The sequence below is a fragment of the Pristis pectinata genome, chromosome 5, assembly GCF_009764475.1.
Source record: "Pristis pectinata isolate sPriPec2 chromosome 5, sPriPec2.1.pri, whole genome shotgun sequence".
Lineage (NCBI taxonomy): Eukaryota > Metazoa > Chordata > Chondrichthyes > Rhinopristiformes > Pristidae > Pristis > Pristis pectinata.
This window is the reverse complement of record NC_067409.1, coordinates 13,809,198-13,881,286: the sequence shown is the minus strand read 5'-3', so window position 1 is coordinate 13,881,286 and position 72,089 is coordinate 13,809,198.

Here is a 72,089-nt window from a genome sequence, read left to right as displayed (position 1 = left end):
GACTAGAAATACACATTATATTCCAGATGGAAGTATTCATTATATTCTGGATATAACATATTCTGAGGTTAACACAATGCATGTATATCAAATTCTAGACGCAATCAATAATCCGATGATTGCCTCTGGCTACAGTAGAGTTTCATAAAGTTGTACTGGATCCTTATCTCCCAAACCCATCATATAGTGGGATAAAGATGGCAATTTTCCTGAAAGTGGCATCACAGGTAGACATGGTGGTGAAGAAGGTGTTTGGCATGTTGGCTTTCATCACTCAGGGGTATTACGTGGCAGTTGTACGAGACGTTGGTGAGGCCACACCTGGAGTATTGTGTATAATTTTGGTTACCCTGTTATATGAAAGATGTCATTAAGCTGGAGAAAGTGCACAGAAGATTTATGAGGACATTGCCAGGAATCAAGGGCCTGAGTTATAAGGAGGGGTTGGACAGGTTAGGTCTTTATTCCTTGGAGCATAGGGTGACCTTATAGAGGTGTATAAAATCATGAGGGCCATAGAGAGAGTAAATTCACACAGTCTTTTTCCCAGGGAAAGGGAATCAAAAGCTTGAGGACATAGGTTTAAGGTGAGAGGGGAAAGATTTAAAAGGGACCTGAGGGGGCAACTTCTTCACACAGAGGGTGGTGCGTATATGGAATGAGCTGCCAGAGGAAATGGTTGAAGCAATTACAATAACAACACTTTAAAGATATTGGGACAGGTACATGGATAGGAAAGGTTTAGAGGGATATTGGCCAAACACGGGAAAATGGTTCAAACAGATGGGCATCTTGGTCAGGATGGACGAGTTGGGCTGAAGGGCCTGTTTCCATGCTGTATTACTCCATAACCCTAAGGAAAGTGATGGAGAGCAACACAGCCTGCAAATTCCATTCTAAGTGTCACATCATCTGCCTGGGAATTATAGTGCCATCCTCTCATTGACTGAAACTCATGACTCAACCAGACTGTGGGAGTCCCTTCACCCAATCCACTGCAGCTCACCACCAGCTTCTCAAGGGCAAGTAGAGATGAGCAATACACGGTGGTCTTGCTGGTGACACCCACATCTCTTAATCTGCATCAAGCTCAAACATGCAGCACTTCAGGTAAACGAAGACAGCAAGTTCACAGCAGAGGAACTGAAAGACGGGCATGTGACATGTGACCATATAAGCTTCTGATATTAAAGAAATATTAAAACTCACACAATCTAAACAAGGGCTTGAATTAAATGGATCAAAACTCAATCTAAATGCAAATTCTCATTTTAATTCAGGTAGCATCATTTGAAGTCACCCACAAGTATAATCATTCCATCTTTAGAAGCTATGACTAAACTGTGAGACTGTTTGGTCTGTAGACCCTTCCTTTAAACTTTCTGCCTCTAGGCCTCTTTCTACTCCTTTAAGGTACTCTTTAAAACTCTTTCTCCAACCTTTTGGTCCTCTGCTTTAAATATCTCCATATGCTGCTTCATAATACTATAGTAAGGCATCTTGGGATGAAGAGCTGTGGTAAAAGTGCTTTATAAAAGCAAATTGCTGGTGTTCACAGTCCAAAAACAAAGTACTGCAGATACTGTAGCACCTGTAGAGAGAGAAGTGGAGTTAATGTTTCAGTACCGATGAAAGGGCATTGACCTGAAACATTAATTCTCTCCACAGATGCTGGCTGGCCTGCTGAGTACTTCCAGAAATTTCTGTCTTTATTTAATTATGGTGCTTGTGGACACACTTAAGAATGTCAGCTATATGAACAAAAATTCTAAGTCAGTGATAATAAATCTGATTCTGATTCTGACTATCTCACTCTCCAATCAGTAAGGTGTAAATTTGGTGAATGCATGAAAATGCATTTATTCCTTGGGGCACAGGAGACTGAGGGCTGACTTTGTAGAGGTGTATACAATCATGAGGGGTATAGATAGGGTGAATGCACACAGCCTTTTTCCCAAGGAAAGGAAATCAAAAACTAGAGGGCATAGGTTTACGGTAAGAGGGAAAAGATATAAAAGGCACCTGAGGGGCAATTGAGGGGCACACACTAATATTCGAAAACTTTACTATTTAAATCAAACGAAGACTTTACACAAGAATTAGTAGATCAGCATTATATAAATATAGCTGAGATATAGTTGAAATGGCAGGTGAAAATTACTGAAAGATGAAGCTAGTTCAAACAGCATTCCATTAATCACACAAGGGCATTATCTTCTTGAGTGGATTTTATCTGAAAACATTTGTAAACTGCCCAAAGTCCTTATTGACAAAACCATCCAAAAGGAAGTTTCAACATACCGCAAGCCACTGTTGATGTACATCTTCCTGCTGGGAATACTAATTATTTTTCAAAACCTAGTTGAAAGTGATGCAGCTCATTAAAAACGCTGCGAGGGATAACACCTTCAGATGCAATAATTAGAACTGAACTACGACTGCTGTGATTTCATGACATTTAACTTTAATTCCACCTCCCCTACCGCCATTCCTTCCTGGAGACAGATCAATTATGCATGGACCCCTATCACTAATGCTTATTTCACTGGATCAGTGGCAAACAGATTGATTGCTATCGAGACAAACAAATTCAAATGGCTGATGTGTGTGTGAAGGCATGACTTCTGCTGCAGCACAAGTAAACAGAAGCTCAAAATAGGGCATTCAAGAGGCTCAGTGTGGTATCAGTAGCAGCAGGACTGCCACAATCTGTAATCTTATGGCCAGACATAACCTTCATTCTGTCCCTAGACAAAAGAACCAACCATGGTTCAATGAGGACTGTGGAAGAGTGTGCCTGCAGCAGTACCAAATGTATCTATAAATGAGGCACCAGCCTGAAGATGTGCATTATAAACAGTGGAAGCAGCATGATATAGGCAGAGTTAAACAATACCACAATCAACAGATCAGATCAAAGTCCATCTACTCTGTCACACTCAGTCACGAATGGCAGGAGAAAATTAAGTAACTAATGGAGGAGGGGCACTTCTGTTCTCAAGGATGAAGGAGCCCAGGGCTCAGGACGTGTAAAACATTTTAAAGCGTTCTCAGCCAAAATGATCAAGTGAATCTTACGCCTCAGACTCCTCTTGAAAATTTCACCATTACAGAATCCGACTTTCAGCCAATTTGATTCATTCCCTCAGATGGAATGGTGTTGCAGCCCGTCGAGCTGCTGTCTCACAGTTCCAGCAACCCGGGTTCGATCCTGACCTCCAGTGCTGTCGATCAGAATTTGTCGTTTAGGAGGTTAAATGGCCACAGTAACTTGCCTCTAGTGTGCAGATGAGATGGATTCTGACCTCACAATCTACCTTGTTGTGACCTTGCGCCTTATTGCACTGCACTTTCTCTGTAGCTGTGACACTTTACTCTGTACTGTTATTGTTTTTACCTGTACTACCTCAATGCACTCTGTACTAACTCAATGTTACCGCACTGTGTAATGAAGTGACCTGTACGATCAGTAGGCAAGACAAGTTTTTCACTGTACCTTGGTACAAGTGACAATAATAAACCAATACCAATACCAAGCTGATGGGAGTGTAGGGAGAATGGATTGCAGAGAAAATTAGCAGGGGAATGGGATTGTTCTATCAGACAGCAAAGACTAAATAGGTCAAAGTGGCCTCCTTCAATATCAGAAGGAAATACGGTAAATGCATGATAGCATGAGAAGTCAGTCAAGGAAATGGGCCTAGGAATATCACACGTGTAGCCGAACACTGTGCTCCAGAACTAGATGTACCTCCAGCAACAATATTGGTATCCATGCAATAATATGGAATGTTGTTCAATTGTGTCATGTACCCATGAAGCAGGACAATCAACTACCATCAGATAATTCTTCTCTCAATCATCAGCAATAAGGATTCATAGCCAAGACCAACAAGTTTTTATTATTTACCAGTAAACTTGCCACTAATGGCCACGTTGGGTCTCATTGGGATCATATGACTGGTTGGAGCCATCCCTCACACCCTCCACCGAAAGGACACTGATGAATCCGTATCATTCAGTTATATTTGCAACTCCTCAGATCATGAAGCAGATGTGCTCACACACAGCAGGATCTGAACAACTCTCAGGCAGGGATTGGTAAGCAACAGCCGCACTATCCAGTGACCAGCTTGAACAAGAGAGAATTTAATCACTATCCTTTGACATTCAATGGTGTTACCATGCCATCTATGTATAGAACACAAACAGTACAGCACAGGAATAGGCCCTTCTGCCCATCCCGTCTGTGCCGACCGTGATGCCAATCTAACTAATCCCATTTACCTCCACATGGTCTGTATTCCTCAATTCCCTGTCCAGTCATGTGCCTATCTAAATGCTTCTTAAACATTACTACTATATCTGCTTCTACCATCTCCCCTGGCAGGTGCATTCCATGCACCTACCACTCTCAGTGTGACAAAATTGCCTCATAAATCTCCTTGAAACTTTTTGTCTCTCACCATAAACCTATGCCCTCTAGTAATTGACACTTCCACCCTGGGAAAAAGACTCTATCTATGCCTCTCATAATTTTACACAGTTTTGTCGGGTCACCCCTCAGCTTCCGACGCTCTGGAGAATACAGTCCAAGTTTGGTGGTGTTGTGGGTAGTGTAGAAGGTTGTCGAGGGTTACAAAAAGATATTGATAGGATGCAGAGCTGGGCTGAGAAGTGGCAGATGGAGTTCAACTCGGAAAAGTGTGAAGTGATTCACTTTGGAAGGTTGAATTTGAAGGCAGAATGCAGGGTTAATGGTAGGATTCTTAGCAGTGCAGAGGAAAAGAGGGATCTTGGGGTCCAAGTCCCATAGATCCCTCAAAGTTGCTGTGAAAGTTGATAGGGTTGTTAAGAAGGCGTATGGCGTGTTGGCCTTCATTAATCAGGGGCTTGAGTTCAAGAGCCACGAGGTAATGTTGCAGCTCTACAAAACCCTGGTTAGACCACACTTAGAAAATTGTGTTCAGTTCTGGTCACCTCACTATAGGAAGGATGTGGAAGCTTTAGAAAGGGTGCAGAGGAGATTGAGGAAATTTACCAGGAGAGAATGTCTTATGAGAATAGGTTGGGTGAGCTCGGGCTTTTCTCTTTGGAGCGAAGGAGGATGAGAGGTGACCTGATAGAGGTGTACAAGCTGATAAGAGCCATAGATCGAGTGGACAGCCAGAGATTTTTTCCCAGGGCGCAAATGGGTAACACGAGGGAGCACAATTTTAAAGTGATTGGAGGAAAGTACAAGGGGGATATCAGAGGTAAGTTTTTTCCACACAGAGTGGTGGGTGCGTTGAACGCACTTCCAGGGGTGCTGGTAGAGGCAGATACATTAGGGACATTTAAGAGACTCTTAGATAGGCACATAGATGATAGAAAAATGGAGGGGTATGTGGGAGGGAATGGTTAGGTTGATTTTAGAGTAGGTTAAAAGGTCTGTGCAACATCGTTTGTTTGTCCAACCTCTCCTTATAGCTAATACTCTCTAGTCCAGACAACATCCTGGTGAATCTCTTCAGCACCCTCTCCAAAGCCTCCACATCCTTCCTGTAGTGTGGCGAGCACTACACACAATACTCCAAGTGTGGCCTAATCGAAGTTTTATACAGCTGCAACATGACTTGCCAACTTTTATACTCAATGCCCCACTTGATGAAGACAAGTATGCTGTACGCCTTCTTTACCACCCTGTCTACTTGTGTTCCCACTTTCAGGGAGCTATGGACTTGGACCCCAAGATCCCTCTGTACATTGACACTACAAAGGATCCCGCCATATACTGAATACTTTCCACTTTCATTTGACCTCTTCTCTCTCTTTAATATGCTGTTCCACAACGCTAGGCCTGCCAGTAGGAAAAAATCACTTTGTTTACCTTGTACTGCTTTTTTATCTTGTGAATTACCACTGATCAGATACTTAACTGGATCAGCCTTTTAATACTGCAGCTTAAAAAGCAGTTCAGAGGTTGGGTAACCTGTGACAAGTGACTGAACTCCTGTCCACAGAGCCTACAAGACACTAGTTGAGAGCATGCTGGAATGTTATTCATTTGCCAGATACATGTAGCTCTAATGATGTCTCAGATGCAACCCTGTCCTCATCAACGGAGCTGCTATAGAGATGATTGACATCTTCAGCAACCTCTCCTGGTCCCTCCATACTGATCAAGAAAGCCAATCAGTGCTTTATTAGGTGTCTGAGAAGATTCGGCTTGTCCACGAGGATTCTCTTGAACTTCCACAGATGTGCTGTAGAAACTATCCTGAGGGGTTACCTTTTAGCCTGATCTGGACCAAATGAACCTGCAGTAAGCAATAAACACAGCCCAGTCCATCACAGGATCATCACTTCCCTCCATCCAGTTCATCTTCATGGTGCGTTGCCTCAGGAAGGCTGATAGTATCATCAAGGATACCTGCCACCCTGGCCACTCTTTTTACTCTCTTCTACTTTCTGGGAGAAGATACAGGAGCTTGAAAGCCCAGATGACCTGACTTAAGAACAGTTTTTCCCACTGCTCTCAGACTTCTGAACCAATCACCTCTTTTACATCCCCTTCCCAGTGGTGCTGCCATGTTCTCGAACCCTTAATTCTACCACTTCCGTTATTTTCACTTTAAAATTTATTTTTGCACTATCTCAGATTGCACTCATACACTTTGCACCATTCTGTTATTTTTGCACTTGCTGTTGTATTCATTGCTGTATTTATTATTATTGTGTACACCATTTACTCTGTGAGCTTCATACGAGCAAGGAATTTCATTGCACCCTGGTGTTTATGACAATAAACTGATCTGATCTGATCTGTTTGGAGATTAGAACTGAGATTAGAAAAGATTTTCTTCACCAGGGGTGGTCACCATGTGAATACTCTACTACAGAAGGCCATCATTAAATATAGTCAAAAAGGAGGTAGATATATTTCAGAAAGCCAAGGGGATCAAAGGAAATGGGGAGAAAGTGGGAAGAGGGCACTGAGGTGGATGATCAGTCATGATCCTGTTGAATGCTGGAGCAGGCTAGAGGAATGGCCTACTTCTGCTCCTATTTTCGATGTTTCTATGTTTCTCTGAAGATTTGTGGTGATTTTGGAACGTGCCTTACCATGAACTTTTCTCGGACAATTCGGAATGGGCCTTGTCAGTGTTGTATTTATTTTTACCATGTACACTGTTTTCTCTGTGAGAACATAGAATGGTACAGCACAGTACAGGCCCTTCAGCACACAATGTTGTGCCAACCTATATAAACACCTACTCCATGATCAATCTAACCCTTCCCTCCTACACAGCCCATAACCCTCCACTTTTCTAACATCCATGTGTCTACCTAAGAGTCTTTTAAATTATCTACTGTATCAACCTTCTACCACCACCCCCACCAGTGCATTCCACGCACCCACCACTCTCTGTGTAAAAAAACTCCCTCTGACATCTCCTCTAAGCTTTCCTCCTCTGACCTTAAACTGATGTCCTCTGGTATTGGCCATTGCCACCTTGGGAAAAGAGTGTTGGCTGTCCACTCGATCTATGACCCTCATAACCTTATACGCCTCTATTAAGTCTCCTCTCATCCTGCGTCGCTCCAAAGAGAAAAGCCCTAGCTCGCTCAACCTCTCCTCATAAGACATGTTCTCTAATCCAGGCAGCATCCTGGTAAATCTCTTCTGCACCCTCTCTAAAGCTCACCCTCTCTAAAACTTCCATATCCTTCCTAATAATGAGGTGACCATAACTGAACACAATATTCTAAGTGTGGTCAAACCATAGTTTTATAGAGCTGCAACATTACCTCATGGCTCTTGAACTCAATCTCCCAACGAATGAAGGCCAACGCACCATACACCTTCTTAACCACCCTATCAACCTGTGCGGCAACTTTGAGGGATCTATGGACTTGGACCCCAAGATCCCTCTGTTCCTCCACACTGCTAAGGATTCTGCCATTAACCTTGTACTCCGCCTTCAAGTTTGTTCTTACAAAGTGTATCACTTCATAGTTTTCTGCCATCTGCCACTTCTCCGTCCAACTCTGCACCCTGTCTATATCCCACTGTAACCTGCGACAACCTTCTACACTATCCACAACACCTTCAACCTTTGTGTCATCCACAAACTTACTAACCCATCCCTCCACTTCCTCATCCAAGTCATTTATAAAAAACACAAAGAGTAGGGGTCGCAGAACAGATCCCTGCGGAACATCACTGGTCACCGACCTCCAGGCAGAATATTCTCCATCTACTTCCATCTTCTGCCTTCCGTGGGCAAGCCAATCCTGAATCCACACTACCAAGTTTCCATGGATCCCATGCCTCCTGACTTTCTCGATAAGCCCACCAGGAGGAACCTTGTCAAATACCTTAGTACAGTCCACTTACACCACATCCACCACTCTACCTTCATCTATTTGCTTTGTCACCTCCTCTAAAAAATCAATTAGGCTCATGAGACACTGCCTGGCCCTCTCAAAGCCATGCTTACTATCCCTAATAAGACAATGCTTCTCCAAAGGCTCATAAATCCTGTCCCTAAGAATCTTCTACAATAGCTTTCCCACCACTGACAGAAGACTTACTGGTCTATAATTCCCAGGATTACCCCTATTACTTTTCTTGAATGAGGGAACAACATTTGCCATCCTCCAATCCTCTGGTACAACCCCTGTGGCCAGGGAGAACGCAAAGATCATCGTCGATGCCCCAGCAATCTCTTCCCTCACTTCCCATAGTAACCTGGGGTATATCATGTCTGACCCCAGGGACTTATCTATGCTAATGTTTTTTTAGAAGTTCCAACATTACCTCTTTCTAAACCTCAACATGCTCCAGCACATTAGCCTTCATCCAAGGATTCTAAAAGAAGTTTCTGCAGAGATAGTAGATCTTTCAAAATTCCCTGTGTTCTGGACCTAGCCAATGAGAAGCATCAGGCATCTCTTCCAGGAACTCAGTTAATATATTTAAAAGACATTTGGACAGGTACATGGGTTGGAAAGGTTTCAAGGGACATGTGCCAAATGCAAGCAAATGGGACTAGTTCAGGAAGGCACCTTGGTCGTCATGGATGAGTTGGGCCAAAGGGCCTGTTCCTGTGATGTATAACTCTGTGACTCTAATCCTCTATCCATGATAACACGCTACCTTCAATACCACGAGCTCCCATCCAGTGTAGCAACCTTTTAATGTGGCACATTAATAAATGTCTTTCAGACATCCAAGTGCACCAGATGTGTCGGACGAACTGGAGCTTTGTTTCAGACATGCTGTTCAGCTAAATATGTAAAAAGAGCCAAATTACAAAGGAAGTCTATTGGCAGAAGGGCTTTAAATGTATTTGTGATATTAGCCAAAAGTTGTGTTTATTAAGGAATGAGAGAGATGAAATTGTGGAGTGGAGATCAGTTGTAAAGAGACGTACTTTGTTGGCGACGAAACCTCTCTTGTTTCCAAGTGATTGAACAGACAATGTGAGCATTTATCAGACCTGCTAACACTGTACGTTGGCTTTACTACATGACGTTGGCTATGACTGCAGTAGCTAATTTCACTGGTTATTGACTTCCAGTCAGAAGCTCCCTGGTTTGAGCAAAAATGAAAGGAGTTTATTAAATGTGGACTTGCCGCAGCATGGCACAATTAAAGTTATTGAGGTTTGAATGTTCGACAAATCTGATAGGCCCATGGAAGGAACTGAATTTGTTTCTGGAAAATGATATCTCTTGAGTGTAGAATTAAGAGCTGAAATCTGAAACTCTATAATTTGACAAGTTATTACATGTTCAGCTGAGGATCGCTGAGGTAGCTTTTCAAATGAGCGATCACCTAAGACTTATGGCATAGATATAACACAATTTCATTGCAGCTACACTTCTACCCAAGAAAGCAACTGTCTTTTGGGTTGCAGTGAGGTGTTACTGTTCTTACAAAGGTTCTCCTCATGTTACACTATGTGAAGTATCCCTCACCTTCTATTCACCTGTTGCTTACACCTCTGCTCCTTACAGATACAAAAGGTGAGGCCACATTTGGAATATTGTGTTCAGTTTTGCTCACCCTGCTGTAGGAAAGATGCCATTAAGCTGGAAAGACTGCAGAGGAGATTTATGAGGATGTTGCCGGGACTTGAGGGACTGAGTTATGGAGAGAGGTTGAGCAGGTTGGGACTTCATTCATTGGAGCATAGTAGAAGGAGGGATGATCTTATAGAGTTGTGTAAAATTATGAGGGGCATAGATAGGGTGAATGCACACAGTCTTTTTCCTAGAGTTGGGGAATCAAGAACCAGACGGCATAGGTTCAACGTGAGAGGGGAAAGATTTAACAAGAACCTGAGGGGCAACCTTTTCACCCAGCATACGGAATGAGTTGCCAGAGGAAGTGGTTGAGGCAGGTACATTAACAACATTTAAGAGGTACTTGGACAGGTGCATAGATAGGAAAGGTTTAGAGGGATATGGGCCAAATGCAGGAAAATGGGACTAGCTTGGATGGGAATCTTGGTGGCATGGACCAATTGGGCCGAAGGGCCTGTTTCCATGCTGTATGACTCTATGACCTGCTGACCAGCTGTGGAGAGCCTCGAAGTGAGCTCAGCAGGGCTCCCCCAGCACTTTATCCCTCTCCTCTTCAGAGATGCCCAGTGATATCTCACTCAAATCGAGAGCTGGGGATAGGGAATCAGAGCTGGAGACCAAATAGGGGTAGTAGTGTAGCAGATACAAGCAAGTTATGCTTTTTTGTCTGGATAATGTGTTGTTAATGGTGAGGCCCAGCAGATCAGACTAAATGAATCTCAAAAGGAAAACTGAGCCATACAGAGTTAATGTTACAGATTGAAGACCATTCAAACCTGTAGTTAATGCAGCTGAGAGTAATACACATCAGACTCTCAGAATCAGATTTATTATCATTGACGTATGTTGTGATTAATCAGATTGATTAACAGTGTTGGTCAGATTGTCCGCCAATGGTGGGAAAGTACAATGAGAAGCCAACAGTGCAAGCTAATAAGGTGCACACTCATTCAGCAATGAGAAATCATTCATGGAACCAAGTGAGATACATGGTAGTATAGAACATAGAACAGAGAACAGTACAGCACAGGAACAGGCCCTTCAGCTGTTCAGATGTCTCCGCTGAGCATGACGCCAAACTTATCGAATCCCATCTGCCTGCACATGATCTACATCTATATATACATGGCTGCCTAAATGCCTCTTAAACAGCCCCATCGTATCTGCTTCCACCACCACCCCTGGCAGTGTGTTCCAAGCACTAACCACTCACTGTGCAAAAAACTTGCCCCGCACATCTTTAAACTTTGCCCTTTAAACTTTCCCCCTTTCACCTTAAAGCCATGCTCTCTAGTATTTGACCAATTGAGCATTTTGTGGTGCACAATGGGGAAATCTCAGTGGTACCAGTACCACACTTCATTCTGTTCACAACAATGAGAGTCACACGTTCCTGGATGTGCAGTCACTTTTAACTAATGCTCTCTTATCTATTACTGTGGCATGCCAGTGGCTCTACTTCATTAGGAGTTTGAGGAGACTTGGTACGTCACCAAAGACTTGCAGATTTCCACAGATGTGCGGTGGAGAGCATTCTGACTGGTTGCATCACCGTCTGGTATGGAAGCTCTAATGTGCAGGATCGAAAGAGGCTGTAGAGGGTCGTAGACTCAGCCAGCTCCATCACGGGCACAACCCTCCCCGCCATCGAGGACATCTTCAAGAGGTGTTGCCTCAAGAAGGCGGCATCCATCATCAAGGACCCTCACCACCCGGGGCATGCCCTCTTCACGTTACTACTATCGGGGAGGAGGTACAGGAGCCTGAAAACCCACACTCAACGTTTCAGGAACAGCTTCTTCCCCTCCGCCATCAGATTTCTGAACTGTCCATGAACCATGAACACTACCTTGTTATTCCTATTTTGCACTATTTTTGTCTTTATCTCTTGCACTGTACTGCTGCCGCAAAACAACACATTTCACAAACGTATGTCAGTGATAATAAACCTGATTCTGATTTCAAACTTGGAAACAAAGAAGAACGTAGGACAAAGAGCACATCTTCCACCTCACTATGTCACCTTTCTCATACTCCTCAGCCTTTCATATTATCCCTCTGGAAAGTGCCATGTAAGTGCCATGTAAAAGCATCCCTCACTGGCTTGCAGGAGTTGAGGTTAACCTTGAACCAGTTCACATGATTTGTCTGGTGTTAGCAATCTTAGTTGTTTTAGGTAGTCCTTTGGGATTGATTTGTTTCCTCTGGAGTTTTGTGGGTTCTAACATGACCGACGAGGCCAATGTGGGAACATCATTGGTGATATCTTTCAAGTGCCCCAAGGTACATGCTGTCGGAAGTCGAGGTCTCAGAAGTATATCGGAGTATAGGGATCATTGCTGCCCAGTAGACAGAGCAACCTTCATAGGTGAGGCATTACAGGGTTTGCTGTAAGACCACACCAGTGAGAAGTCTCACTCCATACTGAGAGGTCCTATATTCGTACAGTTGATCTCAGTGTGGAGGGGGTAGAGAGACAATGAAGGGGTGAGGTTGGAGAGGTGGTATCATTGGAGAGGGTGGGGAGTGTCGGGTGTGGATAATGGCATGTGTGTGTGTGTGTGTGTGTGTGTGTGTGTTCATCTGTCTGTATGAGAGAGCAGTATTTTAAATGGTCTGAAACTCACTCTGACATATCTTGTGAAGACATAAAATTTCTTTCTGCAGTTCTGCACTGCATGGAGAATTCTCACCCCTGGAGGAACCCACTGGAGCCATCTCATGCCAGGTTCATTTATGGTGATCTTATGGCAGGTGGCTTGACCCCAAATGCACAGGACTGCCCTCTTGGCATGTATCTCATTGACTGGGTGTTACAGTTAAATCTGAGCGCTCCCTCACTTTCTCCCGCAGCCCCTCTCTCCTCCATGGCAGCCACTGTGTCTGCTGCTACTCATAGTCATAGAGTTGCACAGATTGGAAATAGACCCTTCAGACCACCATGTTTATGCTACCTGTCTACACTATCTACACTAATCCCAATTACCTGCACTAGGTTCACAGCCTTCTGTACCTCGGTGATTCAAGTTACTTAAACATTGTGAGAGTATCTGCCTCCCCCACCTCTTCAGGCAACACATTCCAGACTCCAATCACCCTCTGGGTGAAAAAAATTCCCCTCAGATCACCTGTAAACCTCCTACCTCTCACCTGTCCTTTCTCCATATACCCCGACCATGGTAAATGACTTTTACTACTTACCCTATCCTCCCATAACTTCATAAACCTCTATCAGGTCAACGCAAGCCTTCTGCACTTCAGGGAAAACAAACGCAGACACAAGAAATTCTGCAGATGCTGGAATCTGGAGCAATACACAAAAAGTGCTGGAGGAACTCAGCAGGTCAGGCAGCATCCATGGAGGGAAGTCTCTCCTTATTACTGAAATGCTCCAATACAGGCAACATCCTAAAGAATCTCCTCTGCCCCCTCTGCCACCCTGCTCCCTCTCCAGCACAATTACGTCCTTCCTATGGTGTGGCTACCAGAATTGCACACAATACCACCTGTAGCTTAACCAATGTTTTATAAAGTTCTAACATTACTTCCCAGCTCTTTCATTCTATACCATTGATAACAAAGGTAAGCATGTCCCTTCTCCTTGACCCTATCCACCTGTGCTGCCACTTTCAGGGATCTATGGACTTGTACACCAATGTCCCTTTGTTCATTACTAATGGCTAAGGGCCCGACCATTTACTGTGCATGCCCTACAGTTTGCCTTTGCATCACCTCGCATTCGTTAGGATTAAATTCCATGCTGCCATCTGGCTGCTATGGGGAGTGTGCCTTTAAGAACTGACACACTTCTCTTGACTGTTGAGCAGCGACGTGCTGGATGCTGTGCTGCGTTAGGAATGGTCCTGTCCAGAATCGTGCAGGATCTGTTTTAATTCTTGTTTCTGGGTGTAAAATACCCCATTGCTTTTGCAAACCTGATGTTTTTAACAATTTCATTATTTATTAGTGGGGGACCTGACATGCCATTCGAATAATTTCTGATTTTAATGACAATAATATTTTAGTACTCCAAGTAAATGTCTGATTCAATTCCAATACAGGAGGGTTAGTGTGCCTTTAAGAACTGATTATTACAGTTGGCGTGATTTGCAATGTTTTGCACCAGTCCCTGGTGTTGACGGCCTTTTGATGTCTCTGGGTCTGTACCCGATGGAGTTCAAAAGGATGGGGGGGGCGGGGGGATCTCATTGAAACCTACCGGATAATGAAAGGCCTGGATACAGTGGACATGACTGCCCTGTGACTGCGTGGGTTTCCTCCGGGTGCTCCAGTTTCCTCCCACATTCCAAAGACATACGGGTTAGGAAGTTGTGGGCATGCTTTGTTGGTGCCGGAAGAGTGGCGACACTTGCAGGTTGCCCCCCAGAACACTCTACACAAAAGATGCATTTCACTGTGTGTTTCAATGTACATGTGACTAATAAAGATACCTTGTCTTGTCTTGTCTCAGAGAGGATGTCTCCATTAATAGGAGGCTAGGATCTGAGAGCACAGACTCAGAATAAAGGGATGTCCCTTTAGAACTGAGTTGAGGAGGAATTTCTTCAGCCAGAGGGTGGTGAGTCTGTGGAATTCGTTACCACAGAGGTCTGTGGAAGCCAAGTCATTGGGCGTATTTAAGGCAGAGATTGATAGGTTCTTGATTGGTAAAGGGGTTAAGGGTTACGGGGAGAAGGTAGGAGAATGGGGTTGTAAAAAAAATCAGCCATGATTGAATGACAGAGCAGACCTGATGGGCCAAATGGCCTAATTCTGCTCCTACATCTTATGGTCTTATGGCCTTCAGTGAAGGACATGTTATTGGTCACTCCTCCTCTATTATTTCCTTTATTAAGTCTCAGTAACAAACTGCCTATGGACACTAAACCAGAATATTGAATTTCTCGTTCTCTTGAACATGAAATATTGCTACTGGTCAACAGCATTATAAATAACTCTTAAATTATATATTAGTAAGAACCTACAGTAAGAATAGCATTGAAAAATGATGGAAGTATTACATCAAGATATTATGACAGTAATGGACCAAAACAAGTATTATTAAGAAAAAAAACAATGACTGTAATCTCTTTAGGCACTTTTAATCTCACACAAAAGAAAGTATCATATTTCATTTACCAATAAAAGATATTTTCCACTCTGATATTTCATTACATTTCAGAAGGCTGCAATAATACTGAAATAGACCACAGTTCCAAATTTGACAGAACAGCATTAACTTCTCAAATGAAAGGCAAAACCTGATTTATTACAAGCAAAATTGTGCCCCAAAAATGATCCCAAGAATTTAAATGCCATTTGCACAAAATTACATAGCCTCAGGATATAACACAGGGGCACATCAGAGAAGTAGTACTCAGACTACTCTATTATATCAGGATCCTTGGGGTAAAACAACAAACACAGAAAAGGTATCCAGTGTGTCACTGCAAGGAACCAGCCTCCCCAGCACATTGCTGCAAGCAACTCTCTTAATTGCTTTGCTTCTGCCATGAATAATTTGCAAGCAGTTTTGAAAAGTTAATGAAATTTCAAATTAACAATAACAAATAAAAGAGTCTGCTACCACTGAAATTTGTGTGGCAGATAATTTCTCCACGAAGCATCTGAATACTGCGGAAGTTTGCAATGGCAGTGGAACCATGGACTGTAGAATGATCCAGCACAGAAGGCCATTCAGCCCATTGTGCTCTTTGACTTGAAATCTGCTGGAATTTGGCATTTAGGCTGAACTTTGGCTTGATAAATCGAAGGGATGTTTATCTGCAATTGACTTGGAGCCTTGCAACTTGTGGGGAATGGAACCTCAATTTAAATGTCTCTTGATGCCACACTCAACCAACAACTCCATCCTGTAAGCCAACCACAGGTGCAGCAAAACCACTGATATATTGTGGGAAGACCCTTCTACACTTAAATGGCCAAAGCCGTTAATTTTCTTGTTAGCATCGAGTCAACAGCGAAGCACGAACAAGGTATGATACACCAACTAGTGGATAAATAAGGCTACTGCTCTCAAAGTTGTCTCATTCATTGGAGCAGCAGTGCCGGCAGGATACGTAAGGGAATCTGCCTGCATGTATATAAAGAACAGGGGGACGAAAATTCCATTGTAATGGATGATACTCTCTCAAAGGAATGGTGCCAGGCGAGAATTTTCTCTAATGATGCGTCTGAGTAACATTGTGTGCAGAGTGTAAAAAGAAATCAATTTGTAAAGTCAGTGACTGTTGTAAACAGTGAAATGTAATCAGGTCATTAATATTTGATCATTTTCTTAACATGCATACATACTAACTGCAGCTCAGCAAGTATTCATAGAGATGTATTCAAAAGGATGTTGCAACCAAATTTTACATAACTAAAATAGAGCAGGGCGAACATTGTTGTTGTCGCCAGGATTTTGCATGCCCACTGTGAGTCCGAGACACACTGATTGCCAGACGACGCTACATCTGTTGCTGTGCTCAGTCACCGTACTCCATATGGAGTCCAAGGGAGGAGTCCAGTCTTGCTGGAATTCCCCAGCAATATGCCAGGGTATTAACTCTCCCAGCCTGTGCCAATGGGATTGTCGTCAGGCAAGTTATTCGGTTATTCTCTTTTGGTTCAATGCTAATTATGTGCTGGAATGAATCAGAATCTTCACTCAATCTGGGCTCCATACCCAGATGGAAAGTCTATTGGGGAGGGCAGGAGGGTGGGGCCCCTACACTACACAACTGTCCTGGTCCAACCACGTAGACGCCACGGTCAAGAAAGCTCATCAGCCCCTGTATTTCCTCAGGAGGCTAAAGAAATTTGCCATGTCCCCCTTGACACTTACCAACCTTTATTGATGCACCATAGAAAGCATCCTATCTGGATGCATCACAGCTTGGTATGGCAACTGCTCCGTCCAGGACCACAAGAAACTCCAGAGTGTTGTGGACACAGCCCAGCACATCACGGAAACCAGCCTCCCCTTCATAGACTCTGTCTATACCTCTCGCTGCCTTGGTGAAGCCGCCAGCATAATCAAAGACCCTGCCCACCCAGGTCATTCTCTCTTCTCCCCTCTCCCATCAGGTAGAAGATACAGGAGCCTGAGGGCACGCACCACCAGGCTCAAGGACAGCTTCCATCCCACGGTGATAAGACTATTGAATGGTTCCCTTATACAATGAGATGGACTCTTGACCTCACAATCTACTTTATTATGACTTTGCACCTTATTGTCTACGTGCAATGCACTTCCCTGTAGCTGTGACACTTTACTCTGTACTCTGTTATTGTTTTTACCTGTACTACCTCAATGCACTCTGGACTAACTCAATGTATTTGCACTGTGTAATGAATTGATCTGTACGAACGGTATGGAAGACAAGTTTTTCACCGTACCTCGGTACAAGTGACAATAATAAACCAATACCAATGCCAATAAACTAACTGAGTCAGATTCTCAATTCCAGGACATGAGGGACAATGAGGTTAGCCCTCCTCATTTGGCTTGTAGACAGGGGGCCAGACCCAACACAACCTTTGTTCCAAATCTCCAAGCAACAATAGTAGTGGCTCAAAAAGCTGAGGCCCAGCTATTCTGCATATCGACATATTCTGCAGAGGGTGCCTATTGACCATTCTGCAGATATTACTCACTGTTGGAGCTGTAACCATCAAAGACACAACAGATCAGTCATAAAAGGTCATCAACATGAAACTTTCACGCTGTTTCTATCTCCAAGCAGAGAGAAGTATTTTTTCTCACCTGCTGGAAGTTCTCAACAATTTCTCTTGCTTTATTTTAGACTTCCTTTGCTGTAACTAATGAGTTTTGCTTTTGCATTGATCTTTTTTCTGGTTGGAGCATGTGGACATTTTTACCCTTCCCACATGGCGGATACTCAGCACGAGATCATTTTCAACTGCTCACTGGTTTCACCCACTGAAATCCTGCTGTGCTCTCACATGCCCTGATTTCAATTTGGTCTGCTGAGCCTTTATCAAATATGTGAATGATATCATTGGGTAGGACTGCTATTCTAACCAGAGCTCTTGTGTGGAGAAGCCCAATGGTCGTCTCTCCAGGTCAACGCACACACAATGCTGGAGGAATCAGCTGGTCAGGCAGCATCTATGGAGGGAAATAAACAGTCGACGTTTTGGGTCAAGACCCTTCATCAGGACTGGAAAGGAAGAGGGCAGAAGCCAGAATAAGAAAGTCAGGGGAGGGGGAGGAGCACATGCTGGCAGGTGATAGGTGAGTCCAGGTGAGAGGGGGATTTACCTCTTCTACCTATCACCTCTCAGCTTCTTACTTCACTCCCTTTCTTCCCACCTACCTTCCCCCTCTCACCTGGACTCACCTATCACCTGCCAGCCTGTGCTCCTCGCCCTCCCCCTGACCTTCTTATACTGGCTTTTACCCATGTACCAGTCTCATCATTGGATATGTGGAACAGTTGCTGCTTCAGTCAACTCAAGCCCTCTTCCTCAACTCTGACCACACTACAGTGGGGACCTTGCTGCCTACTCTCGTACAGAACTGGAAAATGTCATTACCTTTGACGCCGATGTCTACCCTGCTCGCACCTTCACATGGTACATCTCTAACTCTTCCTTTTCCCTTTCTTGACTTCTCTATCTTCATCTCAGGGGGTAGGCTAAGCGATCAATATTCATTACAAGCCCACATTCTCCTACAGCTCTGTTGACGGCACCTCTTCCCCTCCCTGCTTTCTGAAGAGATTCCACTCCCTTTCCCTGGTCACGACTTCTAAACTTGATCGAGTTTTTTGAGGAGATGACAAAGATGATTGATGAGGGTAGGGCAGTGGATGTTGTAAACTTGGACTTCACTAAAGTTTTCGACAAGGTCCCTCAAGGTAGGCTGACCCAGGAGATTAAGGCACATGGAATCCATGGAGACTTAGTGGATTGGATTCGAAATTAGCTTGGCCATGGAAGACAGAGGGTAGTGCTGGAGGGGTGTGACCAGTGTTGTTTTGCAAGGATCAGTGCTGGGGCTGCTGTTGTTTGTGAGATATGGGCAGGCACGGTAGCGGAGCGGTTAGAACAACGCTATTACAGTGCCAGTAACCTGGGTTCAATTCCGGCTGCTGTCTGTGAGGAGTTTGTACGTTCTCCCCACGTCTGCATGGGTTTCCTCCGGGTGCTCCGGTTCCCTCCCACATTCCAAAGACGTATGGGTGAGGAAGCTGTGGGCATGCTATGTTGGCGCTGGAAGCATGGCGACACTAGTGGGCTGCTCCCAGAACACTCTATGCAAAAGGTGCATTTCACTGTGTGTTTCGATGTACATGTGACTAATAAAGATCTTGTCTTGTCTCAATGATGTGAACAAAAATGTAGGTGGGCTGAGACACAAAAATTGGTGGAGCTGTGAATAGTGAGGAAGGTTGTCAAAAAATTCAGCAGGATATAGATCAGTCGGAAATTTAGGTGGAGAAATGGCAGGTGAAGTTTAATCCAGGTAAGTGTGAGGTGTTGCAATTTGGGAGGTCAAATATAAGAGGAAAGTACACAGTAAATGTCAGGACCCACTAATGTTCAAAGGGCTCTTGGGGTGCAAGCCCACATCTCCTTGTAAGTGGCCCCACAAGTAGATAGGGTTGTAAAGAAGTTTGTCTTCATTGGTCGGGACATTGAGTACAAAAGTTTGGAAGTTATGTTGCTATTAAACTTTGATGAGGCCAAATTTGGAATATTGTGTGCAGTTCTGGTCACTGAATTAAGGAAGGAGGCTTTAGAGACAGTACAGAAGAGGTTCACCAGTATGTTGCCTGGATCCGAGAATATCAACTATAAAGAGAGGGGGGAATGGGGGAGGTGGTGGTGGAGGGGAATTGGGGGGGGGGGAGATGAGGGGGAAGGGGCAAAAAAATTAAGAGAAAAAAAAACTATAAAGAGAGGCTGGGCAAACGGATTGGTTTCTCTCAGGCATTAGAGGCTGAGGAGAGACCTGATAGAAGTATATAAAATTATGAAAAGCATAGACAGAGTAGATAGAGTATTTTTCCCAGGGTGGAATCGTTAAATACCAGAGGGCATACCCTTAAGGTGAGAGGCAGAAAGAAGGTTTACAAGGCAGGATTTTTTTTTACACAGAGAGTGGCAGGTGTCTGGAAGGTGCTACCAAGGGAGGTGATGATAGCAACGTTTAAGACACATTTAGACAAACACATGAGCAGACAGGAAATGGAGGGATATGGACCGCGTGCAGGAAGATATGCAGTTTAAGTTGTGATCATGGTCAACAGAAACACCGTGAGCTACCGGTTGAATCGCACCTGAAAGTATTGTGTGCAGTTCTGATTGCCAGACCAAAGGAAGGATGTGGTTGCACTGGAGAGAGTGTAGAAGAGGTTCAGCAGGATGTTGCCTGTATTGAAGGACTTTAGTTATGGGCCGGGGGGGGGGGGGGGGGGGAATTGGATGGGCTGGGCTTGTTTTCCCTGAGATGGAGGAGGCTGAAGTGTGGCCAGGTAGAGGTATATAAAATGATAAGAAGCATAGGTAGGGTAGATGGTCAGAATCTTTTTATCTCGAAGTAGGGATATCAAAAACAAGAGGGAATAGGTTTAAGCTAAGAGGAAGGAGTTTTAAAGGGGATCTGAGGGGAAGTTTTTCTTTACACAGAGAAAGATTGATACCTGGAACATGTTGCCAGAGGAATCAGGTACAATTACTATGTTTAAGAAACATTTAGATCAGCACTTGAATAGGCAAGGCACAGAAGGATAAAGTCCTAATGCAGGCATGGTACTAGTATAGATGGGCAAAATGGTCGGCATGGATGTGGTGGACCAAAGGAACAATTTTAGGTCTGTACAACTCTATGACTCTTTTGTCTCATATTTCACAGTTTCAGCATCTTTTTTTGCTTGTTCCTTCCTCTCCCTCTACTCCAAGACCAATTAGCTTCCATTAACAAGCCCTCATCACTCTCTCAGTTGATACCAATCCTCATCATGTAGTCTCTCTTCATCAGTGCCCATTTGTGGATGTTCCCTTGCCTCTCTCCAGCCTTTGCACCGAACACTAACTCTGTTTCTCTCATTGTCTGACCCGCTGAGTGTCTCCGGAATTTGCTGTTCTTATTTCAAGTTCACAGCATTTGCAGATTTTTGCTTTTTGAAGTCAAAACACTTCACAGCCAATGAAGTTCTTCTGCAACGTAGTAGTTCCTGCCTTGCAGGCTGATATAGGAGCCTACTTGTACACAGCAAGACTTTCCAGGCAGCCCTGAAATAAATCACAAGTGGAATTGTTTTGGAAGTGCTGTTTGAAGAGGAAATGTTGGCCTGGACAATTCCCTTGCTTTTGTTCAAATGGCTTCAAATGGATTGTTCTCTTTCATCCTAACAGCCAGTAAAAGGGCTAGGTTCAACACTGACTCTAAAAGCTGACAGCACCACCAAACTTGCACCTTCTCAAGTCTTGCATTGAACTACCAGCAAACGTTTATGCTCAAGCCTCCTGAGCTCCCAGTGTTCTGCTTTAATAGGCAACAATGCCACAAATCACAGGTTGAAATATTGCGAAAGGACTTTAAATACTCAGTATACTAATTTGCAGTAAACTGTCACACACTAAATGTCATTCCTAAACCTTCGTCAACTTCCTACATTTTAATTAACCTTTAGTGAATGTCTGTGTACTTAAAGAGATTAAAAATCGAACACTGCAATACCTTCATCGGTTGAAATACAAAATTTAAAAGACACACCATACTAATCGTGACCTTGCACCATCTGAGATAAATATGGCTGGAATTGAGCTCATCCATCGAAAAATCTTTCCATCCTCTATCATAGCATCAAACTGAATCTTACAGTCATGGAGTTATACAGCAATGGAAACAGACCCTTCGGCCCAACTCATCTATGTTGACCAAGATACCTACATGAGGTAGTCCCATTTGCTTGTGTTTTTCCCTTCTAACCCTTTCCTATCCATGTACCTGTCCGAATGTCTTTTAAACATTGTAATTGCACCCGCCTCTACCACTTCCTCTGGCAGCTTGTTCCATGTACCCACCACCCTCTGGGTGAAAAATACCCCTCTCAGCTTAAATCCATGCTGTCTATAGTTTAGACTCTCCTACCCTGGGTAAATCTACCCTATCTATTCCCCTTATGATTTCATAAACGTCTGTAAGCTCATTCCTCAGCCAGTGATGCTCCAGGGAAAACAGTCCCAGCCTATCCTTACAACTCAAGCCCTCCAGTCCCAACAACACCCTTGTGAATCTTTTCTGCACCCTTTCGAGCTTCGTGACATCTTTCCCGAAGCTCGGTGACCAGAAATGCACACAATACTCCAAGTGCGGTCTCACCATCTCGTACAGCTTCAACATGGCATCCTGACTCTTTTACTCAATGCCCAGGCCAATGAAGGCAGGCACCTCACACACTTTCTTCAATACCCTGTCTGACTTTGTCACCACTTTCAGAGAGCTATGTACTTCTCTCTGTTCTTCAACACATCCCAGGGTCCTGGCATTCTTATGTATGTCCTACCCTGGCTTCTCTTCATAAAATGCACCTCTTCACACTGGTCTATCTGCCATTTCTTTGCCCACTTTCCCAGTTGATCTCGCTTCCTGTTGTAACCTTAGACAACCTTCTTCACCACCAACAAAACCACCAATTTTGTTGTTATCTGCAAACTTACTGAACATAGATTCATAGAGTAATACAGCACAGGAACAGGCCCTTCAGCCCAACTCATCCATGCCAACCAAGTTGCCCATCTAAACTGGTCCCATTTGCCCGTGTTTGGCCCATATCCCTCTCAATCTTTCTTATCCATGTACCTGCCCAAATATCTTTTAAATGTTTTTATAGACTCATACAGCACAAAGACAGGCCCTTCAGCCCATCTCGTCTATGCCGACCAAGATTCCCATCTAGTTCCATTTGCCCGTGTTTGGCCCATATCTCTCCAAACCTTTCCTATCCATGCACCTTCCAACTGTTGTTAATATATCTGCCTCAACCACTTCCTCTGGCAGCTCATTCCATATACTGACCACTCTCTGGGTGGAAAAAGTTGACTCAGATTCCTATTAAATCTCTCCCCTTAAACCTATGCCCTCTAGTTCTTGATTCCCCAACCTTGAGGTCGGGGAATCAAGATAAGGATTTTCCCCCCACACTCTCACTCAAAAGTATATTCAAATTGTGATTGTTCACCACCAAATGAAGGGCTTGAAAGGGACAAATTCTTTGAACTGTATTCTCACAAGTCAGAGAACAGTTTTAACGGGTACTTGAGTTTCTTCAACAGATTCTGATATCATCTGAACCCAAATCAGGTTACAGACTTCAATTCAATTATTTCCCATTGATGTGAAATGCAACGTAACTTTCCAATGAGATGACAGGTAAATATAGTATGCTGATATTTCAGTCACATTGTGAGGTGAGATGGCGTGGAGGCAGGATTGGAGAGAAATTTCTCATATCTTTGTCTCAATTTGGTCTGGGATTTTATGTCATGTTTTGTTTCCTCCTTTAATTGGCAGGGAATCCATTCCGGTAGTTTTGTCAGTGTTTGGTGCATTGTTCTAAATTTCAATTCATCTAAATCAATGGATTTAAAAACAAGGATGTACTGCTGAGGCTTTATGAGGCATTAGTCGGGTTGCATTTGGAATATTGTGAGCAATTTTGGGCCCTGTATCTAAGGAAGAATGTGCTGGCCCTGGAGAGAATCCAGAGGAGGTTCACAAGAATGATCCCAGGAATGAAAGGCTTAACATATGAGGAGCGTTTGATGTCTCTGGGCTGTATTCAATGGCATTCATAAGGATAATGGGGGAATCTCATTGAAACCTACCAGATACTGAAAGGCCTGGATGAAGTGGATGTGGAAAGAATGTTTCCATCAGTATGAGAGTCTAGGGTCCAAGGGCACAGCCTCAGAATAAAGGGACATCCCTTTAAAACTGAGATGAGGAGGAATTTCTTCAGCCAGAGGGTGGTGAATCTGTGGAATTCATTGCCACAGAGGGCTGTGGAGGCCAAGTTATTGGGTGTATTTAAGGCAGAAATTGATAGGTTCTTGATTGTTAAGGGGGTTAAGGGTTACAGCGAGAAGGCAGGACAATGGGGTTGAGAAAAAGAAAATCAGCCATGATTGAATGGCAGAGCAATCTCAATGGGCAGAATGGCCTAATTCTGCTCCTATGTCTTATGGTCTTATGGATAAAATTGCAATAGCAAAGTGTAATGATTAAATCATTTGGTACCGACTGGCACAAATGGTTTGTGGATGGGAGTGCAAACCGACATATGCAAGAGGAGCAGGAACAGACCATTCAATCCCTTGAGCTTGGTTCACCATTCAATAAGGTCACAACTGATCTCTTACATCAGCACTATGCTCCCAGCCTGGTTCTGTATCCCTCAGTTCCCCTAATATCCAGAAGCCTATGGAATTTTCTTTTGAATGAGCTCAATATTTGAGCCTTCACAGCTCTCATGGAATAAAAATTGCAAAGGTTCACCATCCTCTGAAAAAAAAATTGTCCTCATTTCAGTCCTTGATGGTCCACCCCATATTTTGAGATAGTGACAAAACAAAACCAGAAAATTTTGGAAACATTTAGGCAGCATCCGTGGAAAGAAAAACAGTTAATACTTCAGGGCTGCGCCACTTCATCAGAATATGTTCAAACCGCTGGAGTTTAGAACAGTGAGAGGTGACTTGATGGAAATATTTAGGACTGAGACGTAATGTTGCAGCTATATAGGACCCTGGTCAGACCCCACTTGGAGTACTGTGCTCAGTTCTGGTCGCCTCACTACAGGAAGGATGTGGAAGCCATAGAAAGGGTGCAGAGGAGATTTACAAGGATGTTGCCTGGATTGGGGAGCATGCCTTATGAAAACAGGTTGAGTGAACTCGGCCTTTTCTCCTTGGAGCGACGGAGGATGAGGGGTGACCTGATAGACGTGTAGAAGATGATGAGAGGCATTGATCGTGTGGATAGTCAGAGGATTTTTTCCCAGGGCTGAAATGGTTGCCACAAGAGGAGACAGGTTTAAGGTGCTGGGGAGTAGGTACAGAGGAGATGTCAGGGGTAAGTTTTTTACTCAGAGAGTGGTGAGTGCATGAAATGGGCTGCCGGAAACGGTGGTGGAGGCGGATACGATAGGGTCTTTTAAGAGACTTTTGGATAGGTACATGGAGCTTAGAAAAATAGAGGGCTATGGGTAAGCCTAGTAATTTCTAAGGTAGGGACATGTTCGGCACAACTTTGTGGGCCGAAGGGCCTGAATTGTGCTGTAGGTTTTCTATGTTTCTACTCTCAAGGATCTTGACAGGACGGATGTGGACAGGATGTTTCCTCATTGGAGAATCTAGAACCATGAGTTGTTGTTTAATGACTCCTGTTAGCCAGAAGTTTTTAGTGAGTCCTGATGCAGGGTTTTGACCCAAAACATCGCCACTTCCTTTCCCCCCACAGATGCTGCTCGACCCTCTGAGTTCCTCCAGCAGTTTGTTTGTTGCTCCAGGTTCCAGCATCTGCAGTCTCTTGTGTTGTCATTATTTAAATCTTAGGCATTGCCTATTTAAGACACAGATGAAGTGAAATTATTTTCTCTTTGGAAAGATTTTCTTCAAAAACGGTAGATGCAAAGTCTTTTAATATTTTTAAGACAGATGGAGATAAGCAAGGTGGTGAAAGGTTACTGAGTAGATTTATTGAAATGCAAATTTGAGGTGACAATTAAATCAGCCATGATCTTATTTGAATGGTAGAACAGGCTTAAGGGGTCAGAATGTGATGTGAGAAAATGTGAGAAACAGGGAAACCTGCTGAAAAAAATGAATCAAATGGTGTCTGCAGTCACAAAGTTTCTTGCCTTGATTAATATTAGAGTTATAGAATTGGAGTTTGGGGGTAAGGTAATAGCATGGATAGAGGATTGGTTAACCAATAGAAGGCAGAAAGTTGGGATAAATGGCTGTTTCTCTGGTTGGCAATCAGTGGTGCCGCAGGGGTCGGTGCTGGGCCCACAACTATTGACAATATAAATTAATGATTTGGAAGAGGGGACTGAGTGTAGCATATCTAAATTTGCTGATGACACTAAATTGAGTGGAAAAGCAAATTGTGCAGAGGATGCGGAGAGTCTGCAGAGAGATATAGACAGGTTAAGTGAGTGGGCAAGGGTCTGGCAGATGGAGCACAATGTTGGTAAATGCAAAGTCATCCACTTTGGAAGGAAAAATAGAAGATCAGATCATTATTTAAATGCTGAAAGATTGCAGCATGCTGTTGTGCAGAGGGACTTGGGAGTGCTTGTGCATGAATCGCAAAAGGTTGTCTTACAGGTGCAACAGGTTAAGAAAGCAAATGGAATGTTGGCCTTCATTGCTGGAGGGATTGAATTTAAGCGCAGGGAGGTTATGCGCAGGGAGGTTAAGCGCAGGGAGGTTATGCAGGTATATTCGTCCACATACAAATGTGGTACTGGTGAGGCCACACCTGGAGTACTGCATGCAGTTCTGGTCTCCTTACTAGCTTTGGAGGCGGTGCAGAGGAGGTTCACCAGGTTGATTCTGGAGATGAGGGGATTAGCCTATGAGGAGAGATTGAGTTGCCTGGGACTATACTCACTGGAATTCAGAAGAATGAGAGGGGATCTTACAGAAACATATAAAATTATGAAAGGGATAGATAAGATAGAGGCAGGAAGGTCGTTTCCACTGGTAGGTGAGACTAGAACTAGGGGACATAGCCTCAAGATTCGGGGGAATGGATTTAGGATGAAGTTGAAGAGAAACTGCTTTTCCTAGAGAGTAGTGAATCTGTGGAATTCTCTGCCCAGGGAAGCAGTAGATGCTACTTCTTATGTAAGTATAAGATAGATTTTTGCATAGTAGGGGAATTAAGGCAGGTAGGTGGATCTGAGTCCATGGCCAGATCAGCCATGATTTTATTGAATGGTGGAGCAGGCTCGACGGGCCAGATGGTCGACTCCTGCTCCTATTTCTTATGTTCTTAATTATTATGACGATTGTTAGCAAGTCTGTGTCGGCTCTTAGCAGTACAATCCCATTTGGTACCATTATCCTTCTCTTTCCACATAGCCCTCAAATTATTCTCTCTCGTGCCCATCCAATTCCCTTCTGAAAGGCTGATTGACTCTGATTTCACTGCCCCTATATGCAGTGAAGTCCAGATCAGAGCTACTGCCCGCATAACAATGTTTCTCATTTTATCCCTCTTGATTCCTCTGGGAAAAAAAACATTAAACCTGCAATCATCTACCAATGATAACAGCTTACTATCAGGCAGAAGATACAAAAACCTGAGAACATGTAGCACCAGACTCAAGGACAGCTTCTATCCCACTGTTAACATGGAACATAGAACAGTACAGCACAGGAACAGGCCCTTTGGCCCACAATGTTGTGCTGAACCAATTGCATTAGTACCAAAATGCCCAACTAAACTAATCCCTTCTGCCTGCACAATGTCCTTATCCTATCCTTTCCCTCATATTCATGTGGCTATCTGAGAGCTTCTTGAATGATCCTATTGTATTTGCCTCCACCACCACCCCTGGCAGTGCGTTCCAGGCATTATAAGACTATTGAACAGAACTCTTGTACGATAAGATGGACTCTTGACTTCACAATTTACTTCAACATGGCCTTGCACCTTATGGTCTTTCTGCACTGCACTTTCTCTGTAACTGTAACACAATATTTTGCATTGTTATAGCTTTCCCTTGTACTACCTCAATGCACTGTTGTAATGAAATGATCTGTACAGATGGCATGCAAAACAAAGTTTTTCACTGTACCTCAATATATGTGACAATAATAAACTAATTTACCAATTTTACTTCTATTTATCCTATCTAAACCAGTGAAGGTTCAGTCCATTTCTCACAAACCTCTTCCTGACCTTCTTTGCTCCAAGAAAAAACTCAGCCTCTCCAATCCACCCAAAATCATTCATCTCTGTAATGCTTCTCGTAAGGAAATTTATGATTTGGACTTTGTATTTACAGCTTTGCTAATGTGATTATAACTTAAAAAAAACAAAATAATTTTATAACAACCTCATTCTCTTTTCAAAAAAATACATATTGCAGCCCTTTTCAAATATTTTGTTTCAGCCCAATAATTATTCATACTTTAACTGAAAAAGAGGGCAAACCACATAATAAATGCATTCCTCAGAAAGTTCCACATCTGATGGGGATATTAAAATTACACAGTGATTTGTTAGGGTTGGTACAGAGAATATAAGAGACCCAGTGGTACTATTTTGAAGAACAAAGGAGATATCTCGGTGTCCTGGATAAACTTTATCTTTTCATTAACATCATAAAAAAGTTTCCCTGATCAAAAATGTTTTATGAGGATTTTGCAAGGATTCGAGGGCCTGAGTTATAGGGAGAGGTTGGACAGGTTAGGATTTTAGTTATTAGAGCATAGGAGACTGACAGGTGATCTCATAGAGGTGTATAAAATCATGAGGTGAATGCACTCAGTCTTTTTCCCAGGGTTGGGGAATCAAGAACAAGAGGGCATAGGTTTAAAGTGAGAGGGGAAAGATTTAAAAGGAACTTGAGGGTCAACTTTTTTACACAGAGGGTGGTACATATGTGGAATGAGCTGCCACAGGAAATGGTTGAGGCAGGTACAATAATGACTTTTAAAAGACAGTTGGACAGGTACATGGATTGGAAAGGTTTGGAAGGTTATGGGCCAAATGCTGGTAAATGGGATCAGCTTGGATGGGGCATCTTGGTCAGCATGCACCAGTTGGGCTGAAAGGCCTGTTTCCATGCTGTATGACTAAGACCCATTTAGTGTGGTGGTACTCATGGTACCTTGCACTGCTCCATTTGGCTCCCGTGAGAAATTCTGGAGTCAGGGTTGCCCGGAATTACCAGCCGCTATTTTAGAATTACAGCTCAGCGGCAAAACCAGGAAATGGCTTGTCTCTAAAAGAGAGGCATAGATAGGTGGATGGTAACAGTCTTTTCCCTAAGGTAGGTATGTCCAAAACAATGGGGCATAGGTTTAGGGTGAGAGGGGAAAGATTTAAAAGGGATCAGAGGGGCAACTTTTTCATGCAGAGTGAACATCTGGGAACAGAGGAATTGGCTGATTTGCAACACAATTCCACACAACTGCCTTTTCCCCACTTTCTTCAATATCTTTGGTTAACTAAAATCTCTTCAACAACAGATTTGGAATTAACATATAAAATAGTATCAATTGCCATTTGTGGAAGAGAGATCCAAATTTCTGCCACCCTGTTAGCCTGTTACCCAGAAAAGGTGTCAGTTAAAATTTTCAAGAAATAGATCCATTATTTTTCAAGGAAGCAATGGACAATCTGCTGGAGGAACTCAGAGGATTGAGCAACATCTGTGGGGGGGAAGGGAATTGTCGATGTTTTGGGTCAAAACCCTGCATCAGGATTCCCTTTCCTGCCACAGATGCTGCTCAACCCACTGAGTTCCTCCAGTAGATTGCTTGTTGCTCCAGATATTTTGTACAGGTTTGGTCACCCTGTTAGAGGAAAGGTGTGGTTGAACTGGAAAGAATGCAGAGAAGATCTACGAGGATGTTGCCAGGACTCGAGGGCCCAAGTTATAGGGAGAGGTTGGCCAGGCTAGGTCTTTATTCATTGGAATGTAGGAAAATGAGGGGCAACCTTATAGAAGTGTTTAAAATTATAAGAGCCATAGATAAGGTGGATGGTAACAGTCTTTTCCCCAGTGTCGGTGAGTCCAAAACAAGGGCCATAGGTTTAGGGTGAGAGGGGATAGATTTAAAAGGGACCTGAGGGGCAACTTTTTCATGCAGAGGGTGGTGAGTATGTGGAACGAGCTGCCAGAGGCAGATACAACAGTATCATTTATGAAGCACTTGGATAGGTACATGGAGGGGCGGGCTTGGAGGAATATGGGCCGAACACAGGAAATCGGGACTAGCTGGGTGGGCGCTGTGGACAGCATGGACTCGTTGGGCCAAAGGGTCTGTATCCATGCTGTATTGCTCTATGAATCTAAGAGATTCCAGCATCTGCAGTCTCTTGTGTCTCTGGTTTTGAGGAACATGGATGAATGGTGTTGAATGGCGTACAGCTGCAGTTTAACCAAGATCTGTGGAACTTCCTCAGCAGACTGAAACATCAACTGAGTATAATAGGTTGCAATCATTTTGTTTTATAATTTCTGGCTCAATAAACAAAAACAAGACAGCAAATGTTGATGCATCATTAGTTATTGATACATTTCTGTGGTGCACGTTGCATATTCTGCCAAAATGAAGTATACTGTTCAAAAATCTGAGCATCAGGGAATAAACTAGCTTTCTTTCACCTGCCTGAGTTTGGCACACAAAGTCACCAGACTTACTTACAACATACAAAGAGGACAATCAGGTTAATGCTGATTCCCAGCAGTGCAATCCCGTAAGGCCCACTCCCATACAACATAGAACACTACAGTGCAGGAACAGGCCCTTCGGTCCATGATATTTCTTCTGACCATGATGCTGATCCAAATTAGTCCCCTCTGCCTGGACATGGTCCTTTTCCCTCCATTCCCTGCCTGTTCATGTGCCTACTTAAATGCCTCTTACCTGTTGTATCTGCTTCCATCACCACCCCTGGCAGCACATTCCAGGCACCTACCACTCTCTGTGTAAAAAAGCATGCTTCGTAATTTTCCCTTAAAGGTATCCCTCTCATCTTAAAGCTCTGCACTTTGGTACTTGACATTTCTACCCTGGGAAAAATACTCTGACTATCTACTCTATCTATGCCTCTCATACTTTTATATACTTTGATCAGGTCTCCCCTCAGCCTTGGATGTGGCAAAGAAAATGATCCAAGTTTGTCCAGCCTCTCCTTATAGCTCATACTTTCTAATCCAGGCAACATCCTGGTGAACCCCTTCTGCACTCTCTCCAAAGCCTCCTCCCATCTATTCAGCTTCTCCTTATCTCGTTACATGGCTAGGTACGGCAACTGCTCTGCCCAGGACCGCAAGAAACTCCAGAGAGTTGTGGACACAGCCCAGCGCGTCACGGAAACTAGCCTCCCCTCCTTGGACTCTGTCTATACCTCTCGCTGCCTTGGCGAAGCAGCCAGCATAATCAAAGACTCCACTCAGCCGGGTCATTCTCTCTTCTTCCATCAGGTAGAAGATACAGGAGCCTGAGGGCACATACCACCAGACTTAAGGACAGCTTCTATCCCACTGTGATAAGACTATTGAATGGTTCACTTATATGATGAGATGGACTCTGACCTCACAATCTACCTTGCTGTGACCTTGCACCTTATTGTCTACCTGCACTGCAATTTCTCTGTAGCTGTGACACTTTACTCTGTGCTGTTATTGTTTTTACCTGTACTACCTCAAGGCACTCTGTACTAACTCAATGTAACTGCACTGTGTAATGAATTGACCTGTATGATCAGTATGCAAGACAAGTTTTTCACTGTACCTCGGTACAAGCGACAATAATAAACCAATACCAATATCTACAGCTTGAGAAAATGTGTCCATCAACTCCCCTTTGGTACTTCGCCATTTACCTACACTGAGGGCTAGTTTACAATGGCCAAATAACCCACCAGCACATCCTCGGGAGGTGGGAGGAAATCAGAGCACCCAGTGGAAACTCACACAACCAGAGGGAAAGGGTGCAAACCTCACACAGACGGCAACTGGGTCAGGATCGAACGCAGGTCCCTGGAGCCTTGAGGCAGAAGCACTAACTGCTGCACCATCACGTTCCCACCCTCAGTCAACCAACTAATTATTCCTAATATGTCTTTACTTGAAGGAACTGATGGTTGAATAGAAGTTCTCTTTGAGAGTTTCAGTTACAAGGAGAGACTGGAAAGGCTGGATTTGATTTCCTTGGCGTGGAGGAGACGTAGGATGACAGAAACAACATTGCAAGCTCACTAATCGGTAATTGGTTTATTACTGTCAGATGTACCAAGAGACAGTGAAAATCATTGTTTGCGTGCCATCCAGGCAGATCAACCCATACATAAGTACATTGAGGTAATACAAAAGACAGAATGCAGAAAATAGTGTTCTATTCACTGTTACAGAGAAGGTGCAGTAGAGGGAGACAAATAAGGTGCTAATGCCATGGACAAAGTAGATTTGAGATCATCTTTATTGTATAAAATGTCTGTTCTTATAACAGCAGGATAGAAGCTCTCTGTGAGCCTGGTAGTACATGTTCTCAAGCTTCTGCATCTTCTGCCCAATGGAAGGGGTGGGGAGTGAAGATAAAATGACTGGAGTGGAAGGGGTCTTCTATTATGTTGGCTGTTTTCCCGAGACAGCAGGAGTGCGGAGGGAGTCAATGGAGGGGAGGCTGGGTTTTCATGATAAACTGACTATCCATGTTGGCATAGACAATAAGCCAAAAACAAAACACATTTCATTACAATTGTGCGAAAGTACACCTGGTCATTTGTCCATCAAAAAGAAAGCATGCAACAAAACTGCCTTCTTAAGTTGCTCCCTCTATTCACCACCCTGCTTAAAGAAATATTGATGTTCGCTGTCTGACACTGCAATTTCCCAGGGTTCTGTTTCCAGGCCTTTGTTCGTCTACATGATGGCTCCTGCTGAGATTATCCACAGCATAGACTTGGTTTCTACATGAAAGGCGATGGTATCCAACCTTCCTTTCTGTAGTTATACGATCCCTTAAACATTGGGAGATTTGAAACCATCAAATTTGGCTCCCATTACAACCTCCAAACACCTGCCGCTAATTCTATTTCCTTCCTACCAATTCCTTTCCTTCCCTAAAGGACACTAGTGATGTTTTACAACTATTCAATAGTCCTATGGTTACCACCATTATACAAGTTTCTTTTAAAAGTCCAGATTTATTTTTACTAAGTTTAAATTCCACCATTGTTGTGCTGGAATTCGATCTCCTGTCTCTGCATCTATAATCTGTGGCACTGGATACTAGTCCAACAACTTAACCATTCTGCTACAGCACCTTGCTGTGACACTGCACCTTATTGTCTACCTGCAATGCACTTCCCTGTAGCTGTGACACTTTACTCTGCACTCTGTTTCTTTTTTACCTGTACTACCTCAACACACTCTGTACTAACCCAATGTAATTGCACTGTGTAATGAATTGACCTGTATGAACGATATGCAAGACAAATTTTTTTTACTGTACCTCGGTACAAGTGACAATAATAAACCAATACCAATACCAATACTTACTCGTGCTCTGAAACTTCCTCCCTCAGCTTTTCCATGTCCTCCTAAACAAGGCCACTTCTTTGGCCAAGTTTTTGGACACTCTTCCCAACATTTCCTATTTTATTACATGTCCATTTTTTTTCAAATCTCTTAAGTGCCTCAGCTACTCCTCGATGCCTTTTGTGGCACAGACTGAATTGTACTTTACAACAGTGACTACACGTCTGGCAGTTAATTGCTTTGGGACATCCAGAGGTTGTAAAAGCAAGTCCTTCTTTCTTTATATTGTCTTATTGATCGGACTGACAAATGGTGTTTATGCATCAAAACAGCAAATGGCTTCATTGAGTTAATTGCCATGACATAGAGGACAGGTTTATCAATGGCGAAGGCACACAATCAATTTACCATCAAACCGTCAACTTCAAACTGCCAATTATTTTAGTATTTTTGCTGCGATCTTTGCTCTAACAATCGGCACCTTCTTAAAGTTACTGACAAAATATTTATTTTGGAAATAATCTTCCCAGTTACACCTTCAAGAGTTGAATAATGTATTGTTTTGATTCTTCTGAAACACCATTAAACTTTGAATCTCACAAATGCTTCCTCTGACATACACTTATCTAAAATAGTAATCATATTTTAAAATAACCTTCAATTGCTTTTCCTGCTGATAAATATGTGCATGTTGGAAGCCCTTTAGGGGTTGCATTGCACATGAACAAAAAAAAATCAATGGAATATTCCTGTGGAGTAATTTTACTTGTCCTCTTTTTTTTCCTTTTAGTTATCTTTTTGGCTACTGTTTCCTTATCTCCTATTTTGTGTCTTGCATTCTTTCTGCTATCTATTCTCCCTTTATCTTTACAGTAACTCTGTCATTCCTTCACCCTATCCCCCACCCCTGCTCCCCAAACTTTTTCCTTAGTCCCATTTTCCAACTTCCAGTACAGTAAAACTCTGGTAATCCAGCACTTTTGGGACCTCAGTGGTGCAGGATGAGAAGATATTCTGGATTCTTGGATATCATTTCTATTTCTACCAAAACACACTTTCATTTAAGTGTAACACAGTTAAATAATAAATTTTTCAGAGAGTTTAATGGGATCAGGAGCTATACAAGTATTCTAGACTTCAACCTGGCCACAAACCTACCCACATCCCTGACCCTTGGTGTTCCAGATGCAGCTGGTGCATTGGATGCAAGAGTTGGAATGCCACATTACAGCTGGACAAGACATTGGTGAGACCACACTTCTAAGGAGAGACTGGATAAGCTGAGGCTTTTTTCCCTGAAGCAATGGAGGCTGAGAGGTGACCTCATGGAGTTTTATAAAATCATGAGAGGAATAGAAAAGGTGGAAGGTCACAGTCTTTTTCTCAGGGTAGGGGAGACTAGAACAAGAGGGCATAGGTTTAAGGTGAGAGGGGAAAAACGTAAAGGGGACCTGAAGGGTAAGTTTTCCCACACAGAGAGTGATGGGTCTATGGAATGAGCTGCCAGAGGAAGTGGTAGAGGCAGGCACAATTACAACATGACAGAATGTGGATAGGAAAGGGTTAGAAGGATATGGGCCAAATGCAGGCAAATGGGACTAGCTCAGTTCGGGAACTTGGTTGTGATGGACAAGTTGAGCTTAAGGGCCTGTTTCCATGCTGTATAACTCTATGATTCTATGCCAGCCTTGGCTCTTGCCACACACCCAACCGACAGTCCAGACGCCATCCCCGGCTGCACTCCTAACCCCCAGCGCAGGCCGAGGATGCCACTTTCCTTCTGTTGCATCATTCGGAGTACATGGACCTTGCCATCCCAGGAGCACTGTCCATGACATTTCAGGGAAAACTAGGTCCTACTAGAGCCATACTGGAATGGGGATCCCTGCCAAGCAAGTTCTATTTCTTATTTTTAATCTTCCTGCACTCACCACACTGCACCGACACCCCACACTCCAACTTTTCTGTTCCCAATTGTCATTGTTGACATCCCAAGGCATATATCAAAGTGGCGTTCAAGAGGCTTTTAAGCAGGCAAATGTATATGCAGGGAATGGAGGGAAATGGATCATGTGCAGGCAGAAGGGATTAGTTTAATTTGGCATCATGCTCGACACAGACATCGTGAAGCAAAGCGCCCTTTCCTTGTCCTGTTCTGTTATGTTCTATAATTCTGACCCTTCGATCTCCAGATGTTCTGATCTCTCGAACCCTGCCCCTACTCCCCACAGAACCTTTGATCTCCATGCCCCCATCACTCTCCCAATTCCCAAATGTGATCCTGCGCAGCACTCACTGATCTGATTCTTACCCTCTTCCTCCCATTCTATCCCCCCTGGTGCTGAGACATAAGCTCTGATCCCTCTCACAATCCCCTTTCCCCCAACCACAAACTAAGCCTTGATTGGGACTACAGTGGCCAGCCATTCCTCATCCTCTGAATCCTGCCTCAGCCCCAATTCCTGGGAAATCTGATTTGGTTCTCAGCTTTCAGTTGGCACGTTATAGCAATGCCCAACTGATGCATGCTTTGGGCAACATAGAATTTCTAGGTCAGTCTCCAAGGACACAGAACTCAGTACAGCTCTAGAACATCAGCCAGGATTAAATACTTGAATCCTTGAGAAGAATATGAAGCCAAATCTTTGTGCATCGGAGGCGAATGTTTGGCCACACAAAGCCAAGTTTACTCTCCAACAGACACAACAAGGGAACATCGCAAATATAAGGAACCATCGCTGATCTTAACAAATATTCCTCTGGTTTTCTGAACCTTACAAAATAACACTGATTTGCACTTATGGTCACTGTTAAGCAGGTAATTTTTATCAAGGTGAATATTATTTATGTGTGAAGTCATTGGAATACATTGTCCAAAAGGCAGGCAGAAGCAAAATTAATATTAGCTTTGAGAAGAGGAGAATTTTGTTGATAATAATGGGGTTGGGACTAGAACACAGAACATTCCCTTCAGCCTATAATGTCTGTGCCGAACATGATGTCAAATGGAACTAATACCATCTGCTTGAATGATCTGTATCTCTCCATTCCCTTCATGTTCATGTCTAAATGCCTCTTAACCACCACTATCATGCCTGCTTCCACCACCAACTAGGTACCTATCACTATCTGTGTAAAAAGAACTTGCCCTGCATACCTCCCTTAAACTTTCCCCCTCTCAGCTTAAAGCTATGTCCTCTAGTATTTGATATTTATACCCTGGGAAGAAGATTCTGACTGTCTACCCTATCCATGTCTCTCATAATTTTGTACGCTTCTATCAGGTCTCCCCTCGGCCTCTGACATTTCAGGGAAAACAACTCTAGTTTGTCCAACCTCCAATTGACCAGCTCTTCCAAATAACCTGAACAGACTCAATGAGACAAATGGCCACTTTCTACACCATGCATCAAATTTTTTTCTTTCATTAATTACTAAAATGTGGGCATTTTTGACAAAGCCAAAACTTAAGGCCCATCCTTAACTGCTCTCGAGAATGTGGCAGTGAGTCACCTTGAACCGCTGCAGTCTTCTGGTGAAGATACTCCCACATTGTTGTTGGGTAGGGAGCTCAAGGATTTAGCTTCTCACAACATGCTGAGGTGAAACATTATGAATAGTTAGCTTACAATAAAAAGATCAAAGGGTAAAGCTAAAGCAATGAAATCATCATCTGATTAATAGTCTTTCATATCTCCTGTAAAACTGCACACAAAAGGCACTGAAAATATTTATGCACTGCTTGGCTGCTTGATCTGAAGTCTCCTGCTTATCTGTGTACAAGTGCATGACAGCTTTGTTACAAAGAAAACTGTTTATATTCAGACCACTTCTCCTCACTGCTCATCAACTTGTGAGCATACAATCACATAAAATGATTCTGGAACTATTGAGTCATTATTTTGCAAAACAAATTCTGTATAAAACTTTTGAATGCAATCAATTTGGGATTCCGTGGAGAGGACAGGCTCTCCATCTCCATTAGTCTTGCTGTTTGACAGAAAATTGGATTTCTGGACAAGAGTTCAACAACAGTATATGGGCAGAGCTTCAGTGTATTGTGTTATCATCCTATTTCTGTCCACCTTGGAGATGAAATGAGGCTTGAATTCTGCACTGCATTGGGAAGCTGAATATATGAAAATTACAGAATAATTCCAGCATAGACGACGTCTTTTCAGCCCATTGAGTCCAGACGGGCTTTATGCAAGAACAATCAAGCGAGACCCACTCCCCTCCCTCTCCCCACAGCCCTGCAAATTCTTTACATTCAGATACTCATCAGCTCCCTTTTGAGCGTTACAATTGAATCTGCCCCCACTACTAACCCGCAGCAGTCTATTTCAGACCCTAACCTGTCACTGTATAAAAAAAGGTTACCTCCATGTCACTTTTGATTCTGTTGCCAATCACCTTCATCAGCTGGAGAAGTGAGCTACACAACATGGCTTTGTTACATGGTTAGAGATTAAGTCCTTTGCTTCAGATATGAAATGAAGGCATCTTTTTCTCTCTCGGGCAGACTTAAAAGATCTGCTGGCATTATTTCAAAGAGAAGTGGCGCTCTCCTTGGTCAATATTTATCCCTCAATTGTAGAAGCTATAAATTGGTGGCTACAGTTACAGCAGGAGGTACACTACACCTGGACTGCAGAACCAGCTGCATCTCTAGTTGAGCTATTCCAGTGGAGGTGAAACACTGACATCTCTCTGAATATGTGCAAAACTGTCCAGCTAGGTCCTGTTCATAAAAAAACAAGGTACATATAATCTGGAAGAAAGATGCCATTGACACTGTTACTAAGTGGCACTTACTCACCAGTAACCTCCTCACTGATCCGTATTTACTCTGGAGATAGACACAGAGACCATAGAACTGAGGCAAAAGAGCAGCAAAGTCATATACCGTATCCGGATTATGGAAGAGGAGGTGCTGGCTGTCTTGACACGAATTAAGGTGGATTAATCCCCAGGGTCTGAGAAGATGTCTCCTTGAACCTTGTGGGATGCTAATGCAGAAATTGCAGGGGCCCTGGCAGTGATATTTAGAATGTCTTTAGCCACGGATGAGGTGCCAGAGGAGTGGAGGAGAGGTAAAGTTGTTCCATTGTTCAAGAAAGGCTCTAAGAATAAATTGGGAAATTATAGGCCGATGAATCTGAAGTCAGTCATGGGTAAATTAATTGGAAAGTATTCTAAAGAACAGGATATATAAATATTTGGATAGACAGGGTCTGATTAGGGATAATTAACATGGCTTTGTGCATGGTGGGTCATGTCTAACCAATCTTATAGAGTTCGAGGAGGTTACCAGGAAGGCCGATGAGGGAAAAGTGGTGGACCTTGTCTACATGGACTTTAGCAAGACTATTGACGCATGGGAGGCTGCTCCAGAAGGCTAAATTGCTTGGCATTCAGTATGAAGTAGCCAATTGGATTGAACATTGGCTTAGCGGGAGAAGCCAGAGAGTGGTTGTACATGGTTGTCTCTCTGATTGGAGGCCTGTGACTAGTGGTGTGCTGCAGGGAATTGTGCTGGGCCTGTTGTTGTTTATCAGTTATATTAATGATTTAGATGATAATGTGGTAAACTGGATCAGCCAATTTGCAGATGACACCAAGATTGGGGGTGTAGTGGACAGCAAGGCAGGCTATCAAAGCTTGCAGCATGATCTTGACAGCTAGGAAAATGAGCTGAAAAATGGCAGATGGAATTTAATGCAGACAAGTGTGAGGTGATGCACTTTGGGAGGACAAACCAGGATAAGACTTACACAGTGAATGATAGGGCTCTGAGGTGTGCGGTAGAACAAAGGGATCTGGGAATACAGATCCATAGTTCCTTGAAAGTGGCATCACAGGTAGATAGGGTCGTAAAGAGAACTTTTGGCACTTTGGCCTTCATAAATCAGGGCAGTGAGTACAGGAATTGGGATGTTATGTTGAACCATAGAACCATACAGCACAAAACAGGCCCTTCGGCCCACCATGTTGTGCTGTCCATCAAACCACCCTCACACTATCTAAACCCTTCCTCCTGCATATCCCTCTATCTCACATTCCTCCATGTGCCTATCCAACAAACTCTTGAACCTGTCCAATGTATCTGCTTCCACCACCACCCCAGGTAGTGCATTCCATGCACCAACAACTCTCTGGGTGAAAAACCTCCCCCTGACATCTCCTCTGAACCTCCCACCCATAACCTTAAAGCCATGCCCTCTCGTCTTGAGCACTGGTGCCCTGGGAAGGAGGCGCTGGCTGTCTACTCTATCTATTCCTCTCAATATTTTATACACCTCTATCATGTCTCCTCTCATCCTCCTCCTTTCCAGTGAATAGCCCTAGCACCTTAAGCCTCTCCTCATATTCCATACACTCTAATCCAGGCAGCATCCTGGTAAATCTCCTCTGCACCCTCTCCAATGCCTCCACATCCTTCCTATAATGTGGTGAGTTGTACAAGATATTGGTGAAGCTAAATTTAGAGTATCGTGTGCAGTTCTGGTCACCTACCTGCAGGAAAGATATCAATAAGCTTGAAAGAGTACAGAGAAAATTTACAAGGATGTTGCTGGGACTTGAGGACCTGAGTTATAGGGAAAGGTTGAATAGGTTAGGACTTTATTCCCTGGAGCGCAAGAGAATGAGGGGAGATCTTGTGGAGGTATACAGAATTATGAGGGGAATAAATAGGGTGAATGCATGCAGGCTTTTTCCCCTCAGGTAGGGTGAGACAAGAACTAGAGGACATAGGTTTAGGGTGAAAGGTGAAATATATAAGGGGAATCTGAGGAGAAACATCTTCACTCAGAGGGTGGTGCGAGTGTGGAATGAGCTGCCAGCGGAAGTGGTAGATGTGGGTTCAATTGTAACATTTAAGGGAAGTTTGGATAGGTATGTATATGGATGGGAAGGGGTTAGGAGGGATAACGTCTGGGTGCTGGTAGATGGGACTAGGCAGAAGATCAGGTTGGCATGAACTAGATGGGCTGAAAGGCCTGTTTCTGTGCTGTAGTGCTCTATGACTCTATGACCTGCTCTTATTTCTTATCTTCTCATGTGTATCAGAGCGACATAGGAGAAAAGGGAAAGACGGAATAACAACTGATGGCAGAGAAAAAGGAAAAAGATAGGAAGTGGAGAGATATCTTTCTCCAAGATAAACAGAGGTAGCGTAAAAAAAATGAGGGCAGAGGGCAGAGAAAATGGGTGGAGTGAGAGAGGGAGAGGGAGAGGCGGTGGGGGAAGGGTGGGGGAGGGAGAGAGAGGGAGAGGGAAGGTGAGAGTTAGAAAGTTGCTGGTTAATATGTGATTGGCTATACCAGGCCAAGGTAGGCAAGTATTTTTGTTATATAGAAACATGATTTTCTGTCTGCTTAAAGGAACTCGTGTAAATGCACATAAGGGTACAAAGGTAATATTACTCAGACACAAAGGTTCCAGCAGAAGTGGATGGCATTTCTCTAGGTGAAGGTTCAATACCCTGGTGTCTCAGAGAGCTAACAAGAGAATTCAAGGAGCAAACATTTCCCACAGGCTGCATGTGAACAGAAAGTACAGTTTCTGCTCACCACCCCAAAGGGATCAATGAAGTTAATCAGCACTTTGTTTGCTCCCAATGTTCTGTGCTGTACTTCCTACCCCTGGTCCTCAACAAGCCAAATATTCCCAAATATAGAGCCTTCCACTGAAATCTCCTGCTGGAGGAATGGCAGGTCAAGGACGGTCCCTGCGTAAAAGCATGGAACTGAGAAAGCATCTTGTGCAGGAAATCTCTTTGCACAGAATGCAATGATGTCCAGGCAACTGTTTGAGAAGCAACCTAAGTCAAGAAGTAAGAATTCCCAGGCAAGCTTGTTGCACATCTGTTACCTGACACCTCATGAATAACTTGGACTGACCACAAGAAGAGAACAACACGGTGAAGTAACTGGGGTCCCAGAGGCCAATCTCATTACAGTGATACTCCAGACATTTCTCATGCAGTTAAATACACAGCACAAAACAACCAAGTCCGATAAGCATTTTAATGGTCTGCATATAACCCTATTCCCATCAGTATAACTTTCTATTCCTGTCATTCGCACAACATCTTCCAGCTGCTTCTAAATTGCATCTGTGCTACTTGACTCAACTACCTCTCATCATGGAATCATAATTGTTGCAGCACAGGTAGGCTTTGGACCTATTAAGTTCTTGCCAATTCCTTGTAAAGCAATTCTCTCAGTATCACTCCTCCCCTCTGTCCCATTGCCCTAAAAAAAATTCTCTCCTGTGGTCCTCTCCACCTCCCTTTTTAAAGCCCTAATTAATTTTGTTTCCAGCTCCTTTACAATCAATGAGTTCCAGATCATTACGGCCCTAAATAGTTTAATGAATTCCATGTTCCAACCAATTCCTGGGTAAAGGTTTTCTGAATTCTCTACTGGATACTTTAGTGAGTATTTTATACATCCCTAGTTCCAGTTCCCCGAAACATACCCCACAACTTAAAGCAGCCTCTTCATTGCCAGTCTCTGTCAAACACCTGGGATCTTCAAGAGCACAGAAGAGATTTGCAGCATGTTGCCTGGAATGGAGGGCTGTAGTTATAAGGAGAGATTGGACAGGCCGGGTTTATTCTCACTGGAATGTAGGAGGCTGAGGGGTAACCTTATAAAAATCTCTATATCTTATAAAAAGATTACAAGGGGAATGGATAGATAGTCAGAATCTAGGAGTCTTGAACTGGAAGGCACAGGTTTGAGGTGAGAGATCTCAGGGGTAAGTTTTTCATGCAGAAGGTGGTGAATATTTGGCATGAGCTGTCAGAGGAGGTAATGGAGAAAGATACAATTACAATGTTTAAAGGCATTTGGACATGTACTTGGATAGGAAAGGCATAGGAGGGATATGGGCCTAATGCAGGCAAAAGTGATTCAGTGTACAAGATGATAAGAGGTATAGATCGGGTGGACAGTCAGAGACTTTTCCCCAGGGTGAAAATGGCTAACACAAGGGGGCATAATTTTAATACAATTGGAGGAAGGTGTAGGGGGGATGTCAGGGGTGAGTTTTTTACACAGAAAATGATGGGTGCATGGAACACACTGCTGGCAGAGGTGGTGGGGGCAGACACATTAGGAGCATTTAAGAGACTCTGAGATAGACACACGAATGAGAAATGGGGGGCTATGTGGGAGGGAAGGGTTAGATAGATCTTAGAGCAGGATAAAATGTTGGCACAACATTGTGGGCTGAAGGGCCTGTACTGTGCTGTAATGTTCCATATTCATAGATGCGCATTGTGGTTGGCATGGATGAGGTATTCTATAAGACCCCGTTTCTCTGAATCTACAAAGACTCTAATGAATTTTCCTCAGCCTTTTCACCAAAGTTCTGCAGCCTAAACAATTTTTTCAAATGGGTAAAACCGTTTGGTTCTGGTAGCATCTTTGTAAATCTCTTTTTTATACCTCCTCCAATGGCTCCATAACCTTTCCAACATAAAGAGAGCAGAAATGCCTCCAGAGCCTGAGCAGAACAACGATTCATTTTCTTGTGTGTTAAAGGTTAGAAAGCTAATGAGTCTATTTTTAACACATCACTAGATCTCAATGTTTCCCTTTGTCTTCATCTGTGTCGGTTTTCTCTTCTGAAATACTTCAATCTCAGGAACTGCTTTGACAATCTGTGATCATGAGAAGGGGTCTTTCAGTTTTGATCACTCTTACTGCACCGTGCTTTCTGGTTTTGGCTCCAGCAAATGGAAAGGTAGTGTTGGCATAAATCTGCTGCTAGTTGAAGGGCTCTTATTTTGTCACAGACATCGTGGTTATTTTCAGTCACTGTGATAATCAGCATCAGTCTGTTGTCATAACTAATTTAATACTCCTGCCAAATGAGCAAGTGTACCAAGTGCTGCAGTGGACACAATGCTAATGCTTTGGAAACAAAAAACTAAAACTGAAGAAAAGTGCAGGAACTCTCAATCATGGTATCACTTTGCTGCCTCATTATCCACTTCCAAATAATATTGCCTTTAAAATGTTATTTCTTCACATTTCTTGATACAAAAATGGTGCTTAAATCAGGGAATACACAACACATGATGTTTCAGTCAATAAATAAGCTCTGACAATAATCAACCAGATAAAATATTTTCTTAACTCACTCCGATACATTAAATTAAATGCTTCAACTCAAATCCGAAGAATTGCTTTTTGTTTGTTTTCTTCCGGCTTGACTGCATGTAAAAAAATCTCAAAGTTTTAAGTCGTAAAACACCAATTGGAGATTGTCTATTCAGTCTTCTGTGATTAATGAAATAACTTGGCATTTTTGAAGGGGTAACTTTTGAAGAACGTGCCAGTAAGTATAACTGACAAAGCGTTTGTGTAAACCTATTGTAGACTTAAAGGCCATCCCTGGGTACAGAATGGGTTCCATTTTTACATGTCGATTTTGTCCATAAGTCAGAAAATACGCATAAATCACTCGATATGGTAACCATACCTCCACAGTATTGTAATGAATGGCATCAAAATCACATAAGACATAAAAGAAAGAACAATTACTAAAAGTGAAGAAAGAGAGAGAGAGAGAGAGAGAGAGAAAGGGAGGGAGGAAGGAAGGAAGGGAGGAAACAGGTTCTGCCATTCATAGGAATGAACAGTGAACATACATTGGACTTCATTATAATATTATAGCAGCTAGTTCTTATGTAGAGATGACCCTAAGTCAAGCATTCTTAACCCAGGGACGGCCTCAGGTGTACCCTGACGGAAGCCAAACCACAAATCTGCAACAGATCAATTGATTGATAAAAGCAAAAAATGTCAGTGATTTGTCTAAGAATACAAGAGGCCCGTTGATAAATGCTTCCATCCAAATCAATAAACAATCTCTCTCTTTCAGAGCAACACAAGAGGCACTGGAGGAACTCAGCAGGTCAGGCAGCATCCATGGAGGAAAATGGACAGTCGACATCTCGGGTCGAGGCCCTGGACCCTTACACCAGTCCAGATGAAGGGTCTTGACCCAAAATGTTGAATGTCCATTTCCCTCATAGATGCTGCCTGATCTCCTGAGTTCCTCCAGCGCCTTTTGTGTTGCCCCAGATTCCAGCATCTGCAGTCTCTTGTGTGTGTCTCTCTCTCTTTCAGATCCTGATTAACCAACCACGTAACTGGCCTTCTTGGTTATTGCCTCCAATCTCATTTTCCATTTGTCCAGATAAAGAATGCCGCAGTTTAACAGAGAGGTGGAATCTTCCATCAAAGTTACTTGGACAGAAACAAGGCCTCCTCATATCACAGTCAGAGTCCAGCTACAGCCAAATCATCTGCAGTTCGAAGTAACCGGTAGCCTGTTGTCTCAGATCACGGATCAATGGTGTAAATGTGCGTCAGCGTCTACAGTCTCTAACAATCCTGATAAATGAAAGTGACTTGTTTTTTTAACCTCTCCTGCCTGGTGAATATAGAAAATCACAACGTAAGTACAAATTCATAATTTAAAACAAAGTATATTCAGGGGTAGAGAGGGTGAGGTTTTTCTTTCACTCAGTCACAGGATGCAGAAGTCACTGCCAAGGTCAGCATCTACTTTCCAAGTCTAATTGCCCTGAACTGAATGTCTTGCCTTGGCATTTCAGAGCATAATTAGGCATGAACCACACCAGAGGGTATGGATTCACATCAGGTGAAGGCAGCAGATGTCCTTCCCTGAAGGACAGTTGTGAAGCTAGGATATTATAACAATGCAGTGGTTTCATAGCCACCATTGATAATGCTAGTTTTTATTCTCGGATTATGAAATTACAGGAATATAGAACAGTACAGCACAGGTTCTATGTTCTGTGGCGATGTCTGTGCCAACCATGATGCCAATAGAAACTAATCCCATCTGCCTGCACATGGTCTATATCCCTCCATTTCCTGCCTGTTCATGTGTCTGTTTAAATGCCTCTTTACTGTTGCTGACATAGCTGCTTCCACCACTTCCCCGCCAGCGTATTCAGGACACCCACCGCTCTCTGTGTAAATAAACTTGCCTTGCAAATCTCCTTTAAACTTTCCCCCTCTCATCTTAAACGTAAAATATCCTGAAAGTGATGTCACAGGTGAAAAGGAGGGGTGAAGAAGGTTGTTTGGCACGCTGGCCTACATCAGTCAGGACATTATTAGAGTTGGGACATTATATTGCAGTTGCACAAGGCGTTAGTGAGGCTGCATCTGGAGCTTTGTATACAGTTCTGGTTACCTTGTTATAAGAAAGATGTCAATAAGCTGGAAAGAGTGCAAATAAGAGTTATGAAAATATTGCCAGGACTCGAGAGCCTGAGTTATAGGGACAGGTTGGGCAGGCTTGGACTTTATTCCTTAGAGTGTAAGAGCCTGAGGGGTGACCTTATTGAGGTATATAAAATCATGTGGGCATAGATAGGGTTAATACACACAGCCTTTCCTAGAATTTGGGAATCAAAAACTAGAGGGTATAGGTTTAAGGTTAGAGTGGAAAGATTTAAAAGGGGCCTGAGGAAAATTTATTCATGTAGAGAGTGTTGCCTTTATAGAACAAGCTGCCACAGGATGTGGTTGAGGCAGGTATAGTAGCAACGTTTAAAAGATTTGGACAGGTACATGGATAGGAAAGGTTTAGAGGGATATGGACCAAATGCAGTCAAATGTGACTAGCTTAGATGGACATCCTAGTCAGCATGGACCAGTTGGGCTGAAGGGCTTGATTCTGTGCGTATTCCTCTATGACGTTTGCCCTCTAGTATTTGGCATTTATGCCTTGGGAAAGAGACTCTGACTACCTACCTTATCTATGCCACGCATTTTCTTCCATCAGGTCACCCCCTCAGCCTCCAAAGCTCCAGAGAAAACAATCCAAGTTTGTCCAGCCTCTCCTTTTAGCTAATACATTGCAATCCAGGCAATATCCTGTTGACCTCTTCTGTACCTTCTTGAAAGCCTCTACATCCTTCCTGTAGTGTGTTGACCAGAACTGCACAAAATACTCCAAATGAAGCCTACCCAAAGTTTTACACAACTGCAACATGACTTCACAACTTTTATACCCAATGCCTCAGCCAATGCCGATCTACTTGTGTTGCCACTTTCAGGGAGCTATGGACTTACGTTCCCAAGAAACTTAAATTCTGTAGCTGCCACAGTGGTACTTGAACTCATATCTGAAGATCAATAGTCTGGATTCCAAGCATGGCCCCAGCCACCCCAAGTAGATTGTATTCTTCACAATTTCTTTCAAATGAACAAAATCTATTCTTCGTCTCTGGTTATTTTTCATTTCATGAATATAAAAGATAGATTACCATGAGCAGCAAACATTTATAATATTAAGTATGGAATGTGAACAATAAACAGTGAATATAAAATAATATTCATGCCTTTAGTTGTCAGTAACTATCTTGTGCATTTCTGCTTTGCTTCAAAGCTTTCATTCTGCAGGTAAAGGGAATTTGATGTACAGTGCCTAAAATACTCTGACATCAAAACGCTGTTTTGGATTAACTCCTGATAATCCCCAGAGATGTGTATAAATGGACATTCCTCCCCAATCCAGACCCAACAATAATCATCCAAAAACATGCTGAAAGCAAGAATATGAACACCTCCACACGTGCTCACCCTATGACATTAAGAATGCATGCGTGTGGCCCTCTGAAAGCCTGCAGATTTAAAGATGCATGCACAACTCCTATGTTTTACTCATTCTTTTGCCAGGAACTCTGAACAGTGTCAGGAAATTTGCTATCAACTGGATTACGAAAGGCAGTCTTTCGGCTGTCATACAGCCGTAAAGTCGTAGAGAGATACAGCACGGAAACGGGGTCTATGGCCCACTGAGCCCACGGCAATCATCAAACACCCAATATTTCCTCCACCAATCCTACTCTAATCCATTTTATTCTCGTCACATTACCATCAATACCACTCCCCCACCCCAATTCTACCACTTACCTACATATTAGGGGCAATTTACAGTCTTCAAATAACCTACCAATTCTATATCTTTGGGATGTAGGAGAAAACCAGAGCACCCAGAGGAAATCCACTTCATCACAAGGAGAACGTGCAAGGTTCATGCTGACAGCACCATAGATCAGGAGCGAACCCAGGCTACAGGATCTGTGAGGCAGCAGGTTTATGTCACCCTCCCCCATGTCACCCTCTGTTTTGCTTTTCTGAAGTATACGGTGAGAAGTGACACGGGAGACCACATTGTTTGGGCACTGGGACCAGCCAGGTAAGGGAATGATGTTTGCCGAGTGCATCCCCATTCACGTCACTAACTTCTTCCTCCAATGTCACCCACCCCTTCTGTGGACTGTACAAACTCGAGCCTCGCAATCACTAACCTATGAATTTACATAATCGCCCCTTTTTTTCCAACCTAGGTTGCTTTATTTTCTAACAACCATCATCACTGTTTTCAATAAAACTTGAAGCCAGATTAATCACAAAGCCTTGCTTTTTCTCAACCTACACACAGTTATGATTCACTAAACCAATTCCAAGTGCACGCTAAAAGATGCAGGCTTTGTTAATCTGACAAGGGCATGAGGAAATTACATTGTTTTCCCCCACAGTTATCATTTATTTCTTTTGACTGGCATAATAGCCTTATATTGGTCTGTAGGTGGCTGTAAATCTGACAAAGGAATCTGTTGATTGAACATGGTTACTTTCTTTCAAAGAAATAATGAAAAACCAAGGTAAGGAGGTCAAAGCCCAAGGATTAAAAACTGCAAGAGAAATGGCGGGACGGTGATTAAATAATTTTCTCTCCATCATCCTCTTTCTCAAAGGTGTCAAATCCTTACTGGGTGGGCAGTCTGTATTGGACAGGAATGCAGGAAGGGAAATTGTTAACACAGTGCTGTAAGTTGCACCCATGATCTCAGATCTCATTGACAAATTCTTGTTGCATCACTGAAAGATGTTGCTTCACCTGTAGTTATAATATCCATTGAAGGCATCTTGCTTGATAGTGTTGTTGGGCAGAGGTTGCTGCTTGGTAGAGGCTGACAATACAAATATGAAGGGCGTTTCTGAACCTTTCTGATCAGCTGATCTAATCAACCTTTCCTCCTACATCCCAAGAATGTGCTGTCAGGTTAACTGGCTGCTGCAAATTACCCCTTTGTGACAAGGGATGTCAAAAGGAGGAGTTGATGGGCACGTGTGACAGAATGTGTTGAAGGGCTACAGGGAAATAAGAGGAAATAGGACATACCACTGTTCTGCTGGGAACTGGCATAAGACCATAAAATATAGGAGCAGAATTAGGCCATTTGGCCCATCCAGTCTGTTCTGTCATTCAATCATGGCTGATTATTTTTCTCAATCCCATTCTCCTACCTTCTCCCCCTTACCAATTAAGAACCTATCAATCCCTGCCTTAAGTATACCCAATGACTTGGCCTCCACAGCCCTCTGTGGTAGCAAATTCCACAGGTTCACCGCCCCCTGGCTGAAGAAATTCCTCCTCATCTCAGTTCTAGGGGGACATCCCTTTATTCTGAGGCTGTGTCCTTGAATCGTAGACTCTTCCACTAATGGAAACGTCCTCTCCATGTCCACTTTATCCAGGCCTTTCAGTATCTGGTAGGTTTCAATGAGATCCCCTCGTCATCCTTTTGAACTCCATCGAATACAGGCCCAGAGATGTCAAATGCTCCTCATACATTAAGCCTTTCATTCCCAGGATCATACTTGTGAACCTCCTCTGGACCCTCTATAGGGCCAGCACATCCTTCCTTAGATACGGGGCCTACAATTGCTCATAATATTCCAAATGCAGTCTGACAAACGTCTTACAAAGCTTCAACAGTACATCCTTACTTTTATATCCTAGTTCTCTAGAAGTGAATGGATTTTCCTTCCTTACTGCCAACAATGGACCTGATGACCTGAATAGCATGCTTCTGTGTTGTCATAAGTGAATTACTAAGTTACCTGAGTGTCCGAGAGAGTGCATCCATTGGCCTTGAGACTGCCCATTGACTTACTTAAGAGCAGTGGCCATCATTTCATGGAACTACACTCGACCTATCAGAGGGTGGGATGGGAAGAGAGGGGGATGAAGACGAGGGGGAATGGTCAGTGTAAAAGAGGGGAAAAAGCCACTCTGCAGAGAATCCTCAAAGAGAATTAAACCCCAAAAAAACACACATATATAGTTCATGAAACAGCAAAATAAAATCAACAATTGCTGACACTGATAACAGCATCAACCAGTGACCGAAGCTGTGCATCAGTTGCCAGAATTGTCAATGCTTCATGCAAAACACTGTGCAATGGACAGCGAAGCACTCTGCTTAATAATAGGTTCATACTCAAGTTATTTATGTGCCTTTGTACTTAAAACATTTAAATCCAGCAGATAACATCCACTGGTAAATTACTACCATCTGATTTTCACTAAATAATAAAGTATCTCTCTACTCCTGGGCAATAACTTTTCTAGGTCTGGGCATTGTTTCAATGGTGTGAGTAATGTCACTGAATAATTACACCAACCAAGTGCCCTTAATGTAACTCATCCACTTCCAAACATGTTATAGCCACTATGCTTTCTCTGCACGAGGAGCTTGTCTCGGACATGTGCGCTTGTGGTAAGAGGCGGAAGACTGAGACAACGGTTGTCGGACACTGACTGTCCACTTCAGGGCTGGACTTAGCGTGAGCCCAGTGACAGAGTAAGAACCATAGAACCATAGAAGACTACAGCACAGAAAGCAGGCCATTCGGCCCTTCTAGCCTGTGCCGAAGCTTTATTTCCGATACACTTCATGATAAACTTCCCTGGGATGACCAACAGAAGAGCAGTGGCCCCATGTATTTCATGGGAAATATCTGTGTCCCCACTCTGACAGTGAAATTAATATTTACCTTTAAAAAAATGGTGGGAAGGAATGCTGATTCAACTTTATGTCTGTCATGCCATTTGTTAATTGTGAGATATAGATCTCCATGTAAACCCTGTACGTATTGTTTATTTCGTTTTAATGTTTTAACTATTTGTTAGTGGCTGAATGTGTTTCAAATTAATTGTGATAATTTTTTTAATTGTGATAATTTTTACTTAAATAAAAGGTCAAGGTTTTAAACAGCTGACTCTCAGAACCACTGAATAACCTTTCAAAGGCCATTCCCAGTGGCAAGTTGTGGAAGGGGGATTGGGGTAGGCTAAGGCAGGGCTTCAGGATACACTGCCTGAGGCCCACACTCTGCCTGAAATCCACACTGCCTTCAGGATGCGTGTCACTTGCTGGGGAGGTCCTACAGCTCAGCTCCACCTCCAGTACTATAATTCCAAGCAAACTCATCTCCAAACTCCTGGACCTGGGAATCAGCACCTCCCTCTGCAACTGGATCCTTGAATTCCTGACCAACAGACCGTCATCAGTCAGGGCAGGCAGCAACACCAATACAATGATTATCTTCAATACTGGTGCCCCACAAGGCTGCGTCCTCAGCCCCCTACTTTACTCCCGGTACACTCATGAGTGTGTGGCCAGATTCTGCTCTAACTCCATCTGCAAGTTTGTAGATGTTACCACTGTATTGAGCCAGATCTCAAATAACAACGAGACAGAGTACAGGAAGGAGATAGAGAGCTTAGTGACATGGTGTCATGACAACAAACTTTCCCTCAATGTCAGCAAAACAAAAGAGCTGGTCACTGACTTCAGGAAGTGGGGTGGTGCACATGTTCCTGTACGTATCAATAATGCTGAGGTGGAGATGGTTGAGAGCTTCAAGTTCCTCGGTGTAAATTGTTTGTCGTGGTCCAATCACATAGATGTTATGACCAAGAAAGCACGCCAATGCCTCTACTTCCTCAGAAGGCTGAGGAAACTTGCGCTATTCCCATTGACCCTATCTAATTTTATAGATGCACTGTTGAAAGCCTCTTCTCCAGATGGATCACGGCTTGGTATGGTAACTACTCTGCCCAAGAGCACAAGAAATCACAGAGAGTTGTGGACACAGCTCAGTCCATCAGGGAAACCAGCCTCCCCTCCATTGACTCTGTCTATACATCTTGGTGCTGTGGGAAAGCAGCCAGCATAATCAGAGACCCCTCCCATCCCGGTCATTCTCTCTTCTCCCCTCTTCATTCAGGCAGAAGATACAAAAGCTTGAAAACACACAACACAAGGACAGCTTCTATCCTGCTATTATAAGACTCTTGACCGGATTTCTTGTACGATAAAGGTGAATTCTTGATCTCACGACCTACCTCATCATGGCCCTTGCACCTTATTGTCTGCCTGCACTGCACATTCTCTATAACTGCAACTGTAATGCTATATTCTGCATTCTGTTATTGTTTTTCTCTCTGTAAAACCTCAATATACTTATGTCTTGAAATGATCTGTATGGATGGCATGCAAAACAAAATTTTTCACTGTATCTTGGTACATGCAACGATAATAAACTGTTATGGACTAGGTTACTATTGGTGAATGTCCCTTTAAGATAGAGCATAGTGGTGTGTGTTTGGTGTGGTTACGACAACAGAAGGTAAAGGACGTAATGACGTTTTTGAAGCAGTCAGTCAGAGGAGGGAGGGGGAGAGAGAGAGGGAGAGAGAGAGTGAGCGAGAGAGAGAGCGAGAGAGAGAGAGAGAGAGAGAGAGAGAGTGCGAGCGAGAGAGAGAGAGAGGGAGAGGGAGAGAGAGAGAGAGAGAGAGAGAGAGAGAGAGAGAGAGAGAGAGAGAGAGAGAGAGAGAGCAGCCTGCTAGTCTCTATCGATGGATGAGAAACAGTAAGTGTGCCTGTCACTACAATCCACATATGGATTTTTGGAGTAATCCGGTGGAGTCCACTTTGTTGTCAACCTGTAGAGGGGGAAACAGGTATTTGTGTGGACGGCCACAATTCGAGAGCCTTTTGGAGTGAGGCAGATGCAGTGGAGTAGTCACTGCTGAGTAGACAGTGAGGTGTCGTATGGGTTCCATCGTGGAACACTTGGATTTCGTAATTACTCTCTATTTTCTCTCTACATCTCTGTCTTATCTTCAGTCAACGGTGGTTTTGAAGAAGCCTTTGCTCACGTTTCACCTTACAGCTTGCTGAACTGAACTTTGAAAACTATTCCTGGAATTAGAGTTTGGGAATTTGCCAAACACACTACGAGTTTAGTTTTTGGGGTTAACGTTTAAGATCTAACATTTTTACTTCTAACATTCTCACAGTTTTACTTTTATTTTTCTTATTATTATAAGTAGTTATTAATAAAGTAGTTTTTAACACCAATACATGACTCGGTGTGTTTCTTTTGTTGCTGGTTCATAACAAAATCAATGACCATCTGGCTGTCCACATCCAAAAATGTCCAAGGAAGCAGACCGGCACATTCAGGGGGATCTGGCCCAGTTCCTATTTTCACATCAATATTTACTTTGAATTTCAATTTTCTAAGTTTCCCGTTCTGTCAGTGACATTGCAGTGATACATTGAGTTGCTTTTGAGAAGCCACAAAAGTAATGTTTCTCGACTTGGATACTGAAATTGACATCTGCCTTTAAAAAAGTGCAAGGAAAGGGACACTGAATCAAGTTTATTGCTTGGACACCATTCATTAATAGTCAGAATAGATCTCCAGTGATTGCTAGATATGACACTGGTTTATCCATTAATGTCAGAACTGGTCCTTGTAGACATGGAATGATAGATGCCCTTTCAAGTTATGACAAGAAGCAGGCACTTGGAAAAGCCACCTTCTGCATCAGTAATAGGTTATTTAAGACCTTGTTCTGACAGACATTACTGAAAGTTTTGCCAAAATATTACCCTGGCCTATCATATTCTTTAATCCCTCTCTTGTTTTCATATTTCTTACTGAGGTATCAGTCCCATATCCTGTAACAGCACCTCCCACACCTGGATATCTATCACGATGAAGGACAGGGGCAGCGGGTGAATGTTGTACCCTTCGTTCATAGTGATAGAGATCGGTGATTTGGGAGGGGTTGTTGGAGTAATTTGGGCAAGTAGCAGCAGTGTATTTTACAGATAGTGCACACTGGGACCTAGCACTGTGGTGGAGGGAATAAATGTTTAGGGTTGTGGACGGCGTTGCAATCAAGCATCCTACTTTGTCCTGGATGGTGTTCAGGTTTCTATGTTTTTGGAACTGCACTCATCCAGGTGAATATTGATGCAACTGTTGACACGTTATCAGGTGCATCAATGTTCTGTTGGGCAGTAAAGCCTCACGTACCATCTCCTCTAAAGTATTACGAACATCTGATGAGACAAAACAAAATTGTGAAGCAAACTAATTAACTAGCTAACCAATTACCAAGGAGCCATGATTAATAATGATACATCAGTTGTAACTTCACTTGGAAACATTGAGCGTACAGTTCAGGAAAGCAAAATTTTATTCCAGATCACCCATAGACATCGCAGATTCTCTATTCTCCCCAAGTTTGCTTTCCTTCAAGTTTACCACTCACATTGGATGTTGACTATTTACAAACAACAAAACAATCTGGCATTCTTGATGAGGAGCCAGCTTTGGAGACTGTTATCGGTCCCTTGAACAGACCTCTCATATGCTAAGTATGAATTCTTGATCTCTCAATCGTATCTCGCCGTGGCCCTTGCACTTTATTTGTCTACCTGCACTGCATTTTCTCAGTGGCTGCAACACTATATTCTGCACTCTGTTTTCTTTTGAAGCTGTTCTTGAGTCTGGTGGTGCACACTTTCAAGCCTTTGTGTCTTCTGTCTGACAGGAGAGGGGAGAAGAGAGAATGACTGGGGTGGGAGGGGTCCTTGGTTACGTTTGCTGCTTTCACAAGGCAGTGGGAAGTGTAGATGGAGGCTGGTTTGTAAGATGAACGGGGATGTGTTCACAACTCTCTGCAGTTTCTTGCGGCCTTGGGAAGAGCATTTGCCATACCAAGCTGTGATGCATCCGGATAGGATGCTTTCTATGGCGCATCTATAAAAATTGGTAATGGGAGTTTCCTTCTTTTATCTGCTGGCATTTCATGAATGCAAAGGATAATTATTATTGCAATAAATACTTGCCATACTTCTTTCATTTATTCACGGGATGTGAATGTCACTGACAAGGCTGGTCCCAGATTGTCCAAGACGGCTCTGGTTTTGTACTGGTGGACCTGGAGTCACATATAGCTCAGATCAAGTAAGAACAGTAGGTCTCTTTCCTGAAGGACATTAGTGAATCTGATATTAACAATCCAGTTGTGTTCACCATCGCTGACAATAACTTTTATTTCCAGATTTATTTAAATACTTTAAGGTTCCCACCTGTTATAGAGTCATACGGTGCAGAGACAGGCCCTTCAGCCCACTGAGTTAGCACCAATACGCTATTATTCTCTCCACATTCCCATTAACTCCTCCGGGTTCTGCCACTCAGTGACACACCAGGGCAATTTACAGTAGGCAATTAACCTACTAACCTTCACGTCATTGGGTGGAATCTGGGAGGAAATTGAAGCACCTGGGGAAACACACACGGTCACATAATATGTGAACTCCACACAGACAGCACCGGCGGTCAGGATCGAACCTGGATCATTGGAGCAGTGAGGCAGCAGTTTGATCAGCTGCGCCACTATCCGCCTGGATTTGGAACTGTACCTGCAGGTTAATGGTTTTGGTCTCTGTAGATTAGGCCAGCAGCCCTGGGTTATGTAACACGATGGCATGTCGATGGTCTCACACAGCAGCTTTCACAGTGGCAAACTATTGGAGTACCATTTCATTTTGACCAGCAATAATTCTAATGCTAGTAGCCTCAACACTGAATTTAGCATCTAAAGGAGGCACTGCCTCAAGAAGGCGGCATCTATCGTCAAGGTTCCCCCACCGCCCCCCCCCCCCACCTCATGCCCTCTTCCCGCTGCTGATGTCAGGTAGGAGGTACAGAAGCCTGAAGTCCCACACCACCAGGTTCAGGAACAGCTACTAACCTACAGCCGTCAGGTTATTGTTCCTACTTTCACAACCCTAACCCTACCTCAGCAAAAGAACACTGTGGACCACCTCTTGCACTACCAGGGACTTGCCTTCGATTGTGCCTTTTCTTTTTGCACTAAGGTCTTGCTTTTGCACATTCATTTTCACTGTATGGGATAATTTTATGTATAATTTATATTTTGTGTGTTGTGTGTACCTACATGCCTTTGATACTGCTGCAAACAAGTTTTTCATGGTACCTGTACCTCACCGTACTTGTGCAAATGACAATAAACCCGACTTGATTTGACTTGACTTAACAAGTTCATGTCAAGGTCATCCTACTGCTTTTTCCAACAGGAAGTGCTGGGACAGATTTTCAATCAAAAGAGAGAAACTACCGAGTGAGAAGTGGGATTAATATTTCAGATCAATGCCTCTTCATTCTGTTGAAAGGTTATCTACATTAAAATACTCCATTTTAACAGGACTTTTATATTTTAACTCATGATGGATGTGTTTTTCAAATTCAGTCATGTCAACAGGTCAAACAAGGGAAGAAGAGCAAGGTCATTGGTATATGAGAAAATAAATCAAGAATCAGCTATTCAAACCCACCCTACCATTCAACAACGTCATGGCTAATCTCAACACTATCTTTTATTCAGTTTCCATATCCTTTGATTCCTTCAATATCCAGGAATGCATTTGTCTCTGTTTTGAACAGTGTCAATGATTTGGCCTCCACTATCTTCCAGGACAGAGAATTCCAAAGATTCACTACCCTCTGAGTGAGAAAAATTTTCTTCATTTCCATTGGAAATAGACTCCCTCTAGTTTGGGACAATCATCCCACATTCTGGAGTCCTTAGCCAAGGGAAAAAACCTCCCCACATTAATCCCGACAAGAATTTAGTAACTTTCAAAAAGGTGGCCTCTTATTCTTCTCAGAGAAATGGAGGCCAGCTGACTTCCTCTCTCCTCGTGTGACAGGCCTGCATCCAGCCTGGTGAATCTTCAATGTACTCCTTTCATAGCAAGGTAAGGAGACCAAAATTGTACACTGTGGTTTCAACAAGTCCTATATAATTGTCAGAGGACATCTTTACTCTTGCACTTAAATCCTCTCATAACAGAGGACAAGGTCCCATTTGCCTTCTTAATCACGCACATCTCCTCTGTGATAGCTTTTCAGAAACTCATCTACAAGCACATCTTGCACTCTCCTTATTGTTACCACATCTTGGCGTGGTGACCAGAACTCTACACAATACTCCAAGTACGACCTAACTGATTTTTTTAACCAATGATATTTATGCTTAGAACCAAAACATGGACCAGAAGGAACATTTCCTCTGGGCCTAGCAAGCAAACCATTTTGTTCTCTTGATGAGGCTTTCCATTCCAGGACATCCAAAATATCCTCTTTTTTCAGTAAACGGGGTTTCCCTTCCACCACCATCAATGTAGCCCTCACCCGTATCTCCTCCATTTCCCGCACGTCTACTCTCACCTCATCCCCCTCCGACATAACAGGGACAGGGTTCCCCTTATCCTCACCTACCACCCCACAAGCCTTCACATCCAACACATCATTCTCCGTAACTTCTGTCATCTCCAATGGGATTCCACCACCAGGCACATCTTTCCCTCTGCAATTTCTCCCCCTGTTTCCACGGGGATCACTTTCCCTGCGACTCCCTTATCCACTCGTCCTTCCCTCCTGATGACCCTCCCGGCACTTATCCCTGCAACTGTGCAGTGTCACACCTGCCCCTACACCTCCTCCCTCACCACCATTCAGGGCCCCAGACAGTCCTTCCAGGTAAGGCAGCGCTTCACCTGCAAATCTGAGGGTGTCATTTATTGCATCTGGTGCTCCCAATGCGGCCTCCTCTACATCAGTGAGACCCGACGCAGATTGGGTGACCTCTTCGTCGAGCACCTTCGCTCCGTCTGCCGCAACAGCCAGGATCTCCAGGTGGCCAGCCACTTCAATCCCACTTCCCATTCCCACACTGACATGTCTGTCCACAGCCTCCTCTAATGCCACTTTGAGGCCAAACGCAGGTTAGTGAAGTAACACCTCATATTCTGCTTTGGTAGTCTCCAACCTGACGGCCTCAACATCGATTTCTCTTAACTTCCAGTAACCATTCCCCTCAGTTTCTCCTTCTCCCTCCCACTTCGTTTTCCCTCATTTCTGTGGCCCTTTCACCCCTTCTCTCCCCTTCCCCACGCTCATGACCTGCCCATCATCTCCTTCTGGTTCCCCACTTCCTTCCCTTTATTCCATGGTCTACTGTCCTCTCCTACTGGATTCTGTCTTCTTCAGCCCTTTGCCTCTTCTACCCATCACCTCTCAGCTTCTCACATCACACCCTTTCATCCGCCCTCTCACCTGGACTCACCTGTCACCTGCCAGCTTGTGCTCTTCCCCCTCCCCCTCCCCCTCCCTTTTTATTCTGGCTTCTGCCCTCTTCTTTTCCAGTCCTGATGAAGGGTCTCAACCCAAAACTTTGTCGTGTTTTTTTTTCCCTTCATAGATGCTGCCTGACCTGCTGAGTTCCTCCAGCATTTTGTGTATGTTGTTGTGAAACCACTTTGTCTGACTCCCAAAGTCAGATTCTTCTTACAATCATCCTCCAGATTTTCAAAACCCTGACAATCTCCAGCTTCCACCTCTTACCATGAAGTCCAGCTCTTCCCACGTCATGATCTCTGATGCCTTCATGACCCAAGTCAAGTCAAGTTTATTGTCAAATGCATAAGTACGATGAGGTACAGGTCCAATGAAAAACTTGCTTGCAGCAGCACCACAGGCATGTACCATACCTACCATAATCACCCATTTTCTCAACCTCATGAGGTTCTGCCTCCTTGTCCATGGCACCCCCCCCCCCCACCCCTGCCCTTGTAGTCTACATCCAGTCACCAATATCTCCTAAACTCTGACACCCTTCCAATCTCAGACTCCTCCAATCCACGTTGTGAACCATGTACCCACCTCCCAATGCCCCAACCTCCCATAATAAGCCACCTTCAATTGTCCCCACCTGCCATCTCACTAACCTCTACACCCTGACATACAACCTGCTATTCACCCGTGCCAGCCTTCACAATCTCTGAATGCAAACCTCTCCCTCTTTTCTCCCTCTGCATCTTATTCACCACCCCCACCTCCACTTGTAGATAAGATATCTTTTTGCATAGTGTTCTGGGGGCAGCCCGCAAGTGTCGCCACGCTTCCGGCGCCAACATAGCATGCCCACAACTTCACAACCTGTACGTCTTTGGAATGTGGGAGGAAACCGGAGCACCCGGAGGAAACTCAGGCAGACACGGGGAGAACGTACAAACTCCTTACAGACAGTATTTTCTCTACCCCAGGTAGACATCAGAACCACTAACTATTTCTCTCTCCACTAATGCTGCTTGACACAATGAGGGCTGTAGAACTTTCTGTTTTGATCTTAAGTTTCCAGAATCTACAGTAATTTAATTTTATTTCTGCAGTGCTTTCAATATTCAATCCCTGCTGATTAACATCACATAAACTGCACTGAACATCATATTTACATAATAATGATAATGGCGCTGCCACTTTGAATGTAAATTCTCTCACATAATGCTTTCATTAGGTGCCCACCCTATCTGAGCTGCTGCTGTGGCAGTAATAATTCTGCATGAAGCCTTCCAGAAATCACTGCATCTCTACAGTTTCTGCATGGCCACACAGATTTACTTCAGTCCAACAAACACCTGCATTTTATCATGTCAGACTCAAGCACTAAACATAGCTGTTATCTGGACCAGTTAACTATGCAAACAATGATCGATTATTTATTGGCCTGAGAAGACCATGTTTGATGGCTTCAGTTCATTACCAGTTCTGCTTCAGCTGGCAAGCTAAAAGGCAATGTCTACAGGATAAGGTTGGGTTACAGGTTAGCTGATAGTTAAACACAATGCTGGATTAGGCTCCAGAGATTGACTGGCCAGCCCCAGTATAAAAGGGTTAGATGACACCTCTCCCTCGGGGCTGAATTGCGACTTCCACCTCGAGGGGGTTGAATGACCAACACTTGTTCCGGGGTTACATGGCCAGCACTGGCTCCAGGGGTTGAATGGCCAACAATGGCTCCAGGGGTTGAATGGCCAACACTGAGCCCAGGGGTTGAATGGCCAACACTGGCTCCAGGGGCTGAATGGCCAACACTGGCTCCAGGGGTTCAACAGTCAAACCTGGCTTCAAAGGGTTGAATGGCCAACACTGGCTCCAGGGGTTCAATGATCAAACCTGGCTTCAAAGGGTTGAATGGCCAGCTGTATTTCCACAAGATGAATGGCCAACTGTAGCTCTGAGGGTTGGATGGCCAACCATGGCTTTGGGTGTCTCTGAGGGTTGGATGGTCAAACCTGGCTCCAAGGTTTGAATGACCAGCTCTGTTTCCAGGATCTGTTGCTCAAAGGGTTGAATGACCAACACTAGCTCAAGTGGCTGAACCATGCACTTGTACCCTTCGGTCTCCCTGTTCTACAACACTCCCCAGAACCCTGGCGTTCACTGTGTTCATCCTGCCCTGGTTTACCTTCCGAAAATGCACTACTTCATACTTGTCTGGGCTAAATTCCATCTGCATTTCTTTCACCCACTTTCCTAGTTAATCTAGATTCTGATGTAACCTTAGACAAACTTCACTGTCCACTATACTACTAACTTTAGGTGTAATCTGCAAATTTGCTAATCATGCCGCCTATATTTTCATCCAAACTGTTAATATATTTGACAAACAACAGAGGACTTGCAATGATCCCTGCAGCACACCACTGGTCACAGGTCTCCAATCTGAAAACCAACCGTCCACTCCCTCCCTCTGCATCCTACCAGCAAGCCAATTTTGTATCCAGTTGGCTGGCTCACCCTGGATCCAATGTGATCTAATCTACCATTCCAACCTACCATGCAGGACCTCATCAAAGTCCTGGCCAAAGTTCATGTAGACAACATCTACTACCCTCCCCTCATCAATCCTCTTGGTCACCTCTTCAAGAAATTCAATCACAGTCATGAGACATGATTTCCTATGCGCAAAACCATGCCGACAGTCCCAAATCAGTCCTTGCCTTTCTAAATGCAGATAGATTTGGTCTCTCAGAATCCTCTCTGGTAGCTTTCCCACCACTGTTGTCAGGCTCAGCGCCCTGGCTTGTCCTTGCAGCCCTTCTTATGTTAAAGCAGAACATTAACCACCCTCCAGTCTTCCAGTATCTCACCCCTGGCTCGTGAAGATACAAAAATCTCTGCCATGGCCTCAGCAATTTCTTCCCTTGCTTCCCACAACACCCTAGGATACACTTGGTCAGGCCCCAGGGATTTATCCATCTTTCTGTGCTTCAAGACTGCCAATACCTCCTCTTTCATAACATCAAAATATTTCAGGACATCACTCTTCCCTGAACTCACTAGCTTCCATCACCATCTCCACAGTAAATACAGACAAGAAGTATTTATTTAAGACCTCCCCTATCTCCTGTAGCTTCACACATAGACAACCACATTGATTCTTAAGGGGACCTATTCTCTTCCAAGTTACCCCTTTGCTCTGAATATAGAATCTTTTCCAACTCTCCTTTACCTTAACTGCCAAGGAAATCTCATATCACCTTGTTATCCTCCTGATTTCCTTCTTAAGTATAAAGAGTTAAGTGGCCTTGTATTGTGCTATAACCTCCATGGGGTTTCTTCGATTTTGCAAAACTGTTAACATTTACAAAAAATGTAAATAGATTTTACCATACAGAGAAATCTAATGAATTGAAAGTGATGCTGCTGAGTTTATGATTTATGTACTTTTGATACTAATTGTGACTATACACAGGATTATGCTCAATGAAGCAGTGTGTCTTATTCTGCACCCCATTTTGAAAAAAGTTAAATCCATTAATCACAGTAGCTGGAAATGTTTATATCTGAGATGCAAGTGTTGATAAAATGTTTCAACAGAAGTGAGAACTGAATGGGTTTCTATCTCCTTGTCACTCACTGACAGTATCAATGAAAAGATTTTTATTGCTCTTGAGAACAATCAAAGGTCCTGCATTTCAGCAGCAAGATAGTCATCAGACAACTTTGTTAAATTCAAGGCATCTGAGTGTACCAGAGCTTTCATGATTTTGCTTTTAACAAGGAACATTTACATTTACATTTTGTCAGGTTCTGTTTAGAAAAAGTCACCCACACACTTCTCATTAGTTCCCTCCCTGCAAGATGACATTCAAAGAGATTTTGGAACAGAACTAAAATATTACAATTCCTATTAACTTTGGCTAAGTGTTTACATTCTCAATGCATTCATTTATTATTGAGAACCAAGGCTGCTTTGCATAATCCTCAATAATAATAAGCTACTTTCAAAGCAAGTACTCAATGCGTTACATCTTCCTCTCCCAGAAGGAGTGGTGAACCAACTTGTTCCCAGAACTCTGCTCTGAAATGTCTCAACTGAAACGCTGTTAAAAACCCATCTCTTTAGCTCAGGAATGACAAACACAGTTCCTGAATTTACATGGGTACCTTGCAGGATCTTTGGCTCTTTTACAGCCAATTAAGGAGGCTTCAGACTGTGGTGTAGGAAAAACAAGAACCATTTTGTGCAAACCCCCACAAGTATCAAATGTAATAGTGATCATACTTTGATGATGTTGGTTGAAGGATATTGACCAAGATACTGTATGGAAGAAAGTGGGTTGGGATGGAGTGGGGGGAATGTCCTTCCTTTCACCTGAGCAGTGCCTCGGAACCAAAAGGGCAAATGAAACATTGGATTAACCCAACATCTAATAGACAGGACCTCTGAAAGTACAGCGTTGTCTCAATGCTACATTGGAACATCAGTATGGATCTGCCTTATGCAACAAACAATCTGCTGGGGGAATTCAGCGGGTCGAGCAACATCTATGAGAGGAAAAGAATAGTCAAGGTCAATCCTGCATCAGGATTGTTCCAGATTCCAGCATCTGCAGTCTCTTGTGTCACCATGGATCTACCTAACGTTTGTTAGACAGGGCTGATGTTTATGAGGAGGTGCAGGAGATGATCGGATGGGGGCAAGCAGTAAACATGGAGTAAACCAGGCAAGGTTCACTGCAGACGTTTTGCTGAGTTTAAATGCAGGACCTCATTATATTTTGTTTCCTGCCCAACATTTGTCTGTACAGGCAGGGTGGCTCATCACCAGGCAGCAAAACCAGCAAGAAGAGGCCACAACCAAGGCTCAATGAGGAGAGTCTCCAGTAATTAGTTGGACGGTGAGAGAAGGAGCACTGTGGTGCGTGAGTGCCCTGCCGTCAAGAGCCTGGTTTGGTCTACAATGAAGTTGAGCTCATCAGCCATGGTTTTGTTTATTTTGTGCTTTCATGACAAGACAGAATTAAGTCAATAACCACCATAAATTTACAATATAATGTTGCTCCTGTTCGTCAGAGATAGACAAGTAGGTCAGATGCCAATTTACTGGTTAATAAATCAGTTTGACAGCTTCTAGCTGAAGCAATAATCTAATGAAGTGTTATTCTATTTCATTCCCAAACTGAGGCAGGATACTAAAGAGGTGGCGTAAATCAGAATGAAAGGACTGGGAATGCTACAAAACACCTGGCTAGAACAACGGTCAGAAGCAGCCAAGACTTGCCTTCAAACATCACATCATGAAGAACTTACACCATGGATGGCGACCACTATTTCCATGCCAGCCAGAAAGAGCTGTCTGATTTAACACCACTTCCCAGCCCTCGGTCCAATGCTCTAGATTTCAAGTGCTCATCCAGATAATTTTTAGAGGTGGGTTTCTGTCTCCGCCGTCCCACTTTGGATGGTGTGTTTGAGAATTCTAATGAAGAGTCGTAGACCTGAAGCATTTGATTTCTACGCATTTATTTCAGATTAAATGATTGGCATGGACTCAGTGGGCCAAAGGGCTTGTTTCAGCACAGTATCTCTCAATATTCCCAGCATCTACAGTTTTTGTTTGCTTCTCAGGGAGTGCCAGTCTCCCATTATTCTTCAGGTAAAAATATCTCTCCTCCTCTTCGCTTCCAACATTCACCTTAAATTCCTGTACTAACGTCCCTGCTTAGGTCATTAGGTCTTTCCTGTTCGTCATGTCTGGGCTCTCACTATTTTATACATCTCGATTACATCACTGTCCTCTATGTCAATGGTCTCGATACACTAATATCAGAAACATATCTGGTGAAAGTCCAAAAGTCTGATACCAAGTTTGGCTTTGTATGTACACCTGCCGCTGATGATCCTCTGCAGAATGGAAAACTGACCATGAAGGGAATAATAGAGTCAAACAGCACGGAAACAGGCCCTTTGGTCCAACTGGTCCATGCCGACCAAGATGCCCCATCCAAGCTAGTCCCATTTAGCCAGTATTTGGCCCATAACTTTCAATAATTCAATTAGCTGCTGATGGGAGAGCACTTATTGAAGAAAATTACACCAGTTTTAGAGAAGTTTTCTTTTGTTAGTTCAGATCATGTTCTTTTATCAGCCTCCATCAATAGGAGAAGCTAATAAATCAGAAAGCCTTGAGGCCATAAGACAATATGATTTGCTTCTGGAGTCCAATATTGTTTCTGTGTTGCAACAAACAATCTGCTGGAGGAACTCAGTGGGTCGAGCAGCATCTGTTGGGGGGAAAGGAATTGTCGATGTTTCGTGTCGAAATCTTGAACCCAGTCCAGATGTAGGGTTTCGACCCAAACTGTTGACAATTCCTTCCCTCCCACAGATGCTGCTCGACCTGCTGAGTTCCTCCAGCATATTGTCTGTTGCTCCAGATTCCAGCATCTGCAGACTCCTGTGTCTCCACTGTTTTTGTGTTGGTGCATATTTGGTTCCTGCATTTCAAACTATATCACTTCCTTTGTCTGTGACCCAAATAAAAATACTTCAGATGCTGAAAATCTGAAGTAAAAGCAAAGAATGCTGAAAATACTCAGCAAGCCAGGCAGCATTTAGGGAGAAAGAAACAGAGTGAATGTTTCAGATTGATGATTTCACAAAAGGTCATTAGCATGAAATGTCCACTCTGTATCCTTCTGCCCAGATGCTACCTTGGATTTCTATCTCTGTTACTGTAATCCGAAGTTGAGTTGCTGCAAAGGCACTCAGGCTATCTGTTTGTGGGTTGTATTCTGCTCAATAGATTGCAGTTGCCCTGTCTTCCTTCATTCAACACAGCAAGATGAATGGAGTTCATGGAGTTTCTAGAGTTATACACCATGAAAATAGGCCCTTCGGCCCAACTGGTCCATGCCAACCAAGATGCCCCATCCAAGCTAATCCCATTTGCCAGCATTTGGCCCATAACCTTCTAAACCTTTCCAATCCATGTACCTGTCCAACTGTCTTTTAAAAAGTTGTTATTGTAGCTGCCTCAACCACTTCCCCCGGCAGCTCATTCCACATGGATACCATCCTTTGTGCAAAAAAGTTGCCCCTCAAGTTCCTCTTAAATCTTTCCCCTCAATCATGGGCAACAAAGTGACTGCCAGAATGTCACTGACTATGAAATACTTCATCACTTTATGGGGCTGTCTGTGCAAATAAAGGCATTTGCAATCCTCTGGAATGGAGACACAAGAGACCACTGAAATCTGGAACAATAGCGAGCTGCTGGAGAAACTCAGTGGGTCATACGGTAGAATCATAGAGTCATAGAGCAATACAGCACAGAAACAGGCCTAACTCATCCACGCTGACCTAGATGCCCATCTAAGATAATCCCATTTGCCCGTGTTTGGCCTATTTCTCTCTAAACCTTTCCTATCAACGTGTCTGTCCAAGTATCTTGTTATTTGTACCTTCTTGTTCCATACACGCACAACCAGATGTGTGAAGAGGTTGCCCCTCAGCTTCTGTTTAAATATTTCCCCTCTCACCTTAAACCTGTGCCCTCTAATTTTTGATTCCCTTTCCCTGAGAGAAAGATCCTCTCTATGCCCCTCATGATTTTATACGCCTCTATAAAGTCACCCCTCAGTCTCCTAGGCTCTAAGGAATAAAATCCTAGTCTGCCCAACCTCTCCCTACAACTCAGGCCCTCAAGTTCTGGCAACATTCTCGTAAATCTTCTCTGCACTCTTTCCAGATGAATGACATCTTTCCTATAACATTTGCCAGCATTTGGCCCATAACCTTCTAAACCTTTCCAATCCATCTACCTGTCCAACTGTCTTTTAAAAGTTGTTATTGTAGCTGCTTCAACCACTTCCCCCGGCAGCTCATTCCACATGGATACCACCCTTTGTGTAAAAAAGTTGCCCCTCGTTCTTCTTAAATCCTTCCCCTCAATCACGGGCAACAAAGTGACTGCCAGAATGTCACTGACCATGGACTACTTCATCACTTTATGGGGCTGACTGTGCAAATAAAGGCATTACAATCCTCTAGAATGGAGACACAAGAGACCACAACTGTAGACAATTCAAGGGCAGTCTCACCAACGTCTTGTACAGTTCCCAACCTCAACGGCCTGACTCATGAAGCATGCCAAACACTTTCTTCACCACCTTGTTTACCACTCACACCACTAGTAGGGGTCCAGATAAAGGGTCTCGACCCAAAACATCGACTGTCCATTTCCCTCCACAGATATTGCCTGAACCACTGATTTCCTCCAGCAGCCTGTCGTTACTCTGGTATAATCCTACTGAGCTGAATGAAATATTCTCTGTTCATGCAATTCCAGGCAAAGAGATAAAAATTACTTTGATTGTTCTGTTTATACTTGAAGCACGATTAGGAATACAATGGTGTGTGGATGAGTGTAATAAAACTGCATGTTGTCCAGCATATTATAATTGGCAAACCACCTTCAAATGCTAGCATATACAACATGCTGATCAACTCCAGTAGTCTAAGTAAATAATGATTTTCTGGAATTTCTGTTACTCTTTACATTGGGAGCAATTTCTTCAGGGAATGTAAAATCAACTATTAAGAAGGTATTTGCACATGCATAGAAATGAGAAATTATTCCTGTGAATGTTGATTCCAGTCCACTCTATGATCTCTTCCTAAGACTTACCTGCCTATTTCAATTCATGGTCGCAATGTGAGCCTATATGAGCCACTATGCATTTATGTACTGACTTATGGCAAACCATACACTGTATGACAGACATGAGCACATTCAAACTGTGCTTATTCCTACCCACTTAATATTTGTTTTCACACTTTGTATAGTTTTCTGCAAATTTTCAAGCCTGGAGAATAATTGGAATTGGGTGTTGATATCTGAATCAACTCAGCCAATTCCCTGAAAAAGAATAATCATATTTATTTTAAGCACTTTTAAATGAATAATCGTACAGCCACTTAATGAGAGAATTTTTATTGTAAAAACAGCATCAGGATAATATTGTCATAATTCTGATTCTGACTGATAATATCATTTTTGTATGGGGATGTATTGAAGTTCCGATAACTTTTTAACACATTGTATTTTTTATCAGGGATCTGTGCATCAGCATTTATTGGCCATCCCTAATTGTCCTGGAGAAGGTGGTAGTGAGCCCCATCTTGAACCTCTGCAGTCCCTCTTGTGAAGGTACTCCCATGGTGGGATTTTGAGGATTTGAACCCAATGACAATGAAGGAACAGTGGTGCATTTCCAAATCAAGATGGTGTGCGAGTTGCAGGGGAATGTACAGGTTGTGGTGTTTCCAGGCAACTGGTAATCTTGCCCTTCTTGATGGTACAGGTGACAGGTTTGGTCGGTGCTGTCAGAGAAGCAATGCAGGTAACTTCACTGCGTTTTGTAGTTGAGTGATGGGCTCCTAGAATCATAGAGTAAGACAGCACAGAAACAAGCCCCTTGGTCCACATGCCGATAATGACCAGCAAACACCCACCTGTACTAATCCCGTTTACCAGAACTTGGCCACAGCCTTCTGTGCGGTGATGATTTAAGTGCTGGTTCTTGATATTTTTATAATGTTGTGAGAATGCCCCCACCATCCCGCAGGCACAACCAATAACACTGCCAATTTTCATGTCACCTGAGAACTTACTAATCATACCTCCTGAATTCATTTCCAAATTGTTAATGTATATGGCAAAAGGTAAGGGTTCCGGGATCGATCCCTGTGATATGTCACTGATCACAGACTTCCAATCACAACAACAACCCTCCACCACCACCTTCTGCCTCCTATTACCAAGTCAATTTTGGATTCGATTTGCCAACTTGCCTTGGATCCTATGGGCTCTAACCTTTTGTATCAATTCCTGGGGAGGGGATGCTAAAAACAAGAGGATATAGGTTTAAGATCAGAGGCAAGAGATTTAAAAGGGACATCAGGGGCAGCTTCACACAAAGGGTGGTGAGTATTTGGAATGAGCTGCCAGAAATAGTGGTCGAGTCGGGCACATTAGCAACATTTAAAAATCATCCAGGTAAGTACATGGATAGGAGAGGTTTAGAGGGCTATGGGCTAAACACAGGCAGATGGGACTAGCTTGCTGGGCAACAGTCGACATGGATGAATTGGGCCAAAGGGCCTGCTTCCATGCTCTTTGACTAATTCCAGATTCTAACCATCCTCAGGGTAAAAATTTCTTCCTCAGATCCTCTAATCCTCTTATCCCTTACCCTACATCCTTTAGTTCTGGACACCTATCCTATGGGGAAAAAAACTTCGACTGCTTATTCTATCTTTGCCACTCATAATTTTGTATACTTCTGCAAGGTCCCTCCTCACCCTGCTATGTTCCAAGCAAGACAGACACAGCATATTCAGTCGCTCTTCACAACACCCTGGTGAATCTCCTCCGCACCCTCTCATGTCCTATCAATAATGTGACCAGAACAGCACATAGTCCTCCATTTATGGTCTAAGCAATGTTTTCTAAAGTTGTATCATAACTTCTCTGCTCTTAAATACCTCATTATGGCCTTGCACCGTATTGTCTGCCTTCACTGTAACTGTAACACTTTATCCTGCATTCTGTTATTTTTTTCTATTGTACTATTTCAAAGCACTGTTGTAATGAAATGATCTATTTGGACGGCATGCAAAACAAAGGTTTTCACTGTACCTCAGTACAGGTGACAATAATAAACCAATTTACCAATATTCTATGCCTTGGCTAATGAAGGGAAGAACTCCATATATCTTCTTCACTATTTTATCTACCTGTCCTTGTATACCGAGGTCTCTCTGTACCTCAGTACTTCCAAGAGATTTATCTTTCACTCTTATTAGTATTCCAAAAGTGCATCACCACTTGCTTATCAGAATTAAATTCCATCTGCCATTGCTCTGCCCATTTTACCAACTCATCAATATCATCCTCTATCCTAAGACTACCATCTTCACTATCTATAACACCACCAATTTTCATGTCACCTGACAGCCTACTAATCATATCCAAACTGTTAATGTATATGACAAACAGTAGGGGTTCCAGTACAGATCCCTGTGGTATGTCACTGGTCACAGGCTTCCAATCACAACAACAACCCTCCACCACCACCTTCTGCCTCCTTTTACCAAGCCAATTTTGGATTCGATTTGCCAACTTGCCTTGGATCCTATGGGCTCTAACCTATTGCATCAGTTTCCCATGTGGGACATTGTCAAAGGCGTAGACAACATCTACAGCACTGTTCTTATTATTTAGTTTGTTGCTCCTTCAAAAAATTAAATCAATTGGTCAGACAGGATCTCTCCTTAACAAAGCTGTGTTCACTGCCTTTGATTAATAACCTGTCCAATAATTTTCCTATAACTGACATTAGGTCTATAACTACCTGGCCTATTCCTGCTGTCCTTCTTTAACAAACATACCACATTTGTTGTACTCCAATAGGATCATCGACAAGCAAACACAAAAAGCTCTCTTGGACGCACATTAAAGGTTCAACCGCCTCTAAGACTCTCACAGTAAGATAGTACACACTGCACCAGAGATGAGGGGAACAAATGTTTGGGGTGGTTGAAGGGGTACCAAAGTAAAGAGGATTGCTTTGTCCTTGAGCTTCTTGAGAGTTGGTGGAGCTGTACACATCCAGGCAAGTGGAGAGAATACCATCGTGCTCCTGATTTGTGCCTTGTGGTGGATAGTGGAAAGCTTTGGCAGGTCAGTGGGTGAGTCACTCGTGACAGGATACCCAGCCTCTAACCTGCTCTTTGTGACCATGGTATATATAGAACATAGAACAGTACAGCACAGAACAGGCCCTTCCGGCGACAATGTTGTGCCAACATAGCTAATCCCTCCTACCCACAGAATGCCCATATACCTCCATTTTCCTCTCATTCATGTGCCCATCCAGGCCCCCCTTAAAAGCCCCCAATGAATTTGCCTCCACCACCCTATCAGGCAACACATTGCAGGCATCCACCACTCTCTGAGTAAGAAATGTATTCCTCACATCTGTTCTGAACCTACCCCCTCTCACCTTAAATGCATGCCCTCTGGTATTGGATCGTTCAATAATGGGGGAAAGATATTGCTTGTCCACCCTATCTATGCTCCTCATAATTTTATACACCTCCTGCAGATCACCCCCTCAGCCTCCACTGCTCCAGAGAAAAGAGTCCATTTGTGCAGCCTCTCCTGATAGCACATGCCCTCTAAACCAGGCAGCATCCTAGTAAACCTCCACTGCACCCTCTCTAAAGCCCCGACAACTTTCCTGTAGTGAGGTATGCAATACTCTAAATGCGGCCTAACCAGAGTTCTATAGAGATGCTATATATGTGCTTGTCCAGTTGAGTTTCTGGACAATTGTTATCCACAGGATGTTGATTTTGGGAAATTCAGTAATGATAATGTATTGAATATGGAGAGTAGGTGGTTGGACTCTCTCTCGTTGAAGATTCTCATTGCTTGAACTTTCGTGGTGTGAATGTTGCTCATAAGCCCATGCCTGAATGCTGTATTAGACATTGCTGTATGCTGACACAGGCTGCTTCACTGGCTGAGAAGTTGCAAATGGAATTGAACATTGTGCAATCATCAGCGAATGTCCTTACTTTTGACTTATGATTGAAGGAAGGTCACCAGCTCTAGAATTCAGCTGTTTGGCCCATGGTTGGACCAAGGCTGTGATGTGGTCTGGCGCCGTGTTCCTGGTGAAACACAAAATGGGCATCAGTGAGCAGATTATTGGTGGGAGGTACTCTTGGTAATACTTGGTGACTTCTTCCGTCAGTTTTGTCGAATGAGATTAGACTGAGATGGTAGCAAGCTGAATTGGATTTGCCCTCCTTTTTGTGAACCAGATAAACCTGGGCAATGTCCCATGTTGTCAGGTAGATGCCAGTGTTGTAACTGCACTGGAACAGCTTGGCTTGGGAAACAGCTAAATCTGGAGTATAGGCCTTCAGTATCACAGCTGGGACATTACCTGGTCCCATGGCATTTGCTGTATCTAACACTCTCAACCATTTCTTAATATCCCATAAGAGTGAGCCTGAAGACCAGGTTCTGTGATGGTAGGGATCTCAGGGTGGATTCTCTGCTTAGCACCTCTGGCTGAACATAGTTGCGAATGCTGAACCATTGCCTTTAGCATTCACATGCTGGGCCCTCTCATCATTGAGGATGGGGTTATTCTTAGAGCCTTCTCCTCCACTTAGCTGCTTATTGGTCTACCACCATTCACAACATGGTGCAGAGCTCCAGCCTGATCTATTGGTTGTGTGCATGCTTAACTTCTACACACTTCTACTTCTACCGTGGAAGGAGAACCTCTATTCCATATTGCACACATCACAATTCTGCTAACTGTAAATGTTTCGACTCCAGTAAGAATATCAACTTAATCACCACAATTCAAAACATCCCCACATCAAATATTTGTCTGGAGTGAAGTTTCACCAAAACTAATTGCAGCCAAGACAGTCAAGAACTCATAAAGGAAAGTTGGAACAGTCACACCAATATTGATTGCACAGTGTTCAATTCCAACAACACTTTCCCAGATAATGAAGCAATTTCTGCCTGAAAGCAATAAGATCTGGAAAAAGTCCAGGCTGGCGCTGATAAGTAGCAATTAATATCTTTGACCTGCAAGTGCCCAATAATGACCACAAAACACACCAATTAAGGAGGAGGAGTAGGCCATTTGAGCCTGCTCTACTATTCATCAAGATCATGGCTGGTCTCCCTCAGTGCCATTTTCCTGCACTATCCCCATATCCCTTGATTTGCTACTATCCAGAAATCTATCAATCTCTGTTTTGAATAGACTTAATGACGCTTCCACAGTAAAGAACTCCAAAGATTCACAACCCTCTGAGTGAACTAACTTCTCCTCATTTTGGTCCTACATTGCCTACCTCTGTAACCCCTGGCTCTAGACTCCTTGACCAGGGGAAATATCCTCCCTTGCATCCACTCCGTCAAACCCTGTGCAAATGTTATAAGTTTTAATGAGATCTTGTCTCATTCTTCAAAACTTACAAAATGCAGGCTTGGTCTATTCATTCTCACCTCATTCAGCAAACCTGCTGTCTCAGGAACAGTCCAATGAACCTTTGCTACAGGTTTTTGTTGCTCAGGTGATCACAATTGTACATAATGCTCAAGATTCATTCTCATCAAGATCCAACATGATTGCAGTAAGACCTCATCATTTCTTGTTTTCTCTTTTTTTTTGGTTTTTGTTTGTTGTTTTTTGGGTTGTTTTCTCTGGCGCGGTGGAGGTGAGACCTGATAGAAGTTTATAAGATTATGAGAGGCATAGATAGAGTATACAGT